Source organism: Pieris napi, chromosome W (genome assembly GCF_905475465.1).
Source record: "Pieris napi chromosome W, ilPieNapi1.2, whole genome shotgun sequence".
NCBI classification, from domain to species: Eukaryota; Metazoa; Arthropoda; class Insecta; order Lepidoptera; family Pieridae; genus Pieris; species Pieris napi.
Genome location: NC_062258.1, coordinates 125,912 through 198,000, shown reverse-complemented (window position 1 = coordinate 198,000; position 72,089 = coordinate 125,912). Strand labels below are relative to the sequence as shown.

The 72,089-nt window shown below is 37.8% G+C and overlaps 1 protein-coding gene and 3 long non-coding RNA genes across 4 annotated transcripts in view; all 4 read right to left on the bottom strand.

Annotated features, from left to right (window-relative positions):
* Nucleotides 1-5,661: 5,661 nt before the first annotated feature.
* On the bottom strand, nucleotides 5,662-8,130 carry LOC125062064. The gene is made up of 2 exons (XM_047667668.1): nucleotides 8,021-8,130; nucleotides 5,662-6,813 (listed from the first exon to the last, which is right to left on the bottom strand). The coding sequence occupies exon 2, from the start codon at nucleotides 6,808-6,810 to the stop codon at nucleotides 5,836-5,838; it is 975 nt and encodes a 324-aa protein (XP_047523624.1). The 5' UTR covers nucleotides 6,811-6,813; nucleotides 8,021-8,130; the 3' UTR covers nucleotides 5,662-5,835.
* A 42,126-nt stretch (nucleotides 8,131-50,256) lies between these two features.
* LOC125062070 lies at nucleotides 50,257-50,857 on the bottom strand. Its single transcript, XR_007119171.1, has 2 exons — nucleotides 50,815-50,857; nucleotides 50,257-50,598 (listed from the first exon to the last, which is right to left on the bottom strand). It is a non-coding gene; the product is annotated as an uncharacterized LOC125062070 (long non-coding RNA).
* Nucleotides 50,858-50,867: 10 nt separating this feature from the next.
* On the bottom strand, nucleotides 50,868-51,737 carry LOC125062069. Its single transcript, XR_007119170.1, has 2 exons — nucleotides 51,596-51,737; nucleotides 50,868-50,995 (listed from the first exon to the last, which is right to left on the bottom strand). It is a non-coding gene; the product is annotated as an uncharacterized LOC125062069 (long non-coding RNA).
* Nucleotides 51,738-68,340: 16,603 nt separating this feature from the next.
* LOC125062065 overlaps nucleotides 68,341-72,089 on the bottom strand; it is a 7,403-nt gene continuing 3,654 nt past the window's right edge. Inside the window, exon 3 of the long non-coding RNA XR_007119166.1 lies at nucleotides 68,341-68,841. This is a non-coding gene — a long non-coding RNA (uncharacterized LOC125062065). The remainder of the gene's footprint in view (nucleotides 68,842-72,089) is intronic.

Genomic DNA, 72,089 nt, shown 5'->3' with positions numbered 1-72,089 from the left:
TTCCTTTACATTTGTTCCAAAAATTAATAAATCATCAACATACAATAATATAAAAGTTTTATCATCCCCGTTACACCTTTTATATAAACATGAATCACAGTTAGACTTTACAAAACCTTCCCTTGTTACTACAAAATTAAATTTAACATTCCAACATTTTGGCGAATTTTTAAGCCCATATAAGGATTTGTTTAGCTTAACTATATTATTGTCACCAGAATAGGCTCCTTCTGGCAACCTAATGTAAACATCTTCAGTTATTTCCCCATACAAAAATGCCCCAGTTACATCCATTTGGTATATAGGCTTGTTTAATTTAGTTGCTATTACAACAAACACTCTAAAGGTTGATAATCTTGCTACTGGTGCATAAATATCATAATAATAAAACACATCTTCTTGTTCAAACCCTCTAGCCACTAATCTAGCCTTATATTGTTTAACATTACTTACACCTTTCAGTTTAAAAACCCATTTGCTACTCACCACCTTCGTGTTCACTGGTGCATCACAATAGTCCCAAGTATTGTTCGCTTTTAAGGTTTGCAACTCTTTGTCTATAGCTTCACTCCATTTGCTAGCGTCTTTTCTACTCATAGCATCCTTGTATGTCACTGGCTCACTTTCTTCACTGTATACATTATTACACTTGTAGAATGAGGTTTGTTTTCTCACACGTTTACTTCTTTCATTTAAGACTGGTGTTGTCTCTTCTGATGAAGTTTCCTCATCACTACAAGGTTGATATTCACTTACAGACACACTATCACACATAGTGATTTCACAGCTATCTTCATCAAAGTTTGTAGGGGTAACTTCTGAGGTTGTTTGAGATTCTTCACCTCCATTATTTTCTTCCTTGGAGTCAAACATTATTATTGGTTCTCCCTTTATAGTCTTTTCTTGTTCCAAGAAAACCACATCTCTCTTTGTATCAACAGTATTCTTCTCCGAGAAATATATTCTATAACCCTTGATGTCTTCCCCGTATCCAACCATCAATCCTTTTTCAGCTTTCTTATCCCATTTCTTTCTTCTTTCTTTTGGTATATGTGCATACACTGGTGTACCAAATATTTTCAATTCATGAATGTCGAAACTTTGATTTGTCCATACTTCAAATGGTGTCTTCTCATTTTGTTTACTCTTCCCCGTCCTATTTAGCACAAATGCTGCTGTATTTACTGCTTCTGCCCATAATTTCTTTGGTAAGTTCTTTGCATACAACATTGTTCTTGCTGCTTCCACCAGGGTTCTATTTTCTCTCTCAGCCTTCCCATTTTGTTCAGGTGTATATGGTACTGTTGTTTGGTGTATAATTCCACGTTTTGAAAACACTTCTTTTAACTCCTTGTTGACGAACTCGAGACCGTTGTCAGTTCTAAACATTTTTATCTTATTCCCAGTTACATTTTCTGCCTTATCAATGAAATCTTCAACACAATTCTTTATCTGGTCTTTTGTCTTGACGAAATAGACACAACGGTAGTTTGAGTAGTCATCCTTCAGTATAACGAAATATCTGGAGCCACCAACAGACACCTCCTCCATTGGACCGCAGGTGTCAGCATGAATGAGCTCGCAGGTTTTTGTGCTGACATGATCGCTTTTACCAAACGGCAACCGGTGTATTTTACCCTTCAAGCAGCTCTCACATACAGAAGAGGTTAGTTCTGTGTTTATGTCCTTTTGCTGCAATACTTTTCTCACATGATCGAAGTTCTGATGTGCTAATTTTTCATGCCACTCATTTAAATCATTGTTTACTGTTTTAGCGACGCTCGCCACCTCGCATTTATAGCGTAAAACCATGTAATAAGAGTTCCCAACACGTTTTGCAATCGCACAAACACTATCGTTTTTGTAAAACTTGCACGAACCGTCATCTGTCATCATAACGTATCCTTTGTCTATGGCACGATTCACAGAGAACAAATTGGTTTTCAATTCCGGAACGAACAAAACGCCATCTAACGTAGTGTCAATCCATTCAGCCATTATGCACTTGCACCGCCATCTGTCCGCAGCCCAACACACTTATCGCCGCTCCACCCACGATAACGGATCTTTGAGAATCACTTGAAAAACTTGAATAAGACATAAATAAAGCACGGTCGTAACACATATGTTCACTTGCCCCAGAGTCCACCAGCCACTTGGATTCTAGATTTTGTCCACTCGACACAACAAATGCATTACTTTCTTTACTCTTTTTACTCTTCTTATTGTCTTTTGTCATCATTTTATTCTTCCTGAACCAGCACTGCGCCTTACTATGTACAGCTTTGCCACAATAAAAACAGTTATTATTGTTCGTTTTTTCTTCACTATTATTTTTATTGTTCTTACTTCTACACTCAATTTGAACATGTCCAAGTCTCCCACAGTTGAAACATTTTACACCACTCCTGTTCCGGGCAACAAATGCAGATGATGATGCCTGCTCTGGATCATAATTCTTCTCCTTCACCCTTTCTTCTTCAACTAACAACCTGGCCACTAAATTGTCAAATGTTTGCTTATGGTCAGGTGCAGACTCCCACGCTGAGACAAAATGTTTGTATTGGTCCGGCAGAGACATTAATATTTTTGTTATAACAAGCTTGTCGGAGATCTCTTCACCCAATTGCTTTAACTTGTTTTGCATTTCTTGAATCCTTGACAAAAATACTGACATCTCAGTCCCCGCTTCATATTTATATTGAAAAAATCTCTGCTGTACAATATGAATACTGGTCTCTGACTTTTGCTCGAATACACTTTGTAGTTTTGTCCACATGTCAGCCGAGGTTGTACAAGAAATGATGCATAACATCTTCGCTCATCCTTGTCACCAACAATGTTTGAGCTTTAGCATCCTTTGCTTCCCAGGCAGCTTTTTGACCAGCTTCCTCTGGTTTTAAAGTTGTTCCTTCGACTATGTCCAGCCAACCATAACCTCGCAAGAGTACGGTTGTTTGAAATTTCCAGATGTTCCAGTTTCTGGAGCCTTCCAGCTTAATAACACTGCTGTTGTTGCTTCCCTCCATCTTGCCTTCCTGCCTTGACCTGCTAGGGTAAGTATTCTTCCTTCTCGACGGGCACGCGTGTCGCGTTGTTAGGTACACTTAACCTTACTTTTCTTCGCGCCGATATTTTAACGCCGATATTAACATTTGGCGCATATTATTAAATCACAGTTACGGTTTCGTGTCTAGGCGCACCTGGGCCCATAACCTGAAGTGATTTAATAATAAAAGATATATTTCTTAAACAAGATGTTTATTTTACCGGACTCATTACTCAATAGTCAATGACAAAAGCGGTGTTGCCAACATAACAAATCAAACTTAGAACTAACGTTATAAATGTAGATACATTGCAGATTACTTAATCTTAACACTATTATTTGGACATTTCGATACAAAAAAGTTAAACAAAAAGTAACTTTTTTAGAATCGCTTATTCTGTCATAGTTGGAAGGCGCAACTCTCAAATTGCGGTTCAGCCGAGCGGCCATGGTACGGATTTTCATACAAATTGAACGAAGGAAATCTGATAACCGCTAAGGTCACGTGGGAACATAAACTGTCTCGTTTTTTCGATGTCATGGTACGAATAAGCGATGCATCTCAGTAGTAGGTTGTCAATAGGCTCGCAATAAGAGTTCATGGTAGGCCCCCTGATCTTGACAACTAGAACATAAAGCTCGGAGCTCTTAGGCCGGGGGATAGTGACACAAAATAGTGGGTCATTTGTACCAGTATGGCGGTTCTTCAGGGGTCTTATTATGCAATGAAAAAAAGAAAAATGATCGCCCAATCGTGTGGGATTAATTAGGGTGTCAAACGATTTCTTCCACAAAAATTCTAGTGTTTTCTGATAGACCACAAAAAAATAAGAGGCGGCAGTGTCATGCCATACTTCTCCTGTGTGACTTACAGCCATTTCGAAGGCTGATTACCTGAACAGGTACAATCTGCGGCCTATATGTTGTAGCGCCACTGGATTATTATTATAAGCAATTGATCACATAGGAATAAATCTGGTATTATTTCACATTAAGATTTTACCTTTATAACTTTCAAACTATCATAGAAAGCAATGCCTATAAACAAATAGGAAAACTAAACTTTCCATAAACAGTTTTCCTGCGACTACCAGGAAAAACTAATGTGAAGCAAGAAACCGGATAGTACTGTGCAATGCAACGTTATTACGATAGTATTATTTAATATGTTATATAAATATTGTATTTATTGTATATGAACAATCCATTGCTCGGATTGGTTTAAATATAGGTTATTTTCAATGTCTTCTATAAAACTAATACATCATATTGCTTAGAAGAGATTGCTTATTAGTGAGCCATAACACTATTAATGTGTCACATGTCAGAACCATAATGTATGTAACTTCTATGTAAAATTCCTTTTAAGACAAATTGGCCGCCAATCGCCATGTGTGGCAGAATTGCAAACTTTAGATTGTAATACTAACACCATAATAATTTGTACCATATTCTTGCTAATAAATTATTATTATTATATATACATGTATGTTAGAAAAAATACGAAAAATGCCATAGATAATTTATATTATAAAAAGGTTTTGTATATTTGTAAGGATCAAATTCGAAAACTGGTAACATTTTCACAAAATCTTAAAGGTGCAAACATACTACTAAAACGCCACGCGACGCAACGTGTCGACACCCGATGTCCATCGTGCACATTACCAACACGCGACACCACGACTTAAATCCATTTCGTAGAAATTCCACACAGTATGCATTTTCAGTAAGAAACAATTTAAGGAATATTTTGGTGGTGTAGGCGCCGTTCCGTGACAGCTTGATATAGTGAGGAAAGGTAGACAAAATTAAAAACTTGCAACTCATACAAAAGTCTTTTAATATTATATTTTAATAAAACTTTCCGCTTGTATTCATTTGTTCGGCTATTTCTTCCCATGCATTATTTCTCACAGTATGGTCGCTGTATTGGGCTAATCTTATGTCATATAGAACAGAATATTGTTTCACCAACTCAGTTAATTGTTGGTTGTTCATTTCGCCAAATAAATAAATCCAAAAATATGTAAGTATATAAATTGACATTTGTGCCAAAAACTCGAACGTTTGACGCTTGGCGTCAACAACACGACAACACGCTGATCCAAATCGATTGGATATTACCGCGTGTGATCACATGGCGTGTTGTATATGTGCACCTGACCATATTAAATATATGGGGATTGATAAGTACTGACATGCGTCGGATGGCGTGGTGTAGCGTCGCGTTTTAGTAGTATGTTTCCGCCTTAACTTATTACTACTTAATTGTAACTATAACGTCAAGAAATTATTTCTACCAACTCAATGAATAAAATTATTACTAAATGTGCGACAGGCTAATTAAAACTTAAATTAGAATCTCGATTGAGTCCAACAAAAACGAAAGCTTTACAAAATCTTAAACCGTATAACAAAGTTTTGTAATATTAATCGTAACACAATTTTATACTTTTAACGGAACAAATCAATATAGATTACGCAATTAATCTGCTTAGCGGAAGCATGTTAATCGTTTTCATAATATTTTTGCGCAAATAACATTCCAATTTATCAATTAATTTGTTCATTCTTTAGGGAATGACTGGGCCGGTAAATGAAACTCTTTAGACTTCTTGTACAAACTTGTTTAATATGACCTTTCGCTAGTCGAGTACAAAGAGAAGTGATGGCGCACGTCGCCCCACCTTACAATTATTATAATGAAAGAATGCGCCTGATATAAACATTGCGCAATGTCGCAACATACTCCCGGCCGTTGAAACTCTTTCAACATTCTTCATTTAATCTTCTTGTACCGGCAACTTGCACAGCCGGACCAACGAACGTGTAATGCAGCCGCTGCTGGTTTTAATTTCTGCCACTCTGGCCACTCCATCTAAGCCATTTATCAGCCGCTGCACTCGACCCAACTTCCAGCAGAGAGGGGCAGTATTGTCCTCGGCTATCAGCACTAGGTCCCCAATATTAAGATTGGCAGAGTTCTCTCTCCATTTAGTGCGCTGTTGCAATTCCACCACATACTCCTTTTGCCATCGTCTCCAAAAGTGCTGTCTTAATTGCTCAATTCTCTGGTACCTTTGTAAGTGACTAAATTTGAATTCATCAAGACCTTTAGAAGGCAGTGAAGTTAATGGTCGACCAATAAGAAAGTGTCCTGGGGAAAGGGTAAGAAGGTCATCGGGAGAAGATGACAAGGGACACAAGGGACGGCTGTTTAGGATTGCTTCTACTTGTGCAAATAAAGTTGATATTTCCTCAAAAGTAAGATGACAGTTTCCCATAACACGCCGTATATGGTGCTTAGCAGATTTTACCCCACTTTCCCAAATACCACCGAAATGAGGAGTATATGCCGGAATGAAATGAAATTTAATTGATTGTTGACTTGCAAAGTCAAATAGAGAATCTTTATTTTGTTTGATAAATGAACCTAATTCTCGCGCTGCAGCTACAAAATTGGTACCGTTATCAGAAAATATTTCCGTTGGTCGTCCTCGACGAGCAATGAAACGACGAAGTGCCATTATATATGCTTCTTTAGTTAAGTCACTAACAGCTTCTAAATGTATACATTTGAAACGCAAGCAAATAAATATACACAAATAACATTTAATTAAGCGGCTTCCTCGTCCTTTGCGATTCAATATAAGAAATGGACCTGCGTAGTCAACTCCTACAGCTAAAAAAGGGTAATCTGGGGCAATCCGCTGTTCTGGAAGATTTCCCATTTTAGGTTGAAGAGTTTGCCCACGCATACGCCTGCAAATAACGCATCTATTAACTACCCGTTGAGCAAGACGACGCCCGTTAACTGGCCAGACAACCTCTCTCACAGCTGCAAGTAGCAATAAAGGACCAGCATGCATATGCTTTAAATGCTCTCGCTCAAAATATAATTGAGTAAGGCGGTTGGTACTATGTAATATGATTGGATGCTTTCTTTCATAAGAGTAATAATTTGATGCATCTAAACGCCCGCCAACGCGTATTATATTTCCATCAAGAAATGGAGATAAAGATAAAATTTTGCTTTTGCTATTCAACTGTTTACCCTTGATTAATAAATCATATTCAATTGGAAATGATTGCCTTTGAGCACACTCATATAACTTGTTCATGGCGTTACTCAATTCGCTAGTTGATAGTGCACCTAGACGTTTATTAGTTTTATTTTTTATATTAAATATGAATCGAAGCACATATGAAACTGTACTATGTAATCGAGTCAGTGAGGAGTACCTATTAAAATCAATAAAAGATTCATTTATTACAGCCGAATTAACCTTAATTTCAGGTAAACTATTTAAATCAAAAGATTTTAAAACAGGCCATTTAGCCTCGTCTTCATGCAAAAAACTAGGACCTAACCACCACAAGTTCATATTCAAAATATTCTTAGCTTGAATTCCCCTAGATATAAGATCAGCAGGATTAAATTCCGATGGCACGTATCGCCATGCTGAAGAAGAAGTTATTTCTTTTATTTCACTAATGCGGTTGGCTACAAATGTTTTCAATCTACCTATATCCCCTTTTATCCAGCATAATACAACACTGGAATCGCACCAATGTACTATACGCGTAGGTGTAAATCTAATTGACTCTAACACCGATTTTGTGAGTTTTCCGGCTAGTTGCGCCGCACATAATTCTAGCCTTGGGATAGTAGTAGGCTTTAGAGGAGCTACCTTTGATTTACTGCATAATAATCGAACAGTGACGAGATTGTGCTGCTAATTGTTCTCACATAAATACTTGCACCATAAGCAATTTGCGATGCGTCACTAAAAGAATGTAATTCTATGATCTGAGGTGAATTCCCCAATACTAATCTCGGAATATTCAATTGTTTTAAATACTTTAAATTATCTACAAAATTTATCCATTCATCTTTTATCTTCTGACTAACAGGCTCATCCCAGCCAATCTTTTGTTGCCATAGACGTTGCAACATTATCTTAGGAATAATAATAACTGGACTTAATACTCCTAACGGGTCAAATATTTTAAAAGCATTTGACATAATAAATCGTTTTGTGATTGGTTGTCCAGTTATATATATACTTTCTTTTACTGGTATATGAAAAGTGTCAGTAGAAGGAGTCCAACCTAAACCCAAAGTACTGGAGGATTCACTCAATATTAAATTATCTTGTTTGTTTATTTCAAATTTTGTAAAAATTGACGGAAAATTAGTTTTATATTTTCGTAAATTAAAACATCCTGACTTTAAAGCACATGAAACAGCCTTTTGTATATAAATCAATGTTTCTGGATCATCAGCTCCAGTCAACAAATCATCTACAAGAAAATCTCTTTGGATGATGACCTTTATGAGTTCATCGTCTTGCTCTTGGCCTATTTGCCATAAGCATCGTGTACTAAGGTAACTTGCACATGCTGTTCCATATGTCAGGGTATTTAAAGCTAATGTTTGTATAGGCTGATATTCATTCGGTCTCCAAAGTATCAGCTGAAATTTTTTGTCACCTTCTTTAACATTTACTTGCCTATACATTTTTTCTATATCAGCCGTAAGTAAGTATTTATGTTGCCTTGCTCGTACCAAAATAGAAAAAAGACTATCTTGTATGCTCGGTCCTACCTTTAATAGATCATTTAACGAATAACCAGTTGTAGTGGCTGCTGAACCGTCAAACACTACGCGCAACTTAGTAGACTCACTATCTGACCTGATCACTGCATGATGGCATAAATAATAATGTGGACCTTCATCAAATATCTTACCCTGACATAAAACTGACAGATGCCCTAATTCTTTATATTCATCAATGAATTTGGAATAGTCTATCTTTAATTGAGAATCACGCCTAAATCTTTTTTCTAAATTAAAAAATCGTTTTCTAGCTAAACCATAACTATTTCCTAAACAAGTTATAGCCCTTTTAAAAGGTAATTTTACATTGAACCTACCATCACTATCTCTAGTAGTGTTTTCTAAAAAATGCTGTTCACTTTCCCTATCATCGCAACTTTTCCTACATACTGAGTTATAGGGAAAGTCCTCTATCTCCCAAAACTTTATCAACAGATTATCCAATTTACTCTTTTGAGATGGTACTAAGCATTGATTGCACTGAATGGCTCTGCTAGACCTTGCTGAATAAATAGGACCACATATTAACCAACCTAAATGGGAATTTCTTAACTGTGGACCACAGTTGCCTAGCGAATATTGCCCATCGCTTATTATATCCCAGAATAAGTCTGCACCTATCAAGACGTCTACTGGAGCAGGTTGGTCAAACCTTGGATCAGCCAACTGCATGTTCCTAGGCAACTTAAATGTTATTTCTACTGGGCCTTTAGGTAATTGCCCTGTTAATTCTTTTAAAACATAGCAAGACAACATTGAACTGTAATTGCTGTTTAATGAATTTATTTGAATGTTACAAGTTTCAGTTACACTACTTGAACAGTTGCCAATGCCGATGACCTTTAGAGTGTCAACTTGATTAGGCTTTAATGACAATCTGTTCTGCAAAGATTTCGTTATAAAAGAAGCTTGACTTCCACAATCTAGAAGCGCGCGAACCTTGATCTTTTGCTGACCAAGTGGATCCGACACCTCAATAAAAGCAGTAGACAACAGTACGTGACATGTGTCTTCGTTAGCAAAATTTACAAAAATATTTGTTTGATCGCTGTCTCTTTTAAGAGAGCTTGATGTAGATGGGTTGGATGAACAATGCAGCATACTGTTGTGCTTTTCCGTACATCCAGCCACGCGACAAGGTCCCATACGACAATCATTTACGGAATGACCTTGCCTTAGACAAATCTGACATAGTTTATATTTTACTACGTCTTGTATTCGCTCATCTAAACCTTTGCCCTTGAAAGTAGGACAATCATATATTTTATGATTCTCATCACAAATTATACATAAAAATTTTGTATTTGATTGTTTATTTTTATTATTTTTATAACTAAAAAATGTTTTTATTTGATTTTCTTGTCCCTGTCCTTGTTTTAGAAATTGATTACTAGTGTTATAATTATTATTATAGTTAGAACGCACTTGAACATGAGGTATACCAACATTAATATCTGACTTTCTATTTCGATTTAAAGATTCTAATATATCAGCTCGATCTATTAAAAATTTGTAAAATTGTTCCAGATTGGGTACATCACCATCTAAACTACTGCGAACCTCTTCCCATTTCAATAAAGTGTTGTTATCCAATTTTGAAGATAACATAAACACTATTAATGTATCCCATGTATGCGTAGGTTGCCCTAAACTTGCCAAGGCACGCAAATCCTTTGTTACTTGATCTACCAGAAATCGCAAAGCACGCTCTGATTCTCGAGGAAGCTGCTTAGTATTAAATATTGAATTTAAGTGATGATTAATAAGAATACGTTTATTATTATAGCGGCTACACAATAAATCCCATGCGCTGACATAATTGTTAGCAGACACCTCGAAGTTAGAAATAACCCTAGCCGCGTCACCTTGTAAATAAGAAATTAAGTAATGAAATTTATTAATTGGTGGTATACGGTCATTGTTGTGAATTAAATTCTCAAATGTGTCCCTAAATTCTAACCAACGGAAATATGCACCGTCAAATTTATTAATTTGTATCTGTGGCAATTTTAATCCCAGGTCAGTACAAGAATTAGATTCATCAACGCAACATGAAACGTTATGCATTGAATTTCGCTTATGTTCACACTCAAATACCTTTGAAAACCTTTCAACTAAAGTTTTGGCGGTTGCAATGCTTATTATAATATCCTGTTCGATATTGTCACGCTCATCAATTTCGGTTGAAATGTTTTCAGGACTTAAAACTTCTATTTCACCTTGCAAATCGTCAACCCTAACCGACAAAGCTTCAAATTTAGCTAATTTTAATTTTAACTCGGTAAACTCTATATTATTTAATTCCAGCTTATCATTAATACCAGTTAAATAATTTTTAAATTTTGTTATCTGTCCCTTAGCAGACGACCTTTTTATAATTAATTCTTTTAATCTTAACTTTGCTTCTATAGACATGATAAACTAGAATCAAAATAATAACAAACACTTAAAATATTTAAATTAAACAAAATTGGCTCACTCTCCTCATTCGGTGGTACCTGTCACGCAATGCTTTAGTTGCTTACTCACGGCTCCCGGCCGGTGCAACGCAACTGCCGCGTCGACGCGACAAAAAAAATCTGAAAAAATCGGCAAATGCGCTTGAATCTAACTACCTAAACACGGAATTAGCTAGAGAGCAATTCGATACCTAATTAGTGTTTACAAAGTCTAAGACGAAATACTAAAAAAAATATAAATATATGATATAATATACATATATATGTAATATGCGAAAATATAGAAAATAATATTGTATATCTCCGTGTCTTTGGTATCTAATTAAATGTTATATAACGAAATCAAACGAAACAACAATAAAAATTACACCAATTTTTTCCTTAATGTAGGTCGTAGATGTAGGTACCACGTGCTATGAAAAATTAAATTTTTAACCAATTACTTAATCTCACTACTTTAAAAAAGGATTATCAATAAAATACTTATTTGCACAATTAATTGAATTAAGGACACAGTTTGGAACACAAAAAGAAAAGGACAAGGAACACTTAACTTTTGGTAAAATCTCTCGATGTGGCACTTTAGCTGTACTACTGCTCGATTGATTATTTCTTGATTAATCTTCTATTTCTTCTTTTTTCCCCTCATGGGCCACCATGTTCATTCTTTAGGGAATGACTGGGCCGGTAAATGAAACTCTTTAGACTTCTTGTACAAACTTGTTTAATATGACCTTTCGCTAGTCGAGTACAAAGAGAAGTGATGGCGCACGTCGCCCCACCTTACAATTATTATAATGAAAGAATGCGCCTGATATAAACATTGCGCAATGTCGCAACATAATTTGACCATATTACATATGCGGCATATCTTCGCACGGCTGGAGCTCGGGTTTTTAATTTTGATAATCATCATCAGCCTCTCTGTTTTTCTCCATTTCTGGATGTAGGTTTTTTCTCCATCTCTGCATCCACTGGGAGCCAACCGTCTTGACGATATCGTCAGTCCACTTAGTTGGAAGGCGGCCGCGCGGTCTTTTGTTTTGTCGATGGCTCCATTCAAGGAGACTCCGGGTTCATCCTGGTCTGCCACCACCGCCACTTTGATGTCGCGACAGACTTTACGATGACGTCTCTCACGCTGGTCTTTTCAAGAATGGCCTCATTTCGTAGACGATCGCGAAGGGAAATGCCTAGCATTGCGTGATCCATCGCCCACTGCGTGACTCTCAGGCTTCCCGTCGTGCGTTGTGTGAGCGGTATGGTTTCGGCTCCATAAGTATAACCAGGCAGGATGCACTGAAAACCATTATTTTGAGTGCTATAGAGATGGGTTATCATTATCTCTCCATTTGCTCCAAAAGCTGTCCGAGAAATACGTCTTTCGACTTCAGCTTGACACATGCCCACGGCACATCCATAAATATAGCGTTACAGGAGTCCGACGGCGGCAAGTACTTCACCTACCTGCTTTTTTACCTCCAACGTAAGCTCCAAGGTAACGCTTGTATACCCCTTTTAAATGTAATATATATATATAAAATTCTCGTGTCACAATGTTCGTTTCCATACTCCTCCGAAACGGCTCGACCGATTCTTATGAAATTTTTTATGCATATTCAGTGAGTCTAAGAATCGGCTACTATGTATCTTTCAAACCCCTAAGTGATAAGGGCTGTCCCAAAAAAAAAACAACCTTTAATTTTCACCCCTCTACGATCAACCCCTGTTTGTATTTGTTAATTTAAAACTTATGATTTGAACTCAGAGGATTATATAGAGAAAAATTCACAGGAAAACCTAAAAAGTTTTCGTTCCAGAAAATGTAACAGTCTCTGGGGTAGCATAGCAAAATGTTCCATGTTGGTATGTACTAAACAGGTAGGCTAAGTAAAATCATATTAAGAAGAAATAAAGTTCGCGGGGGCAGCTAGTATTAGTATATATTCGACGCATTTTAAACTGTGTCATCGGGCAATAAATATCACTGACATTAGGAATGTGCACGCAATGCAACCCGTTATTACTTAGCTACCTGCGCATGCACTCTGACTCCTGATTGGTCGTTACGAGTAAGGGTTGTTTTTTTCTATAAATATAAAAAACTTACGCTTCGTTACGCAATACGATGGAGAATTTATTATCTAACGTGGTTTTGAAGAAATTAAAAAAAACAAATCTATTAATACTTAACATAATTTAGCATATCGATCCCGTTATCCATATGCACCTCTACAATTCTTACACACATCACTACTCCTCTCGATAAGACCTGTAAGTGCGAGCGAGACAGACAGATTTCACTAAATTCATCTTTTTCAACACAGTGGTATAGGTCGGTTATCGAAAGCTGGCGGGTTCACAGTACTCACACTAATGCAATTTCACATACAGTATGTTTCAAAATATGATTTTTTTGCTTAGCTATATATTTTAGTCCACTCTGGTTTTAGTAAGGTTGGGTGGGTTGTAAATAAACAAAAATGAGTCAAATACATATAAATATTAGGTGCATACGAGGGTGGATCCAAAAGTGCTAAGCCAGACCAAGAACGTGAAAGAGTAGTTCGTGTAAATAATTTTAAATTTTTCGACATACGTTCCATTTATCCATGACTTTGTTGGTCGACAAAACGACCTTAGCCGTTTTCGGAGTAGGTGATCCAGATATTTTCCATTGTTTGGACTGTTGCTTTGATTCAGGAGTATGGCGGTGAACCCATTATTAAACTGTTTTTATTAAGATGCTTAAAATAATTAAAAACATTGTGCACCATTTCACGAGATTGCCCTGGTAATGTTTGAAAACAGATCAACATGTATAGTAAAGATCAACATAAACAGTAGCAAAAGCAAAACAATAACTGTCTCTTTTATACTCATAAGCTTGACCGAGCGCGAGAGAGACGGACAGTCTTTTCATGATGTATTTGTGATTGTATTTTAGTTTGACAGACTTTGACATCACGCCTCGCGCTTATTCACAGACACTACACAAGCACAAAGTGTAAATGTGTTGAAGCCGCCAGCTTTAAATAACCTACCTATAACACAATTTGACAAAGTGAATTTATGTTTTTTTTTTTTCATTAATGATTTCATTATTTAATTGCTAGCAGATAGTATTCCCATTAGGATACTTTATTATTCGAATGTTGTTTTTAAATACAACATGGCAAATTAAAATATTAATAAAATTAAACTTATAAACATAAACTAATTATAATAAAATAATATACATTGAAATAAATAACTAACCTTAACATATAATAACTAAAATATATTATTAAAAGGAATCCCTTTAGGCAAGGTTCCGAAGATACTGGCAGCGTTCCCCCTTTGAATAGCTAGATTGTGGGTAGGAACAAAAGGTACAAAAGAATCACAAAAAGTATCACCCTTACAGCAATTCACTAAAATCTATTCACTAGTAATTAGGGAATCACTTAATCAATCACTTTTAATTAGTTTTGTAACAAAAAAACACAAGATTATTTGGAACAAAAGCGATTCGTCGCAGACGTGGTGCGCTCGCCGTTGACGTTCGAAAACTACACGAAATTCAACATGGCCGCGCTGACCATCGACACGACGCTCCGCCAGACTGACAATAGTCAAATCTCGTTCCAATAATTCCAGTATTTCTTAACAGATGGCGCTAGGAATGCGCCGTCACGGCCGGACTGACTTTCGACCGTCCTCGGGCGCATCAGATCGCAGTTCAGTAACAGTGACACAATCAATTGGACCGGTGTCAGTTAATTTACCCGCTCGCCCAACCTGACAAGCTATGACTACTAGACGTAATGTTACTGTCATACAACTATGACTGTCTCAGAATAAAAAAAGCGTGTGTCCTTTCGACCACTCATGGACCGGACGGCACCTTTTTTTAATCAATTAACAAACATTACACTCTCTATTGGCATATCCTATCCTTAGGATCAATTTTTCACACAGTATCAATTTGGACCGGACGGGTGTGTCCTTTCGACCAGCAACTCGTGCATGGACCGGACGACACTGTCCCTTCGACCAATTAACACTTAAGATTGGACCGGATGAATGTGTCCCTTCGACCAGCCGCTATCAGCTGCGTGGCCCGGACGACATTATCCTTTCGACCAATGAACACTTACGGTTGGACCGGATGAATGTGTCCCTTCGACCAACCGCTATCAGCTGCATGGCCCGGACGACATTACCCTTTCGACCAACGAACACTTAAGGTTGGACCGGATGAATGTGTCCCTACGACCAGCCGCTATCAGCTGCATGGCCCGGACGACATTATCCTTTCGACCACCTTCACACACACCCCACGTTACTCAATGACTCTTCTCACTAATCGTGCCAACATAGTTAAGTAGACTTCAATGCTTACAGATTACACATACCTATAAGTTACGGACTGTCTTGCTCTGCGTGAATTCGGACCTCATGCTCAAAGATTTCGCGATCTGAAATGTTACTTAGGGTATCAGACTCCACTGTAAGCGTGTCTGATCCTGCAGACAGTGTATCGGAGCCTGCAGTCAATATATCACAAACATTCGCTCTGTCGAGGTGACCATTATCGAGTTCAACGTCTTTCGGCGCCGTCATGGCCTCCTCTTCAGTCATCAAACTAGTAGATATTTCTACTAACCCGTCAAGACCCTGAGGCACTGGACGCAAGCTCTCGTGCGCGTATTTGAAAGTACGATGTGAACCGGTTATGCTTTTCAACTATTGCGATTACTACATAAGGACCCCCTAAACTTCCTATCAGTCAAAATATATGACAATAACCCGAACACCGGAGCTTTTCACGCAACATATATACCTCAACAATCAGACCTTGGAACGTGTCTCAAAAATACAATATTACTAGGCACAGTGATTGATGAAAAGCATCGAAATCCGCTGCAGAATTGAACAAGCTCGGTACGCCTTAAAAAAGTACTTTGTGACAAGCGCCTAAATATACAGCTTAGAACTCGCATTGCGCGATGTTACGTCTTCTCTGTGCTGCTCTACGGCGTAGAATCTTGGACGCTGACAGAGATTAAGTCCAAAAAAAACTGGAAGCGTTTGACATCTGGGTTTATCGACGTATACTTAAAATATCTTGGACAGACCGCATACGAAACTGAGAAAACAGAGAATTGCTTATGACGGTTAAGAAAAGGAAATTTGAGTAAAAGAAAAAAATATTGTTTTACCTTTTTTGTATTCTCTTTTATAGTCTTAATGCATCTCGAGATTATTTGTTAATCTTAAACTATTTTATAAAGCTCGCTTAAAATAATTGTACGGTTTGTATACCTAGTAATATTACAGAAAGATAAATGTTATTTATATGTCGTCGGATGTATTTAGTGATTTATTTGAGTTTAGATATCATCATTTATGACTAATTAGTATGATTAAGTATTACTTATTTCTGTTAACAAGTTTTGTATTATTTTTAAAATTTTTTTTTTCAAAAGTGTCTCTTACGCTTTTGTTCAACATTAAATAATGTTGAAGTTTGTCTCTGTTATGTTAATTCACTCAGTCACTCAGGACATGTAATACCGTCTTCATTCATTTTGTTTAACTCTGTGAACATACGATGAGAATTATTCACCGAGACCTTTCAACACTTTTGTGATCAATCCTGTTGGTTTCATTTATTTAATAATATTGAATAGACCGAATGAACATTATTAGTCATTATTCTTTATCTATTTTGTGATTCTTTTTCTCTTAATAGGTGATCAGCCTTCTGTGCCTGACACACGCCGTCGATTTTTGGGTGTAAGGCATTCTGGTTTTCACATCATATTTCCCATCACCGTAAGTGCGAGGGTAATTCTTAAAAACCCAGCAATGACGATGAAGTCATGGCAATGTTGCAACATGTACAAAAGTTGTATATATGTAATTTGAACATTTTACTATAATTGTACCAAACTATGTAAATTTTTCTATATTTTTTTGAGAAGCTCTTATCGATAAAATAGCATTCCATCCAAGTAGAAAAAACTAAAATACAATTTTATCAATAATTACGAAAATAAAAATCTCTTTTGAGCCCGCCCTATGCTATAAATGGCAATTTCCTGTCGTCAGTGTAATTAATAATCCAGTATTATGATGTTGCGATGACATCGTCTATTATATTGTTATAATATCGTATCGTATTGGCACGTGGACGGAAATATTCCCTTGAGTTGGGGTTCTGTGGTTCTAGCTTCGGATCAGAGATGGCGATAGTAGCTTTATTTGTGCCTTATTAGAATTTATTACCTTTGTATTCATTATTTACAATATTTTGTAGTTTTCAGACATTTTAAGAAAAAGGACAGTCTAAATTTACCTTAAATGTAGAGAGCGAATTGTATTATATTTTAAAAGCACATTTGTCTGATAATATTATTATTATAGTGGCTCTAAACATTTCACCAAGTATCAAGAACAATAAATGTAAAAAATACCTTATCCTGCCTATTCAGTTTGTTTAAATTATATAATATATAAACTAGATATAATAACATTAACAAATTTAATCAACATCAATACTAAAAAGTAAAAAAAAGTATACGAAAATGCTTGTTTATAATATCCAAAGATGGCGCTATAAGTCGCATTCTAACGAATGATATTATATAGCAAAATATTAACTTAATAGATTATTACATTTTCTATGATATATTATTTCAAATCCCTGGTCTAAATACATTAAATAATTGAATGTTTCAAATGCTACTTAAGTCATTCTTTGTGCAACATCCATAGGAGCAATTTTTTACGAATATTTTATTTTTAATAACTGTATATAGATACTTGGTGACGTTTATACTGAAGAAAATTTCAAATAAAAGTAATAATTTTTCTGTTCAAAACTCTATTCTACCCAAGCTTTATAAATCGCCAAGAATCAACACAATACCGTCTAATGTTAAAATATATTGCCCACGTTTAACAATTCAAAGGATTTGTAGGTGATTGATTAACGTGTCGTATTGAAACAGTGATGTGTTCTGAGAAGAACATATCAGAATAGATACAGTCGTGTGTTCTGAAAAGAACAGTTTCATCGTGTCGTAAGACACGGTAATATGTCCTGAAAAGGACAGTTGTTAGACGTTTAGTCGAGATACGATAATTTGTCCTGAAAAGGACAGTTTTTAGCGTTATCGTAAGGCTACGATACCGAAGTGTTCTGAGAAGAACACGTTCGTACGCTTCGACGGCTGCGTGCAGAAAAAGGCCAACTTTTTGCCGCGCCGCGTTTTTATCGCTTTCTCTGGTACCTGCGCAACCAACCAGCGCTCCGCATCTTGGCACCACATGTCAATATTAGTTGTAAGTGTAGGATAATTTTTAAGTATAATTGTACACAGTTTTGTAAATAAATATCATTCACTATTCCATCTTCACCTCTTCTCTACAAGTAATTAGGGAGTTTTATTTTAACATCGACTAAGTAATTCTGAAGCACTCAAACTTGAAGCAACATCCCTAAAGTGGTGACCCCGAGAAGAACAACCCCGAGAAGTACAACTCCGAGAAGAACAACCCCGAGAAGAACAACCCCGAGAAGAACACCAAGAACATTGAAGATGGCGACAACAGAAAATTCCGGTGCAGAGCGTCAAACTTCATCAACACCGTCGAGCCAAGAAGTCTCCGGTATTTCACTGTCACTCCGTGTGCCACCACCTCATCCGCAACAGCCAACCATCGACACACTCATCGGTGAAATAAGAAGATTGTCTTTGGAAGTGGCTGAGCTACGAGCACAACCTCGCGACAATTACCGCAACAGTCGCTCTCGCCACCGTTTTCAATCACGCTCGCGGAACGCATCTCCACATCACAACGAAAACCGACGAGAGTCGCAGATGGAAGACCGAAGCCGAAAAAAATCTCCGATGCCGTACTGCTATTACCATCATCGCTACGGAATGGACGCGAAGAAATGCGCACCACCGTGCAGTTTCAAGCCCATTAAGCAGTCGGAAAACTAAAAGTAACGCTGGCCGCGGCGGGAGCTGGCGTTACCGAATCATCACACCGCCTTTTCGTTACCGACAGGGTAACGAAACTTACCTTTTTGGTCGACACAGGAGCCAATATCTCCGTGCTACCAAAGAAAAAAGGCTCACGCGAAAAACCACTGCCGTTTCAACTCTACGCCGCCAACAACACTGTAATTCCTACATACGGAGAGAAGTCACTAACACTCGATCTTAGCCTCCGAAGACCATACACATGGAAATTCGTCGTAGCAGATGTGTCCAAGCCAATCCTGGGAGCAGATTTCTTACAGTACCACCACCTCATTGTCGACGTAAAAAACCGACGATTGATCGACGGGAAAACACAGCTGGTAACTAACGCTCAACTCAGTACTGCAGGCATACCTACAGTTCGCAGTATAGACATTGGGAAAAATTACCACAGCATACTAGCAGATTTCCCAGGCACAACTAGACTCACTTCAATGAAGCTTAGTCCTAAACATTCCGTCGAACACTTCATTGAAACAAATGGACCGCCTCTTCACTGCAGGCCACGCCCCATTGCGCCGCATCGCTACGAAATGGTCAGGAAAGAATTTCAGAACATGATAAATCAAGGGTTATGCAGACCAAGCAAAAGCCCTTGGGCATCACCTCTTCACGTCGTGCCTAAGAAGAGTGGAGAGTTACGCGTGTGTGGCGATTACCGAAGGCTTAAAGCTATAACCAAGCCCGATCGGTATCCCATACCACGCATACGTGATTTCCATACCAACTCGCAGGGAAGAAAATTTTCTCCACACTTGATCTCAACCGCGCCTACCAACAACTGCCAGTCAGCGAGCAAGATGTGGAGAAAACAGCTATCATAACACCATTCGGCCTTTTCGAGTTCCCGCGCATGTGTCCTGGTCTAAAGAACGCCGGACAGACATTCCAACGCTTTATTCACGAAGTACTGCGCGAACTCGACTTCGTATTCCCTTTCGTTGATGATCTACTGATATCGTCAATCGACGAGGAAGAGCACCGAAAACATCTACGCGGTTCTATTACAGCGACTAGAAGAATACGGCATTACCATCAACCCATCAAAATGTGTTTTCGGCCAGCCAACTGTCAAATTCCTCGGTCATCAAGTCACGGCGGAAGGAATACAGCCACCCCAAGAGAAGGTACAGGCTATCACAGATTTCCCAAAGCCACAAACCGTAGAGGAACTGCGACGTTTTCTCGGTATGATCAACTTTTACCGCGAAAATATCAATGACGCCGCCTCCATACAAGCGCCGTTAAATACCTACCTGCACAACATCAAGAAGCGTGACAAAACTAAGATCGACTGGACCGCTGAATCGACGCAAGCTTATGAAGCATGTAAAGAGAGCATAAAAAACGCCGCTTTACTCGCTCATCCGTCTCACCATGCGACGCTTGCTATATTCAGCGACGCGAGCGATAAAACAGCTGGTGCCGCACTCAACCAGTTTATCAACGACTCGTGGCAACCACTCGGCTATTTCTCTAAGAAATTCAGCGACGCACAGACTCGATATAGTACCTACGATCGAGAGCTACTCGCCATCTACATGGCTGTCAAATATTTCCGAAAAATGTTCGAGGGACGAGAAATCATAATATACACGGACCACAAGCCGCTAACTTTCGCTTACACAAAATCAAATACAAACAGCGAATCACCGAGACGCACCCGACAGCTACTTTATATCAGCGAATTTACCACTGATATTCGACAGGTCAGTGGGTCTCAAAATGCAGCCGCAGACGCATTATCACGCATCGACGCAATCACGTGTCCATCGCCGATTGACTACAATCAACTTGCAATAGCTCAAGAGCGCGATAGCGATACAATTCAAGCACTCGGTTTACAGAGCAACTTATCTTTCAAGGAAGTAAACCTGCCCGCGTCAAACATCAAATTACTCTGCGAAACTTCGACCTCATACATACGTCCGTACCTACCTGAAGAATATCGACGTACCGCATTCGACGCAGTACATAACGTTAGCCACCCTGGAATAAAGACCACGAGGAAATTAATTACGCAACGCTACTTTTGGCCCTCAATGAACGCAGATGTCGGCAAGTGGGCAAAAGTATGCCTACAGTGTCAGCGCGCCAAAATACAACGCCACACAACAAGTCCATTATCAATTTTTTCACCAACCGAACGATTCGAACACGTGCGCATCGATATCGTTGGTCCGCTACCTACCGCGGCCACCGGTCATCGATACCTCGTGACAATGATCGACAGAGCGACGAGATGGCCCGAAGCATACCCATTATGCGAAATAACAGCCGAAGACGTAGCCAAAGCATTATACGAAGGTTGGATTTCCCGTTTCGGTTGCCCTGCTACAATTACAACGGACCAAGGACGCCAATTCGAAAGCAGAGTATTTGCATCTCTTTCTCGCTTACTCGGAATTGAGAAAACGCGTACAACATCATACCATGCACAGTGTAACGGTATCATCGAAAGATGGCACCGTGTCCTTAAGGCCGCATTGAAGGCAAGACTACAGACCGCAAGAAGCTGGATTAACGAGCTACCAACCGTCTTACTCGGATTACGCACCGCTATGCGAAGTGACACCGGCGTAAGCGCCGCCCAACTTACCTACGGATGCAACATACGCTTACCCGATGATTTCTTATCAACGACCGGCGATAACGTCATTATGGATTCTGCCTACATCGATCAGCTGCGCGACGCAATACGTAACTTGCAACCAATGCCTAACCAACCACACAGCAACACAAAACCTATATTCATACACCGCGACCTGCAAACATGTGAATACGTATTCGTACGCATAGACGCCGTAAAGAAGCCATTACAAGCACCCTACGACGGACCCTATCGCGTGCTGAAACGAGACAGCAAGATATTCACGCTGCAGTTACCGAACCGCGAAACCAATATCTCTATTGACAGACTCAAACCCGCCTACACAATCGCCGAGCCAGATGTGCCCACTGATACAATACCGAGTACCTGCAACAAGCAAATCACATCAAGTGCGAACGAAACACATGAACCATTAAATAGCCTGAAACATCAAAACGACAACAACCTGAAACATCAAAACGATAACAAACAATGTACTCGCCGCGTCGTCAACCTGTCAACATCGTATTACGCAGCTCCTGTGTTTTTTAATTTAATTATATGGTCGTATACGCGCGATTGTAGTGAAAAGTGTATGTGATTTGGAGAAAACTTTTAACTTGTGCTAGAACTATTGGAAACATAGCTATTTGTTTGCACTTTTAAATTACTAATTTTTAGAGTGTTACAACTCTAAAAATTAGTAATTTAAAAGTGCTATAAAAGACCTACCCTCAAAAAACAAAGAAAAAAAAAAAATATATATATTGACATTAAAAAGTCCCAACATGTCTCAATGTTTTAAGTGTCTTGCTAAAATGGACGAGAAAAATGTCAAAGTAACTTGCAAAGGGTGTTGCCGACTCATTTGTAACAAATGCAACGGTCTTTCTGCGACCGAACTGCGTGTCTTTGGACTTCAGACGCACAAACTATCGTATCTTTGTAATGACTGTGAGACCGGTTTAAGACAAGTTCCAGAGTTGCGTAGATTGGTTACTGAGCTCCAACAAGAGTTCGAGGTTCGGAAGACCACTCAACCGTCCATTGTCAACTTGGATACTGTTATAAATGAAATAGAGGAGAGAAAGAAGCGCAGTTGCAATGTTATTGTGTTTGGTATACCGGAATTAAAATCATGTTCTTCAGAGGAAAGAAAGGATTACGACAAAGCTACGCCTTCAATCCAATACCAATCCCTGACCCCAAGATAGTGCATGTGTTTCGCTTAGGTAAACCGGCAGTCGTTAACCCCTCACAGCCACGTCCGATAAAAGTCGTCTTCGAGAATAAACGCGCCGCTACCGATATTTTAAAAAACAAGAGTAAAATTGGTAAACCCGTTAGAGTTTATTCAGATATGACCCCGTACCAAAGAGATCAGCTAAAAGGTCTGCGAGACGAACTTGCCCTAAGGATCGAAAAGGGTGAAAAAGATCTCACTATAAAATATGTTAACAACATACCAAAAATTACAACAATTACAAAAAACTAGCTTTACCTCATATAACCGAACTTAATATTTTATACACTAACTTAGCATCCATAACGGCAAAATTCGATCTTTTTCTTATTGAAGTTCAAACGCACAAACCTTCTTTGATAATGATAACTGAAACTCATTTACACAGTAAATTGACTGATAGTCTAATTAATATACCTCATTATACCCTATATAGACTAGATAGAGCGAATAGACCCGGAGGTGGAGTTCTGATATATGCCGCATATGAAACGAATAACATAAAGATTTATACCAAAGTAAATAAAAACTACCATGATCCACGTGTTGAGGCTCTATGGCTAGATGTCGAATATAAAGGAATAAAAATTCTGTTAGCTTGTGTGTACCGCCCTCCATCCTGCACTATGCAAGAATCCGACCAAGTCCTTTTTGATACAATCGATAAAGCGTCCTTTGAGAACACGGTACTTATAATAGGTGATTTCAATTTACCACACAAAATGGCCTCTTAACCAAGTAAAAAAACTAGACAAAGTAAGTGAATCTTTCTTTAATATGTTCTCTAACAGCAATTTAAATCAATTCGTAAACCAAATCACAAGAAAAAGAAACGACGAAGAGTCAACGTTAGACCTTGTACTTTGCAATGACGATACTCTTATAAGTGAGGTACGTTATTATCCTCCAGTTGGAAGAAGTGACCATTTGGTACTCACGGTCTCTCTACAAATTATTGGTACTGAAGTTAAGTCTAAAAAAGAGACCCAATATGATTTCTATAAAGCTGATTATATTAGTATAAATAACCAACTTGATTCATTGATTATTCAAGGGTGCTCATCAGATGATCTGTGGATCACCTTTAAAGATCAAATCCAACACGCAATTAAAAAATCTATACCTCTTAAAACTAAAAGCAAGAATAAAAACCTACAAAAGCCGTGGATAAATCACGAAATATTACATCTAACTAAGAAGAAAAAAGAACTATGGCGTTTATACAGAATAGCCAGGACTGATAGCATGTACAAAAGATACAGATATATAAATAATTTGATAATTAAACTTACAAGAAAACGACGAAGTGAATTTGAATCGAATGTCATTGATACCTCCTCAAAATCTTTTTATGCATACATTAGAAAACAATTCAGCTCTAAAACAGGAATTCCATCGGTTTTAAAAAATGAGGTAGATGAACTTGTTGTTGAGCCATCAATGATAGCGGAAATGTTTGCTGATAACTTTGAGTTAAATTACTCCCCAGAACCTGATGGACCAATACCGAACATCAAACTTTCCAGGACTGAAGCTTCCTTTGATGCTTTCTCGATTACGAGTGAAATGGTTTTAAAATCCCTAGATAAATTTGACGACACAACAGCGTCAGGACCAGACGGCATTCCATCCATACTATTAAAAAAATGTGGCAAATCACTCGCAGATAACATAGCCAAAATTATGAATGCATCGCTAAACACAGGCCTTGTACCGTCCGATTGGAAATCTGCTGTTGTTGTGCCAATATTTAAGAAAGGTAACAAATTATCAGCCTCCAACTATCGACCTATAAGTCTTACGTGTATATTATCCAAATGTATGGAGAAGATTATAGCTGAGAAATTAAGGAAATTCCTTTTCGATAAAAATATAATACCCTGCGAACAGCATGGATTTGTACCAGGACGATCTGTCGCAACTAACCTTCTCATATGCCTGAATCAATGGATAAGAAGTTTCGACCGGGGTGATCCTATAGATATAATCTACCTAGATTTTGAAAAAGCTTTTGACCGTGTCCCAGTTCGCCGACTTTTATGCAAGTTAGAGCACTTAGGGATCCGAGGAAAAATATTAGCTTGGATTACGAATTACCTTACGGAAAGATGTTTTCGAGTTCGCATTGGAGATGTACTGTCCTTGCCTCGACAAGTACTAAGTGGCGTTCCTCAAGGATCAGTACTTGGCCCTTTACTTTTTATTCTTTTCATGACCGATCTGAAGAACTCAATACAGATTTCACGTTCGATCTTTGCCGACGACATAAAATTTTTTGGAAATCCACTCTCCCAATCTCAAGCAATACAGGGTGGTTTGGATGATATTTTTGATTGGACCAAGCAGTGGCTGCTGTCACTAAATGTTAATAAGTGCACAATATTGCACTTGACCTTACTGATTTAGGAAGTAGGAGATTACGAGGAAATCTCATTGAAACCTATAAAATCCTCACTGGCCACTATAATGTTCCAGGAATTGAGAAGCTCTTCATTTTAAGTGAAAATACGCATTTGAGGGGTAGTTCTTTAAAACTTAAGACCACTCAACTCACTCTTCTCCCAAACCGTGTAGTGGCCGACTGGAATAGGCTTCCGGAAAGTGTGATCAGTGCACCATCTGTAAACACCTTTAAAAATAGACTGGATAAGTTCCTCCAAATCCCATAATACACGCGCATCAGCTTATTAAAAGCTGCCAGTGTGTTAATTAAATAATAATAATAATAATAAACCTGAAACATCAAAATGACAACGACCTGAAACAACAAGACATTGGGAACAACTCAATACCTACAAAGACAACTCGCCGAGGCCGCGTTATACGCCTGCCGGTACGCTTCGCTAGAGGGGGAATCCTGTAGGTGATTGATTAACGTGTCGTATTGAAACAGTGATGTGTTCTGAGAAGAACATATCAGAATAGATACGGTCGTGTGTTCTGAAAAGAACAGTTTCATCGTGTCGTAAGACACGGTAATATGTCCTGACAAGGACAGTTGTTAAACGTTTTCGTCGTGAAACAAGAATAATATGTCCTGAAAAGGACAGTTGTTAGACGTTTAGTCGAGATACGATAATTTGTCCTGAAAAGGACAGTTTTTAGCGTTATCGTAAGGCTACGAAACCGAAGTGTTCTGAGAAGAACACGTTCGTACGCTTCGACGGCTGCGTGCAGAAAAAGGCCAACTCCAACCGTTGCTATTTCTACACACTCCCTCTAGAGGGGTGTGTTTAAGCCCGCTCGGGGCTATGCCCCCTTCGGGTGGTGTGTTGTCTCGCGCCCTGCTAATACAGGGCGGTACGGGGCCGACATATATCTCTTGATGGGGGCTGCAGCGCGCAAGGAGGCGTTGGCCTCAACTCGCTGCGCGCAGCCGATGGGGTGTAATCCGGGGTGTCAAATCCGGTGGTTAGGGGCCAAGGAGTATTCTCGACTTGGCCCTGGCGTCTTAATAGTTGGTGTCGGGCAGCTACGCGGCTCGCGGTCAAGCTCCGCTGGGTGAGACCCCCGGTGGCCCCGGGGGAGGCCCAGCGAGGCGACCAGCGGTCGTAGCCGCGGTTGCTGCCCTGGTGTCTCGTCCTGTGGTTGGGGTATCCGCGGAGAATAGCTCACGCGGATACTTGTACCTATCAGGTGGCCTGGAGTGCCACGGCGCAATGTCCTTGAGGTGGGGATGTTGAGAGGCGTCCGCTCGATCGAGCATCCCCTTGGTGAGCCGTGCGACGAACTCGTCGATTGACTCCATCCTCAAGTCTCGCGCTATGGTGGCGTTCCTAACGTAGCGGGGGGCCCCCACTGCGCGTCGTAGACTGATGTTTTGTACGGCGCGCAGTCTCTGGCGGTGGGTCTCCTTTGTGTAGGAGTACCACGCCGGTGCCGCGTACGTTAGGTGTGGGCGCACGTACAGTTTGTAGAGCGCGAGCTTGGTCCGGAGGGGTATGTTGCCGTAGAGTAGGGGGTAGAGCGCGTTCATCGCACCCTTGGCTCTCCCTACTGCCCTGTTGACATGGTGCCGCATTGTGAGTCGCCGGTCTATGGTGACCCCTAAATATGTGACCGGCGTCTTCCACGGCACGTCCTGATCCAGGAATCGTAGGGGCGGCGGCAACATACTCTGGCCAAAGGCAATCGCCTGCGTCTTCGTAGGGTTGGCGGCTAATATCCACTTTTCTAGCCACTCTGGCAGGAGGTCCAGAGCACGTTGGAGTTTCACCGCAGCTTGCTTTATGTTTAGCGATGTGGCCACGTACGCCGTATCGTCCGCGTAGAGGGCCAAGGTGCACCCTTCTGGGCACGGGATGTCGTCGGTATACGTGGCATACAGGATTGGAGACAGCACGCTGCCTTGTGGTACACCCGCCGTGATAGGTCGCGGTCTCGACGCAGCCTCTCCCGTCGCTACGAAAAACGTGCGATCAGTGAGAAAGGCGCGGAGCACGGCGACTATGCGGCGGGGCAGTGGAGACTCGGCGAGTTTCATCGCGAGGCCATCATGCCAGACACGGTCGAAGGCCTTTTCCATGTCCAGCATGACGGCTGCGGCCCCGTTCTTCTTGTTCAGGGCCGTGGCTGCAGTGAAGAGCACCTTCGTCAGCTGCAACGTCGTGCTGTGCTCGCCGCGGAAGCCAAACTGTTCGGGCCTTGGCTGCAGGTAAATTTGGATCCTCTGCAGCAGCAGCCTCTCGAACAGCTTCGGCTGCGTCGAGAGCAGGGTGATGGGCCGGTAGCTCTCGGGTCGGGTAGAGTCCTTCCCGGGCTTCGGTATTAAGATCACCTTGCCCTCTTTCCAGGTCTTCGGGAAGTGAAGGGTCCGGAGGATTCCCGTGAAAAGGCGCGCCAGCGCGACAATCCACCTCATCGGCAGATGGCGCAGCGCCTGGTGGGTGATGCCATCCGGTCCTGGGGCCTTCTTCAGCGGCAGTCGTCGGATCGTCTTCCGCACTTGCGATGGCGAGAAGGAGATCTGGGCTTCGTCAGGTGGGATCGGGCTCGTCAGCCAAGCCTCGACAGCGCTCTCTACCTCAGCCACACGCGCAAGGGATGTCGCAGTGTTCGGCGAGAATTGGCGCTGGAGGTGTTCGGCGAAGATTTCGGCCCGATCTGTGTCACTGTAGGTAATGGCGCCGTTGCTGTCATACAGCGGACTCTTCGGCTCTGGAGTCCTATAGAGGCGGCGGCATAATTGGAAGAGGCGAGTGGGCTCTGTGGTAGCCTCTCCCAGTGAGTGCTCCCACGTGCGCCGCGCGTGTGTCGCCAGTTCGGCCTTGACACGCTCGGCGAGGCGGTTCAGCTGGGAGCGAGGTCCGGGCGTATGACCTCCGGCGGACGCGTCGTAGTAGCTTCCACCAGAGCCGCCTGGAGTTGCCGCGTCATGGACTCCGCCATGTCGTCGACGGCGCCTGGTGTCGTATCCGGTGGGCCGGGTGCAGGGGTGTCTCCCATGATGGACTCGAAGGCGTTCCAGTCGGTGACCCTCCAGGTGCGTGCGGGCGGGGATGGTGCCCCCGCGACGATGCACAGCACTGGCTGGTGGTCTGACTGGAATTCGTCCATCAGTACCTCCTGCGCCAGGTGGAGGCCAGGCCGGTTTTGTACCACCAAGTCTATGATGTCCGGCCTGTGGGCGTCGATCCTCGGGTAGTGTGTGGCGTCTTCTGGCCCACACACAGTGTAGCCACGGGTCTCGGCGTAGTGCAGAAGCCGGGTCCCCCGCGGGCTGTTAGAGTACGAGTGCCAGCTAATGTGCTTGACATTCCAATCGCCCGCGAGGATCGTTGGCTTCTGGCTGAGTGCGGCCTCCAATTCGGCCGGGATGAAGTTAGGGCCGGGGGGAGCGTAGATGGCCAACACGTCTGTGGGCTGGCCACCCAGTTCCAGCTCTACCCCCAGCGTCAGGATGCCAGTTAGGTTTGTGGCCTGGATGGCACGATGAGGAATCCTCCTTCTAATCAGTACCGCCAGGCCACGCATGGGCGCCCCGTTGATCGCCTGGTGCTCTTCGCGGTAGACGAAGTAGCCCGCAGCACTCAGGCGGTCGGTGGGGCGCAAGTGTGTCTCCGAGATGAGTGCCACATCCACGTCTTGAGTTCGCAGGTGGTGTAGGAGGTGTAAGTTCATTTCCTTTGTTTCCTTACGCCTCGACTGCGCCCTCGGCGTCCTGCATGTTCGGACGGGGGCGGGTATAGGGCGCCCATCAATTCGTTGACCGCCCTGTCAACCGCTGCAACGATCGCCGCCTCAATGGAAGGCGTCAGGCCCCCCAGTGGGCCCCCACTGTGGGGGCGTGCGGCTCGCTGTCCGGCGGCTCTGGTGGCTCCATCGGCTGGAGCGGAGTCGGCGGCGGCCCTACTGGGGCCGGCCTCGGCTTTCGCAGAAGATGATTCCGCGCGCGGGGGGGCGGGGGGTTGCAACCCCCCCCCGACCTCTCCTACCTCTGGGGCGCCTGCGCTGACCTCGCAGGGGCTCCACAGGGTAGGAGATGATGTCTACATCTTGATGGTACTGTTAGAAGGATCCCAGTGATTGGGTTTTTAAAAAAAGAAAAAATGAGTTCACGATACAATCGAACTTTTATTGGAATATTAATTAATTATACGAACAGAATAAAATGAAAATCAATAAATGTGTTTCCGCGACGAAGGATGATACCGAACTGATTTCATCATTTAGTTTATTGTTTCACCTCTCGGTGGGAAATGCTGACTAGACAAAAGATATTAGTGTGTCAGCCAGATAGGGTACAAGGCTATGATATAACAACCCCCCGTTTAAGAGTAAACTTACGGTTTTAGGTAAGTTTGCGAAAAGAGAAAAGGGTAAGATAGTTATTCCATACGGAGACGAGGCTGAGGATGTGGGGTTTCACTGGTTGAAGAGGTATTATCTGGATTTTCTATGTCTTTGTTTGGAAATACGCATTTATTGGCTTTTACAAAGATTATAATTGCAATACTTAAGATTATTAAAAAGGAAACTATGCTAAAGCTAAAACTAACATAGTCTGAAGGGTCATTAAGGAAATCATCTGAATCATCATCAATTGACTTAATAGGTAAATCGTCAATTAAATTTAAACTATCAAGATTCACATGTCGTAACTGGTGCGTTGAAATATTAATATTTACTTTGGAAAATTCCATCAAATTACAACAACTGTCATTAATAATGTTAAAATTTGAAACAACAGGACTTATGGTAATTTCATAAACACTTTTTGCTTCAAATCTATTTTCTTTACAAAATGCGGTACAACCGGATGTCAAGGTAAGTATTCCGGTTCCTGATATAACAATGTCAATTATTCTATGATTACATTCAATAGTCAGTTTCTCATCATTAGATTCAACATAGAACCATTTGTTATTATTTAATTTATGCCAGATATCAATTTTACCGAATATAAATTTTGTAGTACAAGTTTTAGGTAAATTTTCAACAGCTTTGGTGATTATTTCCGTTTCACATATTGGATAATTAACAACACTGAGAATATTCTAAGGGTTACAAATATACTGATGTCCAATTATTAAATTACAAGAATCTATATTATCAAAATTAAAATATAATTTCTTATCTTCACTAATGCCTATAAAAGGTTTCGTTGCAGTAATAAGTGCAAATGAATTTGGAGATGTCGGGTTATGTGGTACAGGGATAGGTATAACTTTATAAAGATTGTATGTTTCTACATTTACAAGAGGAATTTTTATTACAAATACTAGATGATTTTCGATAACATATGAAACTACTTTAGCGAGGTTCATTAGGATATTGATATTATCTAAATTTAACTCTACAGGGAAATCCTTAAGTCTAGATACATCTTTAATATTACTTACTAAATCTATGTATAATTGCTTAGGAGTAATAATTGAAGGATGAATAGTGTTTGATTTTGAAAACAATACACTGCTTACAATATCTTCAATTTTGAATGAAAGTGTTAATAGGCTAGCTTGTAACACACTCAAGATTTCATCCATGTTTGTTTGCAACTTGACAGAGTTGATGACCTCAGAAACGTTTTTGACGGAAAGAGATAATTTATCGATAACATCGTTCAGTAGGATTTGATTCTTATTGAGTTCATTCATGGAAGCATTAAAGTTTGTAATTGCGGATTTAGAAATATAGATGCTTTGTTTAAGATTTGAATTAAGATCTTTATCTATTTGTTGCATTTTAGCAATTGCTTTATTACATATATCTATGTGCGTCATCTTCATTTAAAGTTCCAAAGATATGTTTGAATACAGTTCCAATACCGGCAAACCAAGCAGATCATTTCGATTTGGAAGTTGTAAGGTGTGATATAGACTGAAAATCCCGAATTATGTCTTTGAACAACGAATCAAGTGGTTGAATTAGATTGTGACATTCAAAGTGGTTGAATGTTCCGCTTTGTTGACATAAGTAACGTATTGTGCTGAAAGCATTCTTAATATTGTCTATGTGAGTTGGTGCAAACTATATATCAATTGGGATCACTATGTGAATATGATCATTTATTATTTTTGCAGTACCCAGTGGGTCGAAGTAAATGCCAGGACTCGAGGTGATAGTATGAATGTACTCTTCATTTTTGTTTCCCAGGATAGGATTATAAATTATTAGTCTGTAAGAAGAAAATAGAAAATTGAGTGCAAATTATAGTTAAGTCTATCACATAGGTTTATTTAAACAGTAATTAATACTTAAAGGTTTACTTAAGAATTTACTTTAATACTATTTTAATTGTATTTAGTTTTCTTCTTCAACTGCGAGTTTAACTTCGTCATAATGATGTTTCACATGTCGACGATTAATTAAAAGAGATAGGGTATTATTACCATGTATCCTTACTACTTTATATGGACCTTTCCAAATAGGTGATAAGGCTTTACGGAGTCGGACATGGTTTTTAATATACTCGTAGTCACCGATTTTATATTGTACAGTCCGACTATGTCTGTCGTAATACTGTTTGGATCTTTCTTTGGAAATATTGATGTTCTCTAGGGCTTTTTGATGGGAAAGTTTTAAACGATGGTGTAACATTTTAATATATTCAGGGTAAGTGAGATCCGGTTGGGAATTAAAAACTGAGTCTGGTATGTATGGTTTATGACCGAATATGAGTTCATAAGGAGTAAACTTGGTTGTGCTATGGATAGTACTATTATAGGTGAGTATAGCTGTGTAGACATATTTATGCCAATCTGATTGGTTTTCATTTACAAATGATTTTAGGTATTCTTTTAAGGTTGAATGGCTACGTTCAAGCGCGCCTTGTGTTTGTGGATGATATGGTGTTGACCATATTTGTTTAATCTTTAAAAATTTACAACACATTTTGAAAAGTTCCGCAGTAAAATTAGTACCCTGATCGGTTAGAATAGATTTTGGAATACCGAATAAAGATATAAAATGGGTTAAGCATTCACAGGATTCTTCAGCATTAGCATTGGTAATAGGATAAGCCAAAGAGAACTTAGTAAGATCGTCTTGTAGAGTAAGTATGTATTTAAGTTTAATAGTGCCAGCTTCGGGCAAAGGACCGACTATGTCTAAAGCAATTCTTTCGAAAGGACGAGTTGATGTCGTAGTTATTTGCATAGGAGCTCTATTGATTTGGCGAAAAGCTTTGTTAGATTGACATAAGCTACAATTTTTTACATAATTTTCAATGTCGGAACGCATTCCTTTCCAATAGTATCTTTCTTTGATGCGAGAAAACATTCGATTTGAGCCTAAATGTCCAGCGATAGGAATATCGTGGTTTTCTTTAAGTATTTTAGTAATTTCTGTTGGGACAGGATATATGATACTGTTATGATAGACATTAACTATTATGTTTGTATAATTAAATAAATAAATTAACATGTTGTATATTTTAAAGAAAGATTGGTTGTCATACGGGTTTTTAAAGTCGGATATAGCTATTTCGCTGATATTACCAGATAATAGAATTTTATCGCGTACAGTTTTTAATGTTTTAAATATATCTGGGTAAGAGCAACTGTCGAAGTAGTAAACTTTTGTTAAGAGAAGGAAAAAGGTTTTTTCATTTATCTGAAGTTCTTTATAAGAATGGAGTTCTCGTTCTTCATTCAATATTTCCTGGTTTTCTAAATTAGACAAGATTTCCTCGAGATAAGGATTAGATTCGTCAAAATCGATTGACACCGGTACAAGAATAGTTTTGGATTTAGTCTTCAGGAGATTTTCATTGTGTTCTTTAATGTGAGTTGTAAAGGTTGTATCATTTTTGGAAAATGCTTTTAAGAACGTGTTGTAATCATGGTTGGATGAAGGAATTGTGTCAGGAGGAGAACCGTCAGAATGAGAGTTACTGGGAGTCAATAATTCAGAAGGAATTGAATTATCTTGTAGGTTTGGGGAGTGTAAGTCTCCTAATTGTATTAAGTCATCTAAAACTCGTTGTGCATCTATAGGAGATTCAGTATGCCGTTGATCTGGCATTGGATCAGGATTTTGTATTTCGGAAGGGATAATGGCATCTGGACTCAGGGGTTCAAAATCGACAAGATGATCAGGATTTAATGGGCTTATTTCATCAAGATTTAAAGGAGAGTCATCACTCTGTATAGGATTTACAGGATATCGTGATAAAGCGTCTGCCGCAGAATTTAGTTGACCTTTACGGTAGATTATATTATAGTCATACTCCGAGAGTTTAAGTCGCCAACGTTGTAACTTACTGCTAGGGTCTTTGTGGTTCATGAGCCAGGCCAGTGGTCGATGATCAGTTATTATATTGAATTTGCGCCCATAAATATAAGGACGAAAGGTTTTGCAGCCAAAGAGTATTGCAAGGAGTTCTTTTTCTGTGGTGCTGTAGTTAGTCTCAGCTTTATTCAGGGTTCTAGAAGCATAAGCTATTGGTCTTTCTTGGCCTTTAGGTCCTTGAGAAAGAACAGAACCTATGGCATATTTAGAAGCATCGCAGGTTAAGGTAAATGGTAAGGAAAAATCTGGATATATTAGAACAGGAGCAGAAGTTAGTTTAAGTTTCAATTCGTCAAAAGCAATTTGTTGTTGGTTTTCCCAAATGAAAGAGACATCTTTTTTCAAAAGAGCAGTTAAAGGTTTGGCGATTTTGGAGAATTCCGGAATAAATCTTCGGTAATAGGACACAAGACCTAGAAAAGACTTAATATCTTTTGGAGTTTTTGGAATGGGGAATTGTGTCACAGATTTAATTTTGTCTGGATTGGGTTTTACACCTTTATCGGAAATTACATGCCCTAGATAAATAACTTCACGTCTCAAAAACTCGCATTTATCTGGTTGAAGTTTAAGATTAAATTTTCTAAGACGTTGGAAAACTAACTCAAGGTTTGTTATGTGGCTAGGTAAGTCGTGAGAATATATGACAATGTCATCTAAGTACACAAAACAACGGATATCCTGAAGACCAGCGAGAGCTGTGTTCATAAGACGTTGGAATGTAGCTGGCGCATTTTTAAGACCAAAAGGCATTCGAGTGAATTCAAAGTGCCCTTGAGGAACACTAAAAGCGGTTTTGGGTGTGTCTTCTACCCTAATGGGGATTTGATGAAATCCAGAGGCTAAATCAAGAGTGGAGAAGTATTTGCTTTGTCCGAGTTGGTCTAAGATTTCGGAAATTTGAGGAATAGGATAGCTATCTCCAATAGTAATGTCGTTTAGTTTCCTGTAGTCAATAACTACACGCCATTTGCGATGTCCTGAAGCGTCAAGTTTTTTCGGGACCACCCAGATAGGAGACGACCACGGGGACATAGAAGGTTTAATGATGTCTTGCTCCAACATTTGGTCTATTTGCTTTGCTACTTCTTGTTTGTGAATTTCCGGAAAGCGGTATGATTTAACATGTATAGGATTTTGGGGTGTTGTATTTATTTCGTGTTGGATGGCATCAGTATGAGATAGTTTATCTCCAGGAATATGAAAGATATCAGAATACTGAGAGCATATATCGTGAAGAGCGTTAGATTCCTCAGTATTAAGGTGATTCGCTCTTAATTGATTCAATACTTCCTGAGTGCGAGTATAAGCGTCAGTATGTCGAGTATGGTGTAATGTAGAATTAAAGTTAACTGATTCATGAGTTATGTCATCAAAGTCTAAAGGGTTCAGTGTGATATCGAGATTTGATTTTAAAGTAACAGGAGATTCAGAGATATTCAAAACAGATAAATTAATTCTTTTATTCTTTTTAACTGAGACGAGGCAGTTAGCGAAAATTAAATCTTCGTGGAATTGTTGGTCTAGCACAAGACCTTCTTTTATGTTAGGATTAGATACTGAGCATTCAATAATTATTTCTGTACGAGGTGGAATTACATATACGGGGTTTTGAAAATCTATCTTAATTTTATGATTCTTTAGAGTTAATGAATTTTGGTTATAATCAATTATGCCTTCCAGGTCGTTGAGGAAATCGTTACCAATTATTGCATCATAGGGTAAGTTAACGTGAAAATCAAAGATAATGTTTTGTTTATTGCTCAGGAAGAACTTTAATGGGAACTGGCCTAAAGTTTTGGTTGCTTCGCTGTTTGAGTTTATTCCTTTGAGTAAGATTTTGGGCGGTTCGAATAATTGTTCGATCTGGATGCAAGATTGTTTCATTAGGCTAACTGACGAGCCTGAATCGATTAGGAATTTGATTGGGATTTCAGGGACATTTGTCTGGAGTATACATATGGTAAGGATCTCTTTATGGCATTGGATGTCACCTCGAACACAGTAGGTGTGTCTTTGGAGTTAGAGTTTGTGGATGTATTGGATACAGTGGAATTAGGAAGTCCAAACTTCGCGGCGGAAGTATAAGATTTAGTGGGACTTTTAGGTATAGTGGATTTAGTCACAATATCGTCTCGTTGGTTAGTATGGCAACCATGTTGCGGAGCCTGTGGATTTGGATTACCCTGCGAGGATATTGGAGTTTTACGAAATTGACTACCATGTAGCGGAGTCAAGGAGTTGGATTTTTGTTTACAGGGTAAAGAAATGGGAATACTATAATTGACAACATTGTTATTATATGTTGTGCCGTATTTTATTCTCTGACCCGCACAGCACTGACGCGAATCAGGTTTCAGTTTAAATCATCGACAACTTCATCATTATTGGTATCTTCATAAGATATCGGATCTGCAAAGTTTACGTGGTTAGAACTACTGTTAGTTCGTGGTTGGAATGTACGTGGATTTTGATTTGTATTTTGGAATCTTTTATTATTAAATTCGCGCTTCCGGCAGTTTTCCAATACGTGCCCTTTAGCTTTACAGTATCGACAGAATAGTGGCTGTGCACTGCTTAAATTTACATTATTAGGAGCACGTTCATAAGTTGATGTTGGTTTGTTTTGATAGCGATCTCTAAATTGGTAGTTAGGGCGCGAATAATTATTTTTGTTGGGCGGCCCTTGACTTTGAGGATTATTATATCTTTTCCGAGAAGCTTCCATTATTTTCTCCTCGGAAATTGCGAAGTTTATTGCGTCATTTAATGTTTCTGGCTCTCGACACCTGACGATAGTTGATATTTGGGGTTTTAGGCCAATGACAAAATGGTGCAGGGCTAAATCCTGCATAGCTGCAATTCGGCCAGCTAGTTCGCTTTTCTTCTTTTTTTGAGATAAATTTATTTCTGTTAACAACTTTGAAAGACAAGATTCTATATGTAGTGCGAACTCGTTAACCGAATCATTATTTTGTGTGCAGTTTTGTAAGTCAGAGAGTAGTGCCGAATAGTGTTTTTTCTCTCCGAATTGAGTGGTGGGAAACTCGGAGAGTTGTTCCCATGATTCAAATTCTTTTATACTACACGCACTTTCGGCCTTACCCTCTAACTGACTTAATATATACTTAAGTAAAGCAGGACGTTTAGATTCTATGGCTAAATCATAAGCGTTATGACAATTATTTAGAAATGGGACTAATCTCTCCCTGGACCCATCGAAGGGTTTAATAAACTTAAATAGTACACTTAGGTCCATTCTGTCCTCGCTATCTTCTTTTTTCTGTACACGTCGCGAACTTGACTCGCTTTGTGTAGTCATAACAATATGTTCTTATCGGGCGTTGTGGAATGTAGGGATAGACGATAAGTTCAATTAAATGTTACAGTGAATAAAAATATATTTTATAACTCACAGGATACTGGAGAATAATAGTAGCTTCAGTGGAATTTTTTAAGGACTTATTCCGTCGGTGCTGGACTCAACAGTGGGTTGATTAAGGGAAACAACCCTGTGTCACTTACTGCACAGTGGACGGGAATTCGGTTGTCGCGGACACTATTACACTTTCACTTTTCACTTTTGCACATATATGAGACGTTCCTAGGATTAATATAATCCCTTTACGCTGCCACCAATGTTAGAAGGATCCCAGTGATTGGGTTTTTAAAAAAAGAAAAAATGAGTTCACGATACAATCGAACTTTTATTGGAATATTAATTAATTATACGAACAGAATAAAATGAAAACCAATAAATGTGTTTCCGCGACGAAGGATGATACCGAACTGATTTCATCATTTAGTTTATTGTTTCACCTCTCGGTGGGAAATGCTGACTAGACAAAAGATATTAGTGTGTCAGCCAGATAGGGTACAAGGCTATGATATAACAGTACGAAACGCGCTGCCCATGGGCGCGCGGCTCAGCCTGCGCATGCGTGCGCGGCTCGTCTCCATGCTTTGCGGGTGCAGGGGCAGAAGCGCCATGTGCGCCACACGCGCCCCGCGCGCCACTTGCGCCAGGTGCGCCAGGCGTGCCATGTGCGCCGCGCGCCTTCGAGGCGCCCATGCCCCGTGTGGTGTGTGCCACTGTGCCTGCGCGCTTATTACGCGCCTCCTCCTTTAGCACAGGGCACGTGCACGACAAATGGCATCTTTGGATGGATACGGGAAACCACCACCACTCTCCGAAGTGGAAAGCGTAAGCGATGAGGAGGCGGAAAATCTAGCGCGTCCATTGTCGGCAATGTCGGCCCAATCCGCTCCGGCGGAAACGGTTGACGAAGCCGTTCTTTCATCATCCTCGGAATCCGACGGATTCCAAACCGTCGGACGTAAGAAAAAGCGCTCGGCTAACGGCGGCCCACCCGCGAAAAGGCCTAATCAGCCGACAAACCCTCCGAAGAGGGATTTAAGTTCGTTGTTATCGGACAAATCGGACAAACCTGCGCCCTCCGCCCCTGCGGACCGCATCAAAACCCCTCCGCCCGTTTATGTTAGGGACAAGGGCGTATGGTCCACCCTTTCCAAGCTTCTCGACTCAAAGTCGATCAGTTATAAAGCCCGAACTTTGAGGGATAACATTTGCATACAGGTGTCCACAGCTGAGCACCACCGGTTCCTTACCTCTTACCTTCGTTCCGAAGGTATCGGAGGTCACACTTTCCCCTTGCCCGAGGAGCGCGTCCTTAGGGTAGTTATCAAGGGCATCCCGAAGGAAATAATAATAATCCCCGTAAGGGATATATTCCGTATGCTAAACCGCACCACCAAAGAAGAGTACGATATGGTACTTGTAGTCTTAGACCCTACTCAGAGTGGGAAAAAGATTTTTAACCTTCGGGAGTGCTGTAAGCTCTCGGAGTTGAGGGTTGAAACTCCCCTCAAACACTCTTTTACACGGCAGTGTCATCGCTGCCAACTCTACGGGCACGCAGCCCGAAACTGCTTTGCGAGGGCGCGGTGCGTCAAGTGTTTAGGCGACCATGGCACCTCGGACTGTAAGCGGACACTCCCGTGCGCTGAGCCGCCGGCGTGTGTGCTTTGCGGGCAACATGGGCACCCTGCGAATTATCGCGGTTGTCCTAGAGCCCCCAAGGCGCATAAGCCGCCGTCTTGGCGCATGGTGGGTCGCGACGCGGCCCGTCGTGGCACGGGAGCAAAGCCCTCATACGTGCCGGCCCCGCCTCCCGGTATTAGTCCATGGGCCAAGCCCTCCGTTAAGGAGGGCCCTCCCCAACTCACGGCAGAAGCCTTCCCGCCTCTGCCATCAAAATCGGCAACCGCAGCGCCTTTGTCCGCGCCCAGGTCCCTGCGCCAACCCCTATCTTAAAAGAGAGGCCCACATTAAATGCGAGCCCTCCTACTAAAGCCCTCAGCCCTCCCATGAAGGCAACTGAGGAGTCAGGCAGCGTCCGCGACGCTTTTAATCTCGCGTTCAACGTTATAGGCGCTATAGACTTAGACGCACTCGTCGCATTCGCGGAGGCCTTTAAGTCCGCTAAAACCGCGTCCACTAAGGTGGAGGTAATAACCGAGCACGCCCTGCTCCTTAAGTCCGTGCGGCAATTCGTAGAATCCGACACACCGCAATAGTTATGACCATATTATCCCTTCCCGACATAAAAGGCTATTAGGAGGCCCAGGTACACATACACATTAAAGGATTCGGTTGATCCAATTATCGTAGCTAACACATTAAATTAAAAGCCGCCCGCGCGGCCAATAATAACAATCAAGTATTCAGACACAGATTAGGGTTAAAAACCGCCTTCACCGGGGAAGGCGAGGACCTCTACTTAGCACTTCGCTCCTGCCCTTCAGGCGATTGACCACCCCGCGACGGCCAAAGCCGAGGTTCGAGTCTCACAGGAGACGCCCTTGCGCTAGTCGCGGGAAAAACGCCATTCTGGCCGAGCTACGCTCGCCAACCAGCCCGAGCTGAGCTGTAAAGGCCGAAAGGCCAACAGCGAGATTCCTTTCAAAAAAAAAAAAAAAAAGGCCGTCCCAAAGTTATGAGACATGAAGGGAAAGTACCTTAAATATCGCAAATAGGGTATTTTACTAAAAGAAGACTTTATGTTATTTTTAAAAGTTAGTAATTCTGCATTCAAACTACTTGACTCATCTAGAAATAGAACCGGCTTAAATTTAAAAAAAAAACACCCCTACTTTTATGATGCCAATCGAAAGAATGGCCAAAACCTAATAACTTTTCTAAAGTAACAGACTCGTAGGGGATTTTTTTAGTCCGAATACGATAGATAATGTTTTTAATTTGATTAAAAAGATATATTCACGCTGTTCCTTTCTTTTAAAATACTATTTTACTTAAGAAGAGTTATTAGTTTTTGGCCATTCTTTCGATTGGCATCATAAAAGTAGGGGTGTTTTTTTTACATTTAAGTCGGTTCGATTCCCAGACGAGGCAAGTAATATTTAAAAATCTTTGAATGCAGAATTAATAACTTTTAAAAATAACATAAAGTCTTCTTTTAGTAAAATACCCTATCTACGATATTTAAAGTACTTTCCCTTCATTTCCCATAACTTTGGGACGCCCTGTATTGGTAGGCGGTGGTAGCGGACTATCGAAAGTGTACGGCATTTATCTTTTATTGAAGATTGTCTAAAGTATTAATAACCTGTGTTATTGCCGTACAGATAAAAGTCACCGGAAAATGACTCTTTTCTGAGGAAAGTAATTTACCCCATACACCTATGTATTCCACAAAAAATGTACGGCATGCTGGAAAATGTTATCTATTTGTGAAGTACTCTCAAGATCATTTAATTTTATGTTGTTTCATATCATCATCACCTATATGCTAATCAGACATATGTTGCGACTCTTGGCTTTCGACCGCTCCGCTGGGAATATGTACGGCGTTTACGGGTAAAGTATCTGTATATGTGTCCAAAAGGAATCACACAAATGCCGTACAGTAAGTAATAAATGACCTATATTGCTTCTGCAACTGTCGTCGAATTAAAAATTTGCACCGACTTCCGGCACCATCACTTTTGTACGGCACTAGGTTTTTCGACATTTATTTTTAATCATCTATACACTTATAACAAAGCCGTACATTAATAATTAGTCGAAATTCCTCCATTGTACCTGAGAAAGTCCACGTACTCACATGTACCGCTCAGAAATGACGGCATAGTGCTCAGAGCTATTTTCAGATATAGTAACAGCCTTCTAAGCGTAATTCACGATGGGTCATTTCACAGGTATTTTTTGTTCATGGGCTTGTGGTCTATTAGTAAGAAATTTTAGAGTAAGTTATTAATGTACATCGTGTTATTAAATTATTAAAAATAAGCTAAATAAAATGAAAATATTTGTTGGTAACAATAATAATATGTACAATATTTTTTACAAAAGTGCGGGTAGGTCGCATCGATGTTACAACACGCATTGTGTGACTAATGAGAAGTAGCAATTTCTTAGACGCTCGTTCACAAATATAAAAAGAAGTAACTTTTTTGATGTTTTGTAAATACATATTTATTATATCGAGTTGCATTAAACTTTTACGATTTTTATAGACATATAGATATGTGTTTGTTACAAACTATTTTAGAGTAGGAATTTAGTAAAGAGAAATAAATAAAACAGCTGAGTTAGACAATGGTGCGAACCGCTCAATTTCTTGGAAAAGACAGGGGTGATACAATTATTATAACAGACTACATTGACAGATACAGATTACATTGTCAGATACAGACTACATAATATTAAGTGGTTGCGTTCAGTTTAACATCCTCCCTTGAACGCAAACCCATAGCGATGAGGAAGTGCTGGTGTTTGGGCTTCGGTAGGGCTTTGGTGAGGCAGTCAGCAACCATCGAATCAGTGCCCACATATTCAATCTTGACATCACCACATTCAACTTTGTTCCTCAGATAGTGGTGACGAACATCAATGTGTTTACTCCTAGCATGATAACTGTAAGTACCTGTAAGTTTAATAGCACTTTGATTATCACAGTACAAAGTAATAGGTGTAACCTTTAAAGAAGGCCACAGTTCACAGTGCAACTGTCTCAGCCACATAGCTTCTTGAGTAGCAGCTGAGAGCGCCATATACTCTGCCTCAGTAGTAGACAAGGCAACAGTTTGCTGCCTTTTTGAATTCCAAGATATCGCTGCACCCTGGAAATTAAAAATGTACCCAGTACATGATTTTCTGTCTTCAGTACAGGAAGCCCAATCAGAGTCTGAGTATCCAGTGATTTCTTCATCAACATTACTTTTGTATACAAGCTGTAGATACTTTGTACCTTGTAAGTATCGAAATAACCTCTTAACAGCATTCCAATGCTCTTCTGTATGAGAACTATTATATCGACATAATGTATGCACTGCATAGCATATATCTGGCCTAGTTCCTTGTGAGATGTATAATAAGCAGCCAGTGGCTTCCTGGTAAGGTATACTTTCAAATTTTTCAGAACTTGAAAACTTTATATTCGGTTCCATTGGAGTTCCTACTGAGTTACATTGTTCCATACCAAAACGTCTTAATGTATTTTCTATGTACCTAGTTTGATCAATGGCTATTCCTTCTGAACTGTATGAAATACAAAGTCCAATATAACAATAAGCAATTCCAAGCTCATTCATTTTGAAATTATTCTTCATTTTTATTTTTATATTATTGTTTGCTGACTCCTGACAGTTGTGAAACAACAAAATGTCATCAACATATATAGTTATAAACATAACATGTTCATTTTCATATTTATAGTAGACACAAGGATCTACATTCGATTTTGAAAATCCAATACTACTCAAAAAATTTTCAAGCTTTTTGTTCCAAGTTCTACTGGCTTGCTTCAAACCATATATTGATTTATTCAATTTGCAAACTTCTTTTGTCCCATTATCATATCTGGATGGTTGTGACATGTATAGCTCCACATCTATGTCACCCTGTAAAAATGCTGTGACAGCATCCAGCTGTTCTATCTTGAGCTGATATTTAGCTGCTATTGCAAGCAGGTATCTAATGGAACTTAATCTCACAACAGGTGCGTAGACTTCATTGTAATCTATATATTGTTTCTGCTGATAACCTTTTATAACCAATCTCGCCTTATATCTTGTGACGTTTCCATCACCATCTATTTTGGTTTTAAATACCCATCTGCAGGGAATAGCAACCCTTCCATAAGGGAGTTTTGACAGAGTCCATGTATTATTTTCCAATAATGAATTGTATTCATCATCCATGGCGCTTATCCATTTTTGTGAGTTTTCACATTGCAAGGCTTGCTCCAATGTTTCAGGATCTGGCTCAATAGATTTCTCAATTTCATTCTGACAGAGGAAGGTAGGCATAGCTCTGTGTTTTCTAGGCCTTAAATTAATTCTGTTTATAGGTGATTCACTCCTGGATATAGAATGCTCCGGGACATAATCATCATCACTTGCACAGACTGCACTATCAATTTCCTTTAAAGTCATGTCAGTAGTATCATCTAAATTATCTTCATTTATAACTACTTGCGATTCAGTAAGTGGTAGAAAAGCAAAATCTTTATTTACACTCTCTTCTAGGAAGATTACATCTCTGCTTCTCATTACTTTTCCTTCAGTTTTGTCAAACAATCTATAACCCTTGGACTCTAAACAATAACCTACAAATATAACCTCTTTTGACTTACAGTCCCATTTTAACCTCTTCTCCTTTGGCACATGCATCATAGCTCTGCAACCAAACACTTTAATGTTACTGATATTAGGTTTAATGCCGGACCATAATTCCTCAGGAGTTTTATATTGTAAAGACTTTGTTGGTGAGCGATTGATAACATATGCAGCGGTGGCTACTGCCTCAGCCCAAAACTTCTTAGGTAGGCCAGAATTAATAAGCATACATTTAGCACGTTCTGTTAAAGTTCGGTTCATCCTCTCACTCATGCCGTTCTGTTCGGGGGTATAGGGTATAGTGAGTTGACGTTTGATACCAGAATCCCTACAAACCTTATCAAATGCTTCATTGACATACTCCTTTCCATTGTCAGATCTTAGTGTTTTAATTTTAGCATTTAATTGATTCTCTACTAGTAGCTTAAAATCTTTAAACTTTTCAAGTACTTGTGATTTAGAGCTGATAAAGTAAACAAATACCTTTCTAGACCAATCGTCGACAAAAGTGACATAATATCTGGCACCACCGAGAGACTTTTCCTCCATTGGCCCACATACGTCTGAATGCACCAACTCCAGGAGGGCGGAAGCCCTTGTGCCAGCATGTTTGAATGGTTGCCTTGTTTGCTTACCTTTTAAGCAAGTATTACATACCACATGCTCCTCTCTACTTGATTCTATATCTGCTCCTTCTGTAGACTCATTAAGTTTCTGAAGATCATTATAATTTAGATGACCCATCCTTTGATGCCATAGATGTACAGATGACATCAAAGCATAAGTTTCATTATGAACAACATATAAATTGTTCTTTATATATCCAGTGAGAATTAATTTAGACTCTTTATAAACATAACATGTATTCTTACTAAATTTTACTTGACAGTTATTCTGTGTCATTTGGCGGACTGACAGAAGATTAACAGCCAAATCTGGCACATATAAAACATTTTTTACTTGTATTGTACCAATTTTTAATTCACTTTCACCATCATATGTTTCTATATTTACTTTACCACAGCCTTTTACTGTTAATATTTTGTTGTCTGCAACTTTAATGTTTGTTACTAAAGCAGGTCCGTAGTCATAAAGCCAATCTCTCTTGTTTGTCATGTGCATTGCAGCTCCTGAATCAATGTACCAGCATCCACTCTCTAGGCCTGGTGAGGCTGGAAACGCTGCAACATAGCTAGAAGAAGTATTAATAGTTTCAGACTTATTCTTTTGATTTGAGCTGTTTGAGGCACAAAATTTGGCTAAATGACCATGCCTATTGCACCTAAAGCACCTGGGACCTTTACTATTTGCTTTAGAACCTGAACATTTACTATTCTTTGCCTTGCCTTTGTGGAAATTTGAAAAAAAAACAGATGAGTTGTCCGGAGACTTTACATCCTGTAAAATCTTTGTTTTAACTAAATCAGCAGTGATGGACACACCTGAGCTTTCCATAGCCATAATCATAGGCCTATATGACTCTGGTAACCCGGCTAATAATAATGTGCCGAGCCACTCATCATCTACAATGAATTTAATATAACGAAGCTTGTGTGCACATGTGATGATTTTGTTGACATAGTTCTCAAAACTACCACAACTTTCCAGATCTGTAGTAATTAGTTCTCGCAGAAGACCTACCTTCCTCAACAAGCCGGAGTCATCAAAAGCCTTTCTCAGGTTATCCCATACCTCCTTAGCCGTGGTGGCATCCTGGATATGAACATAGTTCATAGGGTCAACTAGAAGGACTATTTTTGACCTTGCCTTCGTATCTTCGGTCTTCGTAAAAGCCATGCTCGATGTCTCGACACATTTCCACAAATCTTCATGCTCTAAAAAGGTTTTCACCGCGAAACTCCATGTAGGATAATTATCACGGCCCGCCAAACGATCAATTTGAGCAAAACGGGGGTCCGCCATTGTAAGCTGAAAAGTTAATGACGTCGCGACGTATCACGAAATCAATTTGCATCAACGTGATGCCTTTCACTTTATTAATCCTACTTTCCTATTTCTATCCGGGCGTCTGGGCCCATAACCTGTTACAAACTATTTTAGAGTAGGAATTTAGTAAAGAGAAATAAATAAAACAGCTGAGTTAGACAATGGTGCGAACCGCTCAATTTCTTGGAACAGTCAACAGACAGGGGCGATACAATTATTATAACAGACTACATTGACAGATACAGATTACATTGACAGATACAGACTACATAATATTAAGTGGTTGCGTTCAGTTTAACAGTGTTAATTATAATTTTAGGTATGTTGTCAATTATATGTTCTTTTAAATGTTTTAAAAAAAAGTCCATAAAATATTTCGTTCGTTAATGACTTTAATTATATTTTTATTTACCCAATTAGTTTGAGGTGGATTTATAATTTTATTTTTTTTCATATTGCAGTCGTTAATGGTTTTAATTTTATTTTTTTCTATCATATCTAAAATACATTTAGAACATCGTGCTCAACTAGCTTAAAAAGTTTTTCTAAATATTAAAAAGCTTTTGGTATTCGTTCTATCAGGGCATATATTATGCGTAGGTACTTAAAAGGAACAAAAGCCAGGTGAATGATCCCTAAGGGTGCTTTGATAACTACTTAGATCAAAGTAGAGATCAAGTAGTTATCAAATTTCACTTTGACGTAACCATGGCAACCTACACGTGCAAAATCGCCCTTAAACCGATACACTAAATAGTGTAGAAAAATGTATTGTGTAGAATAAAGCTAAAATATTAAACAGAACAGAGAAGTAAGCAAGGGGATGACAGGTCTGGGCGTTACTGCATACGATTTTTTGCGTTTTCTGAGAAGATATACTATGGCAATATATATATATATATATATATTTTTTTACCATAGGAAAGTAGAGATTTCAACGAACTGAAAGCACACCAACTTTTTGAAAAAAGCTGAAATTTTGACGTCAGAATTTTCGATTGAAAATTAGGGTGTTTTTTCGCTATTCATTCAAAATAAGGTGAACAAATAAATATTTTTAATCAAATAAATTACAGCGTATTTGGGACATAGAAAGGTCACCAAATTTCGTTAGAAAATAAAAAATGTGCGTAGTGTACACACGTTAGAAGTGAAACTTCTTTATGACCTTATTTTTTGAAAAATTATCTATATGCAACTAACTTTACAGAAATTGGTTAAATAAAGTTAAATAAGATAAAGTTTAACAAAAGGCTTTTAATATCACAGACTTGAAATTTCATTTTACCTTATTACCACTAAGATTATTACAGAATTTCATAAATTGTAATATAATTTTTAGTATCATTGTTATAGTTATTATAAATTTTTGTTATAAATGGTTTAGAATCTCTTCGAATCAACCGTGGTAGGGACGAGAAAAAGACGCGCGTAACGGTCAAATGTGACGCGTAACCGAAACATGTGACGCGTAACCGAAAAATGTTACACTAAATTTATTTCCAACCCCGATAAAGAAGTTTCACTTCAAAAAATATTTTTGTAAAAGATAAAAACCAAAAACTTGGTTTTTTGAATTTTTCACATAAATTTTGAGGTTATGTGAAAAATGTGTGAATACAAAAGTTTTAGATCTTTTTATTACCTACAACTTTGCCATTTAACTTTCTTCGATAGGACTTGTAGTTTTGCCGGAAATCGAGATAAACCGTTTTTTACCCTTAAAACTCCCCCCCCCCCCTACACCTTCCCGACCTCAGATCGACCGCAATTTATTTTTCCTTTCATTTTGATCATATTCCCCTGCTTTTCTAATGGGTTTCATCCTACTGTAATTTTTTTCACTTTTTATTTATTTTAAAGGCTATCTGCACTGGTCTAAATGCCGTGATACTTTGTTTTTAAACAATTTTAAAACTGCATTTTTTAATATATAAACAATAATTATAAAAAGTACGGATTGTTGATTATTGCAGAATATTTAATGATAACATTAGCGAACATGTCATATAGTACTTACGTCACATTTAATAAAAACATTTAATAGGATCGGGGGCTGCTAGTAACTTAAAATGAAGTGTTTACTTGTTTTCAGAAACAAGATATTAAACACGTTATTAGGTTCCAGAATTAGCATAAATATTAGTCTATTTTAGGCACAAATAGTTCACACGTAATTCGTTGTCCCATTGCGATAGAATTACAGGAAATATCAAAATTAAAGTTCGTTTAAGACTATTTTGGATAATATTTGTCCTTTGTGGGCCTCGCGTTTACTAGACTTTGCCTGACGAAATATTTTTTTCAAATAGTCACTTTAATGTTTTGTTACTGATTATTCTTTATGAGATCAAGCAAGTCCTATTCAGTTCCGTAACCCAGGAACAATGCATCATACTTTGATTGAGTTTGAAATCGTTCATTTTAAATTAACATTATAGTTATATTTGTGATAGTCTGTAGAGATACCTAGATAAAAAAACTTGTGTTAATTAATTAAAACACGCAAGGTGTCTATCGTTAAAAATACTTTAATCATCGTTTAGAGGCTAACAGTGGTTAGTTGAGATGTGGTTAAATAAGTTAAAATAATAAAATTAATGTCTGGTATGTTTATTGTATTTTTATCGATATATTGTATATTATATTTAATTGTATTTTTAAAAAAATTTTCGTAACATTTATGTTTACCTAAATTGTCATACATTTTAGACAAAAGAGTTTGTAACATATAACTGAGATAACAATGTATGATGTGGTAAACTTTAATAAAGTAATAAATAAAAATAGTTACTGTTAGGGCTAGTTGATCTGGTTCTTAGGGTAGGAAATTAAACACTCCAATGATGACTTGATTTACTATATTTCACACACTGACCCTACGTAAAATGTACAAACACCAACTTGAACAAAGGAATGGCCTGTGCGCATGTGTTACCAGATGTTTTATGCCCTCGTCCCCACTCTGACTCGACCTTCCCACTTCGGGCAGTTATTCGAGTCAATTCGTAACATTTCGTAAATAACCGAACGAGGCAATGAGTAATTATTGCACATGCGCACTTGTAGCAAAAGAATATGTTTCATAAATAATAAAAGCTAACATTACTAAAAATATTACTGAAAAATGTATCCGTCATAATGAATTTTTATAATTTAACTATATTATACTGCTGTAAGGAATATAATTTTCTAGATGATTCTGAATTATCATAAGTCTCAGAAGGCTCTAAAATTGGCGGTCTAAAGTGTTTTGGATATCGGTATCAAAAACGATTAACCTGGCTTGATGACCATTCAGAAGCACAAGGATTGTGACTTGGCACCGACTTCCATAAAATGGTCTAACGGGATCGATAATCTACCCCTGGGGGCCTACCATGAACTCTTATTGCGAGCCTATTGACAACCTACAACTGAGATGCATCGCTAATTCGTACCATGACATCGAAAAAACGAGACAGTTTATGTTCCCACGTGACCTTAGCGGTTATCAGATTTCGTTTGTTCAATTTGTATGAAAATCCGTACCATGACCGCTCGGCTGAACCGAAATTTGACAGTTGCGCCTTCCAACTATGACAGAATTAGCGATTCTAAAAAAGTTACTTTTTGTTCACCTTTTTTGTATCGTAATGTCCAAATAATAGTTTAGAACCTATAAAATTCAATATTTGTATTAAAACTTGTTAATAAAGTTAAAATAATAAGATTTATCTACTATGGCTAATATAGGAAAAAATAAATATATTTTTTATATTTCCGATATTTTAGGGTATTTTGAGTTTAGAGTGTGATTATAAATAAATTATTAAAATATAGACGGAGATGAGAAACAAGCCGGCAATGCCCTCCCGACTACCGACTTCGTAGATATTGAGTCTATAATTTACTATAGATTATTGACTTTGATTCATTGAAGATTTCAGTGTACCTACAAAAATTTGCACATTATTCAATAATATTCAATAAATTATTTATGCATATCTAACAAAAACATAAACCCCCAATATAATATCATATTTTACAATAAATAAGAATGCCATATTACTAGTAGATATTTATTATAATAAAATTTTTCCTCACTATGTTCATGAATTGTATTATTCTCCTCTGCTTTTTGTTGTTTAAAAAAACATGGGTATTTTTAAATTTATAATGTGTAAATAATAAGCCATTTAAAAATATTATAATAATAGTATTTATTAAGTTAGGATGACTCCATCAAGATAGAAAAAGATGTCTTCAGGCAATGTTCAATTGGTTATAAACATTTATTCATATAGTCTCTATTTAGCAATTTTGTCAGGTTAAGCTGTAAATAAAATTATTATTATTATTATAGCCTCTTTATTTCCATAATGAATAACATATTAAACAAGTATATCATATGATTAATTATTACATTATACAATGTGCATGCATTAAAAATACAATATTATTATTTATAATCTTTAAATTATATTCCAATCATAATTAATAATTTCAATGTATATAAGTTTGAAATGATAAATAAATTAATAAGAATCTCAAACAAAATTCATTTTTATAATTCATTATAAAGTATCATTAAATCGTTTTGGACCCCTCTACGGGTAAAGGCCTCCTCCATTTTGCTCCACATCTGCTGTCTTTTGCTTTGGTGGTCCAGTTTTCACCAGCTTTTCTTTTTATTCCATCAATCTTTTTGTCGGTTCTCACCAGGTTACCCTTCGTGTCCATTTTTCCTTGTCCATGAGAGCAGTAAGACCCGATCAATTACATTTTTGTCTAAAGCGTCTATTATTTTTGTTGTTTTCCTTATTTCTGTATTTCTCTTCCGATGTTGTCTTTGTATGTTTAGTAGACTCCTTTCCATCGTTCTCTGGCACACTTGTATTTTGTTTTTGGTGTCGTTATTGTAAATCCATGTCTGGAAGCCATATGTAAGACAAGGTATTAAATATGAGTCCATTATTTTTTCTTAAGTTTTAAAATTCTGATTTAAGGGTTTCTTTATTGCTCCAGGATTTATTCCAGGTTATGTTAACTCGTATTTTAACCTAATCGTCGTGTCTTGTCTTTGAGAAAGATACTTGTTGACCCAGGTAAACATAGTTTTAAACATTGTAATGTACTGTTTTTACCTTTATTGGAATAGTTTGGTGGTTCGTCATAATAATAATCTTTCATTTGATAGAAAAGATTTTGCATTGTGCATACATCGAAGTATTTTAGTGGAGATGGAAGGTTGTAGTCACTACCACTACTTACTTTCCTGTGAAGAAAGTATAATTATTTATATTACCTATATGAATTAGTTAACGTATAAATTGAGTTTGTAGAATTTGAAGGAATTAATTTTTATTATAGTAACTTATGATTTTAGAGTAATAAGTTGATTTGTAATATCTTTTGCAAAGCGTTTTATATCAGTAATTCACTTCGTTATAGGGATTTATTTTTAATAAACAAATTTGTGAACAATACTTACCCCATACCATTATTTTATAAGTTAAACAATTTGTAAATATATTTCTAAAACCGAAATTTTCACTTCACTTCACTTTATTTATAATGGCGACATCTGTGTAAATCACAATTCCGCCAATGTCACGTTCTAAGTCTTCACACAGTGAGGATAGATTTGATAATTTTGATAGATTTAATTTTATCTAAGCAGAGTTACCCAAAACAAAAATGACATCACAATAAATACAACACACACAGACATCTAATAATATATACAAGAGGTTAACATTTTACTACAAGGTATGAAGGGGAGAATCTTATTTATAACTTTAATTTATTAACAGAAATAAATTTCCCTAAAATTTTGACGATCGAGCTGGATGGGAGGGAAAGTAGGGAGTTAAGGTTACATGGACGAGGGAAATCTGGAGAAAGATAGTCAAATAACGAGTCATTAATTAAAGAACAGTTAAAAAATATATGGTCTGTCGTGCCCTCGTCCATACCACACTCACAGAGAGAACTGTCTTTAATTTTAATTTTGGCTAGATGAACAGGAGTACAAGCGTGCCCTATACGAAGACGGCAGATTATAGACGTGACCTTTTTGTTTAAAAACTTATATTTAAAAAACCACGGCGAAGAAGGGATTGAATACTGAATATTAGCATAGTGCCTGCCAGTTTTTTCTTTAGAAGATTGCTAATCAATAGTCCAGGATTTTAAAAGGTGGGAGTACGCAAGAGCTGATAGGTCGTGGGCCGAGATGTTGGGATGCTGACAAGATCCGCAGAAAATAGCACCTTTTGCACAAGAGTCAGCAGTTTCATTACCCGCTATACCACAATGACTAGGTATCCACAAAAGTACAATATGAATATCTTTTTTACTACACCTAAACAAAGCTTCTCTTATTTTTAGAATCGTATTACGTTTTTTTTTAGACCTGAATGGATTGGAAAGAATTGCCTGTAAACAGCTGCGAGAATCGGAAAAAATTGTAACTTTATTTAGGTTGTGGGACTCAGCATACAAAACCGCTTCTAGGATTGCAAAAGCTTCACCTGAAAAAACGGAGGTCAATGGAGGAAGTTTAAAGCTCAATACTGTTTTGAATGAAGGGACCCATACAGCCGCACCGATGCACTCATTATTGGGAATCTTGAAAGCATCAGTATACATCGGTAACCAACCCTGCCAGTCTTTTGAAATTTTTTCCAGAAAACAAGTGGAAGCTTGGGTGGATTTTTTTTCAATTCCAAAGTTTAAAATTATTTTAGGATCAAAAATGAGGGATTCATAACTATTTAAAAACAAGGGATTACTAGAGAAACTTTCAACAGGATTAGAAAGACGAGAAAGTTTATTAAAACTGTGTAACAGGCATGGAACATTACCTGTACTAGATGGCATCGTGAGATTAGATAAGCGACGTAATTTGGACAAGATGGAATGTGAAGAGTATTGAAGGACTTTGATGAAGAAGCGGTCACTTAAAAATTGTCTACGTAAATACAGGGGGGGGTCAACACATTCTATTTGGAGAGCATTGATGGGAGAGGATTTCATAGCACCAAGGATGATGCGTAAAGATTTCGATTGAATTTTGGAAATTTTATCAAGGGCTTGCTTGTTGCCAGGATCTAAAAGGAAGGTGCCATAATCAAAATGACTTCGTACCACAGCATTGTATAAAAGCTTTTGCGAGTAGGGGTGTGCTCCCCACCTCACACCAGATAATGAACGGAGAACATTAACACCTTTCTCACTTTTTTTAATCACATGGTTAAAATGAGGAACACCGTTTAACTTTGAGTCTAAAATAAGGCCTAAAAATTTTACTTGCTTACAACACGATACCAAGGACCCTTTATATGAAATGTTACACCGTGGAACCTTGTATTTTGTAGTAAACGTGACCGCCGAACATTTGGGCACAGAAATAGAGAGACCATGATCATTTAACCAATCACCCAAATAATCCAAAGCCGAATTTAGGCGTGATGATGCCTCTTCAATAGAATTTGATGAAAAGTATAAGGCTACATCGTCCGCGTATTGAAGAATCTGACAGAAGGAATTCACAACAAGCTCCAGGTCATAGGTGTAAATGTTGTACAGAAGAGGACTCAAAACAGAACCTTGAGGTAAGCCCCTCCAAATAGATCTAGGAGACAGCTCCGTATTTTGAGACCTTATAATAATATAACGATTCGAAACTGCATTGCAAACAAAACGTACCAACTTCTCAGGAATACTCAGCTGAAGCATTTTTTGCCTGAGCACCGGAACCAGCACGTGGTCATACGCAGATGCGATATCCAAGAAAACACCCACCAGGAACTGTTTCTTTTTAAAAGCAATGCGAATGTCGGTCGTTATTATACTTAGGCTATCCATCGTACTTAAGCCTTTCCTGAAACCAAACTGGGATTTTGCAAAGATATTGTTACTTTCACAAAAACATTCTAAACGAAATTTAATCAAATGTTCCATAATTTTTAAAAGGGTAGAAGACAAAGCAATAGGTCTGTATGAAGAGAAATCTGATGGATCTTTGCCAGGTTTTAGAAGCGGAATGACGATTTGTCTGTTCCACGATTCAGGAATAATTCCAAGATCGAAAAAACAGTTTACTAAATCAAGAAAGTACCTCTTAGTGCCTAATGAAGAATTTATGAGGAATGAATAAGGGATTCCATCTTCTCCAGGGGAAGAGTCAGAGAGACCATTTAATGCTTTGTTAAGTTCTTCCAAGGAGAATTGACAATCTAGATTGTTTGAAGAGGGGATGTAAGAATTATACTTATAAGGAAGACAATCATAAAAAGGGACAGATGGAGGAGCCAATTTGTCGGCAAAGGAGGTAATCCAGCTAGACGGATCATTAAAAGGGACATCATAAGAATTGAGGGAACAACGGAATCTTCTGATCTGCCTCCAAACAACAGACGAAGGGGTACCAGGGCACATGCTCTCACAGAACTTATGCCAACCAAGACGTTTCTTATTATTAAGTAGTCTGCGAGCAGCTGCAGAAGCTTGTTGGTAGACTAAAAATTTTTCCAAGGTCATGCAAAGACTGTATGACCTTTCTGCCGTTTTTCTTTTTCGAATCATCTCAGTACATTCGGAATCCCACCAATGAGGGGAAATTTTCCTTTGTGTAGAAGATTTGAGTGGAATATGTAAACTGGCAGATGAGGTGAGGGAGTTGACAAAATCATTGTATGAAGATAAGCAGTTTTCAGCAGAGACTACGGGGAGCGCAGCTATCTTAGAGTCAATAGAAGATGAAAAGTCTGACCAATTGGCCTGATTCAGTTTAAATTTTAAAAGAGGGGAAGGGCGAGTAACGCTCCTTAAATTGGTTGGGAGATCAATTAAAATGGGGAAGTGGTCACTCCCACAAGTGCTCTTAAAAACACGCCAGGATAGAAAAGGGAAAAGATCAGGAGAGCAAAGTGATAAATCCACTGCGTTAGCGGGATTCTGAGATGGAAGACTCCTTCTCGTAGGACAACCATTATTCAAGACACTTATGTTTATATCATCGAGTAAATCTAGTAGAAGGGACCCAAAAGAATCTGAGGAATGACAACCCCAAGAAACATGGTGGGCATTGAAATCACCCAACATGACAACCGGAGGAGGAACCGAAAGGATAATAGAACGTATATCAGAAATGAGGTCGATGTGGGGGTGGGGAATATAAACAGAAATAAACGAGATATTAAAAGCTCTCATAGCAACAGCATTAATACCATCACAATGAGGAAGAGATAATGAGTGGAAGGTGAGGGATCGGCTGACCAAAAAGGCACAGCCAGCATAGCCATCATCCCTGTCATCTCGGAGACATCGATACCCAGAAACCCTAAAGCGGGAACCCGGCAATAACCAAGTCTCCGAAATGGCTAGAATAGATGGAGCGAATTTATTGATAAGAAAGGTTAATTCTGATTTTTTACTGCGAACACTGTTACAGTTCCACTGAATTACTAAATTCGCAATTTTTGGTGACGACTGAGTGGAGCAAATTAATTTTTTGGGCAACGTGGGACGGTATGGGGATGTCATCATACTTGGATAGCATGTTACAAATGACTGCCCATAAGCAGTCGAGAAGATTTTCATTTGGGGATACTTCATTGTTGATAAGGGAAGGGGAGCTTACGGCACAACCATTGGGTAAAGAGGAGGGTAAATTGGAAGTAATGGCCTCATGGGCCGCCTTATCAAAGGATTTTCCTGATGTTGGTCTAGAGCGAGGAGGGAGAAATACAGTTTTCCTGTAAGATGTAGTCTGACGGGAATCTTGGGAAGGTAAAGTAATGGGCTGGGATAAAGAGGAGGGGGTTGTTTTAACAGAATCTGCAAAAGTTTTGCCACTGATAGGTCTAAACCGAGCCGATGCTTCGATATAAGAAATGCTCTCTTGAGACATACAACTCTTTATATTTTTTTGTCGATTATGTTCAGGGCAAGCTTTGTTGGTCGCAAAGTGTGAGGCAGTACAAAATAAACATAATGACTCTGTTTCAGGGATATTACACTCATCACCAGAATGGGCTAGACTACAACGAAAACACCTAGGCTTCGATCGGCATTGTGACTTTACGTGACCAAATCTACAACAGTTAAGGCACTGAATTGTAGGGAGTTGGTACGTTTCAACGCGGAGGGAACTATGACAAGAGAATATTCTCTCAGGAAGGGTTTGACCTTGAAAGGTTAGAACCACAGTTTGCGTTGGTATCCAATTAATTTGACCATCGGAGTTTGTCTTGCGGTTAAGGCGTCTGGCCTTGAGGACTATACCAGTACCTTCGGGAACTTCCAAAGTTTCGACAAATTCCTGCATCGACCAATCAGCTGGGACACCTCTCACAAGGCCCATACGGGAAACATTATAATTAGGAATCGTAACAGAATAGTTGCTGGAAGGTACAATGGGATTAGACACAAAATTATTAGCATCTAAGCCCGACTTAAACTCAACAGATATTCTATTACGTCCCACTCTCTTAACACCATCTCGAACAATGTTGGGTATTTTATTTTTTACCAGGAAATGACCAAATTTAATTGGGCGGATTGATGTACCAGCGGATGGGTCAGATTCAGGGCAAGAAATATGGACTAAAAAAGGGCCCTTGTCATTGACAAGGTATGACTTGGGAGAGCCAGTGAGTGATGGATGGGAGTAAAATCCTGGGTTGACGTCATCAGCAGATGACCGGACATCAGTCATTGGTTTTTTGGAAGGTTCCACTAAACTTTCATGGACAGTATCGAGTCTGCGCTTGACACCAGGTTGGGGAAGCGGTGGGGTGGATAAATCCATTGATTCCACCGGAGAAGAGACCCTATCCGGAGGATCAGGGGGGTGTAATTAGTTGATGTTATTAATTAACCACCACCAATAGGATAAGTCAACTTATATTCATTAAACTACGAGAAAAAATAGAAAATACTAAATAATGATATCCGAAACACGTGTAAACACTTATACCCGCAACGACGGAATCCAACCGAAATTTTGTAAACACCAAATAATATTGAAAGCTCCTATTAAAATTTGAAAGAAACGTTTAAAAATAATAAGTGTCAACTGTCATAGCACCAGAGAACTTTCCGTTTAAAATATGTCAAAATGTTTTATATAAAATAAATATATATATTAAAACATAATAGCTTATTGTGATTGATGAATTATTTAAAATAATTTTATATTTTATTTATTTTCATAGAAACATCTGTCGAAGTAAGTTTGCAGAAACCACAAACAAAATTATCGTTCTTTCATTCGGTTTTGCGATGCTAATACGTTTCAGCTTATAGGCGGTCATGGTACGAAAAAATGCTATTGATTTTAGGTACCTAAACTCCGCTGCATCTCAACAGGATTGTTTTAAGAAAGTTCATGGTAGGCCCCCTGTTATAATAATTGACTAAACGTATAGTACATTATTATTAACCACTTGGGCCGCCGCGCCGGTACCAGCGCTATGACTATCATTTTTCTTTTTTTCATTTCGTAATAAGACCCCTGAAGAACCGCCATACTGGTACAAATTACCCACTATTTTGTGTCACTATCTCCCCGGCCTATAAATTCAGTTGTCATATGGAATATTTTTTTATGTTTCCTAAACTTGTGTTAAGCTTTTAGCCGAGATATTATTGACTCCGCATGCAATATGGCTACTCCTTTCGTAAGAATGATTATTTAGGCGTTTAAGGGTCGATTCGACCAAACTTCAATTTATACACGAGTAACTATACCACGAATAACCTATTCCATGATTTTAATCTCGAGTAAATCCATAGTCGTTTGTCCACGTAATCGATAGTATAATTGCGCTAGGAATAACAATACGCGAATAGCAAAGAGAATGGTTAACGAAAATAAAACTCGGCAAATAAATGTTGTTCTACAACGGGACAGTGTAAGAACCAACATCATCATGCCAACTCGATTTTGCCGTATTATTTTGTGAAAAAGTAGCTTTTAACAGGTGTCAAACGCCAACAAAAAGTTTTTATTTGTTGTTTGTTTGAGTTGAATTTCATTATAATATTATAGAAAATAAAAGATCTACAAATAAATAAATAAATAATAAATTGTTTAAACATTTCATTATACAATGCCAGACTATAAATTTAGTACATTGGGTTGACTTGAAATTAAAACACAGAATACATATTTGTGAAATGACAGAAATCAGCTGATTGGACTGACTGACGACATTAAATTATTCTAGGAATAGCTGTTATTCCGTGCGAAACGGCGGTATAGTAATAATCCCCGAATAGGCCCACTATTCTTAGAATTTGTAGATGGTAAAACGTAAAATTTATTTACTCTAGATTAACTGACGATTTATTCTAAGATTAAGATTTACTCTTGTTTGGTCGAATCGACCCTAACTAAAGTACTGTCTTTTCCATGCAGCGTAAAACCAAATTGACAAAAAAAAACACAAAAGAGAATTTTAATTCAAAGAGTGATTGAGACTGATTTTGTTTATGGATAATGTGTGTTATATTAATATTTAACTAAAGTCTTAACGGCTATCATGTTTATCATAATTTGTCGTAGATTTTATTTAGTTAGAAGTTGATTATTTTGTATATAATTGCCATTAATAATAATAAAACCGAGTTTTATTTTACTAAACCTGTTTCAAGCACCAGTCTCTCAGTATAATACATAGCTTTAAGCTTATTGTCAAGTTTATTATTAATTAAATTATTATTTTTAAATAAGAATACGAAATCACGTAACATTGTCGTTGTCGTTATATATTTTTATAAGCATGCCAGACACAATATATCTGAAACGGTTCAAAGAAAAAAAAAACTATACGTATTGCGAGTTGTTGTCTCTAACAACAAAGTCAAGTATCTCAAAAGAAATAAAATAATAATAATAAATCGTTTAAAATAATGGCTTACTAAACAGTCTTACATTTGAGATCTCTAGTAATTAAAGTTTCCTTTGCCCATCAATAGACTTAGAATGAAATTTAATATATAAACTAGTCCAACAAAAGCATTTTATGGGAAGCCAAGCAGGAATTAAAGAACAAACAAAACTATAAATACGTTTGGTTTAAAAACGGTATGGTTCGTGCAAGAAAAGATGATAACACGAAAATAGAAAACTTAAGATCTATATTGGATATACAAGTGTTAAAAAAAAAGACAGAATGTCAATTAACTGCCCAAATTAAATTGCATATAAATTATTATTATTAATATGGATAGTTTAACTAGTGATATTTGTGAATTAGAAGACTGTATAAACATAAATGATTTCGTGATTAAAATACCCAGCAAACATTTAAATCTGTTGTGTGTACACATAAATATAAAGTCAATCATAAAATATTTTGCTAGCCTCGAGCAATGTATATATGCGGCTAACACTATTGACGTTATTGTTGTTACAGAGGTTAACATATCTGACAGAATCAGTTGTTTGTACAATTTAAATGGATATCAAATGTTCTTAGTTTATGTAAAAAAGAAACATAAATTTAGTATACAAATTGTAAAAAGCCAACATTTCGAGAATATACTCTTTACCATCACAACTCAGACGAAATACACTGCGCATATTTGTGCTATTTACCGCCCACCTAGCCTAAGCAAGAGCCTGTTTATTGACGAACTTCATAATATCATTAAGAGTAACTGCCAGAAAAATATAGACTTGTATCTATTGGGGGACGTTAATATAAACCTAAAGCTAGACATTCCTATAAAACATAAATATTGCAACACATTACACAGTTTAGGCCTTATGTGTGGGATCACAACATACACTAGGGCAGAACTATACAAAGGAATCGTTACAAAATCATGCATAGATCACATATACGCTCGATCCCAAACACACGACCTATACACTGCAGCGGTTGGCACAAAACTAGCGGACCATCGAGTGATCGTGCTCGCTTGCACTAAAGCACAGCTACAGGATGTTCCAACATATAAAACATTAATTGACAAAAATAAATTAACGACCCTTCTAGAGCAAATTGATTGGAAGCCGACAATAGAAATGAAGAGTCCTATTGGCATATACAACTTCATACAAAATAACATAACTCAAGCATATAAAAAATCAGAATATACAGTTAAACTTAAATCTAACACTCATCGAAACAGTAACCATTGGATTAATAATAGAATTATTAAAGCATGTCATTACAGAGATAAACTTTTTACTCAATATTAAACAAAAATATAATAAAACCAGAAATTATGTCAATAAATTAATAAACAAAACTAAAAATAAAACACTTAGAACCAATATAGAAGCTAATAAAAACAATCTAAAAAATCTATGGGATATATTAAACCAATTAACAGGAAAAATTAAAACATCCATTGACGTACCAGCTATACAAAACTCATTTGAAAATCAAAATGTTACGTGTAAAGATATTGCAAATAATTTTGCAACTACCTTCCACAATAGTATCAGTAATATTGCAACCAACTGTGTAAATCCACTGTTGGATACAAATTTATACCGGCGAGCAGAAAATACTAGTATGAGATTTCAGTCAGCAGACCCTAAATCTGTTGCAAAGATAATAAAATCATTAAACGACAAAAAATCTCCAGGCGCAGATAGAATACGAACTATAGACATTAAAATGTTATGCAATAAAATAAACGTAGCCATAGCTAATCTTATTAACACGAGCATTTACACTGGACAATATCCTAATTTATTAAAAACAGGTATAGTACGACCAATATACGAAAATGGTAGCAAAAAAAACTACAATAATTATCGTCCAATAACTATACTGCCAACAATCAACAAAATAATTGAAAAATACATATGTGGACAAATTCAAAGTTATTATAAAAAACACAATATTCTTTCTAACAAACAATACGGATTTCAACCAAATAAAAACACCACACAATTACTATCCGCATTCACAGATCATATTTATAAGCACTTAAATAAAAAGGATCATGTCCTGGTAGTGTTTATTGATTATAGTAAGGCATTCGACACATTAAGGCACAGCGTAATCCTACAAAACCTAAATGACTGCGGAGTACGAGGAAACCTGCTCAAGTGGTGTAAAAACTATCTGCAAGATAGAACTTATCGTGTTAAAGTGTGCAACGAAGAAAGTTTCCCAATATCCATAACAGAAGGTACGGCTCAGGGCTCAGTTATTGGACCCTTGCATTACCTTACCTACGTTAACACATTACCTAACATAATAAAATATTGCCAGATATTCCAATTTGCAGACGATACATGCCTAGTAGGGGCCATGCCGCTGGGGCTAACATACAAGAAGCAGAAACAAAGCTACAATCTGATTCAATCGATACATTGGCTAAATGGTCCCACGACGTGGGACTTGTACTAAATCCGAATAAAACAAAGTTCATGCATATCCGATCCAGTCACAATCTAAGCGCACGTACACCCCACTTAATCTTACACAACCACATTTGTGCACATTCCTATAACTCGTACCCCATCAACTGTAACTGCAACGCCTTAGAATTAGTTCATAACCACAAATACCTGGGGCTTACAATAGATGACCGAATGTCCTGGAAAATGCACATTAATTCTGTCTGTGAAAGGCTAAGAGCGATACTTGCCAAATTCACTATAATAAAAAAAAATACCTCTCAATACTCTGCTACTGCTATACAAAGCACTAGCAGAATCTATTATAACATATGGACTTACAAGCTATGGGAGAACATGCAAAACTTATCTTAATCAAATATTTTCATTACAAATACGTATTTTAAAAGCAATTGCTCCTTACAAAATAAAATCACAATATAAAGAAGACTATAGAAAGCTATTTGCATTTTTCAAAATTATACCTATACAAGAGAAAGTGCAGCTAGCATTATTAAATGAAAACTACTTTACAGACAATTACCTTAAAACAACTAAAACTCACTATCACTATACAACACGTAGAAAATTAAAAAACGAATTTCTTTTACCAAAATACAATAATTTATATGGGAAAAAAACATTAGACTATATTATTCCAAATCTATTAAACTCGTTACCGGCTGCGCTATTTGCTAATGTAACAGGAAACAATATCAAATTTAAATTAAAAAATTACTTTATAAGTCAAACAATTACAAACTATGCATAACTAAAAGTAGGACGTCGTCATTTAGTTCATGTTCGAATATGTAAATTCGAATACACATCCTGTATTCGAATGAGAATTTCTCGTCAAGAACAGGTTTCTTGCATCGGCTGTGGAGCGTCATTGTATCAATTGGTATATGTTGTTCGTGCAATTTTTATGGTTTATTGGTGGGGTTGTTATATTGTATAGTATGTCACTGGCCTGAGTGTGTAATAGGTTAATTATTTAAATATGTTCGACGACCTGGTGGACGGAAAAACTGTGTCCAGTTTGTGTTTCCACCACGCCAGCTTCTTTCTATTAAGGATCATGTATAGAATAAATAAATTAAAAAAAATTAAAAAAATAAAGTTTCATACAATTTTTATGCACGTTTAAATTTTTATCGCAGTAATCCGGTTGCAATTATTCTACAACATATTCGTTGCATATTTATACTTTGTTAAGATAAAGGGAAAAGGGATTTTCCTTTTCATTTGATTCATTGTTTGAATTTAGACCGTTTCTTACATTTCTATTCTAAGAATAATTTTTTGTATAAAATCCATAATACGATATTTGACACTAAGATTTGAAGGTGGTATTTACAAACGTATCAAGTTAAAAATAACGATACAAAAATTTCAACACGACATTTTATTTTTTATAGAACAGGGGGCAAACGGGTAGAAGGCTCACCTGATGGTAAGTGATACCGCCGCCCGTGGACACTCTCAATGCCTCAATGGCAGGCTCGCGAGTAGTGTTGCCCAAATGCAAGACCAAGACGAGACTTAGGCCAGTCTTGGTATTGTCTTGCGTCAATACACCTGGTCTTGGTATTGGTATTGCGCTCTCAGTCTTGGTCTTGGTCTTGATCTTGCAGCAAGAGTCTTGCAAGACTTGCAAATACCTATTAAAATCTCCAATCCTCATGGCCTAGCGGTCTTATTAAGTGGCAGCTAGGTGAGGGGTACCGGGTTCGATTCCCGGTTCGAGGGCAAGTTTTAATTTAATTTAAATTTGTTCTCGGCCTTTGGGACGGTTGTGCGGTACCGGGCGAGTGCCTAAAACCGTACATGGAAGACATGGTCGAATTTCTAAAGCAAAAAGCACGAATTATAAAAATCTTATACTTGACGCTGGCTAATGCAAAACTGTGCCAGAGCCATTAAAAAAAACGAAATAAATACCTATTAGCCTATTGCTATTTGTGGGGGCTTGCGGGCTATCCTGGAGCATTCACCAATGTACAATGTTCATCAACCAATAATAGCAGGCAGGCTACAGGCAGTGTGTTGAGATTAGCAGATTTCATTACAGTGTGCGTAGGTACATTTTTTAGGCAATTTGTCGTACTCGTGACTGGCGCGCTTTGCTACGTAAGTACTGTCGTTAAAGTATGTGTAAGTAAGAAACGATGTAGGTACCTACTACAACAAAATTGTATTCCTTAGAAAAATAATCGTCGTACCTACACGACGATTTTTTTTATTTATTTAGTAAATCATCGCTGAAGACAATAGTCGCTACTAGAGTAGGTACGATAGATTGATAAACCGACACTGCTAATCTCGAATGTATATTTAAAAAAATTTAAAACAAAATGCGTAAAGCAATATGACGTGCAGCTTTTTCACGTTTCAAGTTTGTTAAAATCACCCACTTCCAATTTTGCAGTGCAATGTCCTTTAAAAAGGTATAATAGGTAATAATAATATAAACTAGGTATATTTTACTACTTACAACAATTTTTATAAAATCTACCTATCCTTACGACTAAATTCTTCCTTGCGAGGACAACATAATCTATTTGCGTTCGTTCTGAGCACCCGGAAACTTATTTTATTCTTTAGAACATGGGCACTGGCGGCGACCTTTGACATGAAAGCGACGGCGGCAACAGAAAGTCTAGAAGCGGACTAAATTTTTACCTATTTTGGTGGAGTTGTCAATGTTGGCATTAGCACAGAAAAATAAAATTAAGTAAACACAACGTTTATCCACTTTTTAATAACTAGGTATCCACGATAGAATATTTTTTCTACTAATTTCCTAAGTACTCAGTCTAAATATCCTTTTCATAATTTTTGTTTTTTAATAATTAAAATAAACTTATGGAAAGCATGGCATATACACTTTTCAATCTTGCTGCTCACATTTTAGTACCTAGGTCTCACTCACTATCTATCATTTACCGATATTAACAATGATTATTTCGAAATCAAAATATTCGCAATTCAATAGATAGTTATTAATTATCATCTCGCCCGACAGCTTTTAACGCTGTAGTGTTCGAATTCAAGCCAGTCTCAGAGCATTCAATTTATACCTACATACTGCTGAGACATCTTCAAGGTCATTTAATTTTATACTCCTGTACCAACCCTACCAAAATAGGTAAAAATTTGTGTGCGTCTGTCCGTACTATTTGTCGGCGAATGCGGCGCTCAAACAGTGTCAAATGCTGTGATACACTTGTTGCAAACCGCGGCGTCTTTGTCGGTAAATTATCAAATAAGTAGGTATAATAAACCGACCGACCAGCGGTTAGCGATAAAGTTGAAAATCTGATAAAGAAATTTGACAGATTGTAGTAGCTTGATGTGCTGGCGTCTGTACCGTAATATTGGCTGCCATAGAAACTTACTAGACCTACTCGACTCGCTGTTAGTTTTAAATTTTGCTAAATATAAGAATAATATAAACTTTGAAACATAAGTTTCACAACTACATGATGTTTATATAATTTTGTTAGCTATAATTTTAAGCACATACCAACCTACGAGTACTAACGTTAGATCTGCACATAAGACATAAACAAGCATAACATATTATTATAGGTAGATACCTACAGGGTATGAACTTTGCTAGAAAGTTATTCTAGGTAAATTTTATCACATGGGATGGTGGGAACAGATTTGGGAGTATTAACACGCTACCTACTTGATAAATTGTTGAAATATAATAAGTACTAATACTACCTAATCAATACAATACCTTTCAGGGTGCTTTCAGACGAGCGGCACATTGCCAACGGTAAATACAACTGCAGCCCTTAGTTTAGTGTTATAATACGGTTTTGATACTGGGTAACGTCTCTCAAAATCGGGATTGAAACCAAATACCTACTTAATAACGCCCAAATCTCAGTTTGTCTTAACTGCAAGACGCAAGAGTCTTGCAGGTATAAGTATTGTCTTGTTCAAGTCTTGCAGGCTTCAGTCTTGGTATTGGGCAACACTACTCGCGAGTGCGTTGCCGGCCTTTTAAGAATTGGTATCTTTTCAACATATTTTTGTTACTAAAAATTCTCTGAACTGTGTTGATTTTTTTGACAATTGACTCATTAGCGGTATGTCAAATAAGCGTAAACTACACCACAATATTGTAACAAATGACACTATAATAGTCTAGATAAAATTAGTGAGATTTGGGCGAAGCTATAATATTATACTAGCTGCCCCCGCGAACTTCGTTTCTCCTTTAAATGTGATTTTACTTAGCCTACCTTTTTAGTATGGTATGGTTCGTACTTCTTTGATTTTATGGAATGACAACTTCTTATTTCTGTGTATTTTTCTCTATATAAACCTCAGAGTTCAGGTCATAAGATTTTAATTAACAAATAAAAAATAGGGGTTGATCGTAGAGGGGTGAAAATTAGGGGTGGTATGTATGCTGTATCATAAAAAAATTAAAAACAAAAAAATTGCCAAAAAATTAAATGTTCGGAATGGAGAACCCTTAACACTTATTATTATTATTTATTTATTTTGTAAACCTACAGCTAACATAAATTATATACAATAACAAACAGTTACATTAAAAATATAGCCAAATATGGAATACAATAAAACATTACACATTACAAAATAATACATTTAACTACAAAATGGTTCATGAATTTATAAAAGGAAACAAACAAATAAAAACTATTCAATACGTTTATCTAAGTGGTACCATTTGGTTGTGTTGTATGATGTTGTAAAAGTGAGGGTAAGTACGTGAAGGTGTGTTTGTGGGGTATGCTCATGATGCAGGTGATTTTGCGCTATGGATATTCTTAATACTTCTTTTAATCATATTCCGCGACAGCTTAAACAGGTCAAGGCTTAAATATTGGTCGTTGTATGTCCGGGCTGCGCGATACAAAACTGAGTTCACGTTCACACAAGAAAAGCACGATTACGAGTCTGGTAGGCAGGAACAAGGAAGGGCAATTTTTCTAGAAGGGAGCTACAATTAATTTTATTTGAGATGATGTCATGTAGTAGCAATAAATCATATTGTTTTCGTCGAGAGTCTAAAGTATTAATTTTAAAATGTTCACAGGCGTCATTATATGTATTAAACTTATTGTAGGTCTTATAGGAGATAAATTGTATGAAGTCTTTTTGGATCTTTTCAATTTTTTCTTTGTGTACAGTGTAACTAGGGGTATGACAAATAGATAGTAGCCGATTCTCAGACCTACTGAATGTGCATAAAAAAATTGATAAAAATCGGTCTAGCCGTTTCGGATGAGTATGGTTACTAACACTGTGACACGAGAATTTTATACATAAGCTGTTAATATTCCTATCAATTTTAATTACTGCAATACTTTTCATGACTTTTACATTTTAATTCAAGGCTTAACAATCGGATTAATGCCTGGCAAATTAATTTTTAGTGTTTCTTATACTTTAATAACATAATATTAAAATTACAAACATTAAAAAATACTTTGAAATTTTTATAAAAAACAACGTAAAATCACGTCTGGCACATAGTAAGCATTGTCAAAAATGTCTGGCAATAAAAAAAGTATGTCAGGTAGACTTATTTAAAAACGAAAAATTAAAAATTACGCTTCTTAAAATTCTTTTAAAAAGCAGGATTATTACCTGGACAGGTACAGGATGCGCACTAATGAACGCAACCGCTACCGCCAGCCAGATAGCCCAGACTCTAACCGAAAGTGCAAGAAGGAAGACATATCACAAAATCAGCTGACCTAAAATTCTTTCTTTTCAAACGTTGCTACCTCCGTACTATTATGTAATGGTTAAAAATAAAGCGTTTTATAAAAAGGTATTGCGAACAGTAGGCATTAACATAAACTCCCACGCAGCTACTGATCTTTTCACAAACTGTCACTGCGGTTTGCATAACCCTGATCTAAGCCTGATGAATTACTTAATCTTAGTAAAGTGTGAGAACTGAAAAAATATATATTCTTAATTTCTAGACTTTAGTTTCATTTGTTCTCTGTGTACATTGTAAATTGTAATCGGATTAAATGTCAATAGTTAAAGGCAATTTAATATAACCGTATAAATAAAATATACCTTAATAGGTATAAATATCATTATTGCACTATTGTATAAAATTGGTAGCTAAATCGTAAGTCGCGAGCGATAAAGCGATTTTGCTAAAGCCGATAAATACAAGGTTTATTTTAATAGGCACGGTAATTCGTACAAACGTAGCCAAACACTGGATAAATACCAAATACACTTAGCACTAGATAGCACTTTCACATCATACGCTTAAACGACACTCGTTTTCACGAAGTGATGAGACCGCGCGTGTCTGTTAACTGCAGTACACTAGAATACACTAATAAAGTATTGTATGCAAGTAATTGTACTATCCGCTAGCCTCAACATTTTCCATTCACAATAGCTGCAATTGATACAGGGTTTTTAAATATAAAAACGTGTAAATAACGAAGGTGACATACCAATTATTTTTATATTTATATCAAATCTATAGGTTACCAATAGCTTGGCGCAGGTTTCTATGAGACTAAAAAGTGAAAGTTCCTAAGCAAAGGTTGCATAAAGTAAAATTTTGTCGTATATAAAGTACGATACACCCATTTTCGTCTAGACAAACGGTATGAGCAGAGCTTTTATTAAATTTTTTCGTATCCTCAACTAATGCTGTCCAGCTGACGCACATCCGACTCAATTACTTTCTCTCTTCATTCCTTCATAATATTTATACGGGTTGCTAACGTCCTTTTTTGTCTTTTAATATCCTACATTTTACGATGAAATTTTCAGTTGAAATTGTCAGTTAAAAAAAAATAGTTTCCAAAATCACGCAAAAATAAAGATTTACTTATATATATGATATACATATCTAGAATATTAAAGTTACTTACAGTAATGCCTCATGGTAGGGGTATTTCAGGATGTCTGAATCACCAGCACCAATTTTTAGTCTAGATAAGAAAATAAATAAATTGAGTATCAAAATATAATAATAAAATATCATCGCTCTTGGCTAAATTTAACAAATTCTCAATTGAGCTTTTGTATTAAATTTCCAGTGGCAAATTAAGTTGAGGCTTACCTAGATAGCTTTTTGTACAAAGCTGTACCATTAAACTGTACAATTACTTACCCATGCTATTAAATGTTACGATGGAAATTAAATCATATTATTGCTCGTGTTATTTTGCTTTTGTTGACACAAAAAAATGTAATTTCTGACAGACTTATTGAATTTCTTTATTCAATGTTGACATATTTTATCTTCTTTTTGTGATGGACAGTTACACATCCATAGAACACAATTGTTACTGTACATCACTTAATATCGTGATATTCTACTTCTTATCAAGTAATGACATAAAAATATTTAAAAACTAATTAGAACTTATAGACAATTTATGAAATACTGTTTTTTTATATTTTTATTGGTATTTATTAGATCTTTTTAACCAGTTAATACTAAAAATTAAACTATCAACATTCATAATAATACATTTATTAAAACATCTATAATCTTATACAATAGAATTTATGAATCAAATATCTTTTATAATCATTATACAATATCTATAAGGCAATATATTATACTTGTTTATATGCATTATGGCCAATAATTGAAGCTTTGCCTTCAGGAATGATACTTGGAGATCTTACACAGCCATATTTATCGAAATTTTTGGGAATGTTAAACACGTTTTCAATAGTGGCATATTCAATTCTAATAACCATTATTATTAAAACATCAGTAGATTTGGCCAAAAATAGCTCATTTTTTATGTCCTTTATTAAAAAATACTTAATCATGTTACACTACTTTAAGCACTAATGCCTCCTGTCTTTGTGAATAAGGTTCTTTTTTTAAATTAACTTATAACTTGACCATGGTCCGTCCATCAGAATAACAGAGTACACAAGAGTTATGTTTAAGAATCGGGTTACCATCTTTTTCAAAGCAATATTTTGGAGTAAGTATGATATTATATAAAAGGCCGAATTTTTATGGACGATGCTTTTTCTCTGGTTTGTGTGCGAATGTGATTTGGCGCCGCGGTCCATTCATGTGAAAGTGTGGATAGTGCTCTAGTTCTCTTTTTTCGACGTTGATTCCTGATAGGTCGGGGGTTGATCCTGTAAAAAAAAATTGTTCTTAAAAATAATGTTGCATCATAAGCAAAAGCAAAAAGTATCAATATTAAAGGATTCTATAAATTATTTAGTAAGAATAATTGGCTATATGACATTATATTTAAGTTTTAAAACAATAATAAAACCTAACCTAAGGTACAATAACATAATACATCGATTTTAAGACAATTTAGAAAATACTAAGCCGCATTCTATATATAAGAGTGTCAAGAATAAAAAAAGTGAAAAACAAACTTTTTTTCTAAATCACTATAGATACATTTTAAATAGGATAACATTTTTAAGCTATTGCATAGCTTCTATCGCGGGCCTTGAGCGTGGAGACCGAATCCAGACACGATGACGTAACGTGACGTCTCACATCGGGTGCAGCCGGTACGCGTTAGAGTGAGACCGACTATATAGGCGTGTTAGGCTGAGTCCGGTAGAGTGGTAGATTACGGAATTAATATCAAAGAAAAAAAAATACTGCATGAATAAAAAATTAATAAATAATTATAATTGCATAAGTTGATAAAAAATGCTATGCAATAGCTTTACCGCGGCAGTGTCCGAGTGCCACACATTTTTTTTTTAATTTTTGTCTCTTCCTTTGTAAGTTAACGCATGGCAAAGGTCCACGCCTTTCCCGGTTTTTTATCCTAATCTGATTTTTATTTTTATTTGCCGCGCGGGCGGCTTTATATATATTTTTTTTATTGTTAGTAGGCCTACCATCCCCGGCGACTAACGCCCCGGGGCCGAGGAAGCTAAGCTAAAATACAGCTTGAAGTTTTTATTGAAGTAAAAAGAAATATATACATTGGTTGTGGATTAGGTGGTTGAGGGTTGGTTTTGCTATTTGATACAATTCTTTTCCCTCAACCACCTGAACAGAGTCCGCGTCTTAAAACTAGTAATTATGTATATAAAGTGAAAGTAAATTTTTTACAAATTATTTGTGCTTAAACAGTAGAATGTTTTACTACGAAGTAGTAGATGTAAAAGTGGTTCTATAATAATTCAAATAATAAATTGTGTTTATAATTATGCAGGTATTAAGAATTGAGCGCGGGTAAGTTGTTGAGGGTCGGTTCAGCTATTAGATACAATAACCTTCCCTCAGCCGCCCAATTTAAGTCCGCTTCTTAATACCAACACTTGTATTGAACAGAGAAAAAAGTTTAACCTATACATCATCGTTAGGTAATATAAAACAGTTGATATAAAACTAAATTTAAACAGAGATAGGCTTTAGTGATTGTGCTTATAAATAACTATGCGGGTGTTTAAAGTTGGACATGGGTAGGTTGTTGAGGGTCGGTTCTGCTATTAGATACAATAACCGACCCTCAGCCGCCCGGTTTAAGCCCGCTTCTTAACACCAACATTTAATATTACACAGAGAAAAGCTTTACATTATTAAACATAGGAAAGTTTTACGTTTACATATACAGTTGATATAAAGCTGAATTTAAACAAGGATGAGCTATAATTAATTGTGCTTATAATTATGCAAGCGTTTAGAGTTGGACACGGGTAGGTTCTTGAGGGTCGGCTCTGCTATTAGATACAATAACCGACCCTCAGCCGCCCGCTTCTTAACACCAACATTTAATATTACACAGAGAAAATTTTTACAATATTAAACATAGGAAAGTTTTACATTTACATATACAGTTGATATAAGGTTAAACTTTAAACAGGGATAATCTATAGTGAATTGTGTTTGTATATATTAAACCTAGTAATAGAATAATCCGTAACTAGTTACACAAACGAGATTAAAAATGTTATCTTACAGTGAAGTAAGTAAGTAAAATTATAGTAAAATAAAAATACAAAGTAAAAAAAAAAAAAAAAAAAAGGAATAAATTTGAGATTAAAGTCTAACATAGGTTAGTAGTAGTTAGTAATTGAATCGAAGTTAAATATTAAATAGTGGGTATTATAATTGTAAAAAGTGTAAAAGGTAATAGATGAATAGAGGTAACTTTATACATTTTTGTACGGGTGAGGGTGGATTACTTGCAGATTAATTATTAAGTGTGAGTGTAAAATATAAAATATCTTTGGAAGCTTTGCCCCAGTGCAAGTGCTGCGCGTTGAGGTCGCTGTTAATGTGAGTGTTTGATTCAGTGTGTAATTGTGTTGTTTAATGTGAAATTAGTGTTTTGTGTATGTTTTAAATGTAGTTAATTTTTGCCTCAACGCGGGCACGCATGGCTGTGACTTTGGGGCACTTGTTTGAGTCGGCGCGGTGTAGGGTGCCAGTGTTGGTGTTGAATTGTTTGTTGTGTTCGGCGCAGTTGGTGCAGTTGTGTACTTCGGCCTTGCACTCCGCAGTAGGGTGGTGGGCGGAGCACTTGGCGGATGTTGGCGTGGTCGTAGGGCAGCGGCTCTTTGTGTGTCCGAAATTTAGGCAGTTTTGACACTGCCTAAATGGTGAGAAGTTGTCGCTGTGGACGCGTTGCATGCCTATGTTTATTCTGCCTAGGTCGGCGAACGCCTTCCAGGCAGAGGGTGTTGTGTTTAGTACCACGTTGTACAGTGTAGTGTTTTATTTTGTTAGCAATACATTTTATAGTGAATGTGTGCTTAGTTTTATAGTGAATGTGTGTTTTGGTCTTTTATTGTTTTAATAAGTTCAAATTCGAGTATTGTTTTATTTATGCCTTTTAGTATTATCATGGGGTCTATGCGCTTTTCCTCTTGAGTGTTTATTTTTGTGTTTTTTGTAGTCGTGTAAGTGTGTGTAGTTTATGCTCTTCTTTTTCGAAAACGAGTTTCATCTTGTGTTTAGTCACCCCGCTAACCTCTAGAGGGGCGTATCCGCCCTCTCTGAAATTGACTGATCTACAAATTTGTGTAAGTATCTGTTCTGCTGTGTCGAGACCCTCTCCGGACACTACGATGGAAGGGCCTGCAGGGGGTTTGGGGGCGGCGGCGGCCGTAGCATAGGATTGATAAATCTTTTGCGAGTCCGACGCCGCTGGCTGTAATTCCGTCGGTACGGGTTTATTAGATGCCTTAAGGACCCTGGTGTGTTCCTGCAAGGCCTTATTAGATTCATCGAGTAGCCGAGAGTGGGCCTCGAGTTTTTGTAGTAGTTGTGTGGTGTGTATATGTGTATCGGTTGACGGTGTAGTCGTTGGAGGTGTAATCGTGGCTTTGGTAGCCTGTGGTGTGTGCTGTGCGGGGGCGGGAGGGTTGGGGCAGGTGGTAGTTGAGAGGTCAATGAGGCCGACGAC

Bases quoted from the DNA above. Each gene is read 5' to 3' on its own strand.
- LOC125062064 (XM_047667668.1), bottom strand. From the start codon at position 6,810: ATGCGTGGGCAAACTCTTCAACCTAAAATGGGAAATCTTCCAGAACAG.